This window comes from Microtus oregoni, unplaced genomic scaffold (genome assembly GCF_018167655.1).
Source record: "Microtus oregoni isolate MIOR12 unplaced genomic scaffold, Mior012 000094F_ref0000399, whole genome shotgun sequence".
Lineage (NCBI taxonomy): Eukaryota > Metazoa > Chordata > Mammalia > Rodentia > Cricetidae > Microtus > Microtus oregoni.
The window spans coordinates 3,554,847-3,626,935 of NW_024544707.1; the positions used below are offsets into that span (position 1 = coordinate 3,554,847).

At 39.6% G+C, this 72,089-nt stretch overlaps 2 protein-coding genes and 1 pseudogene across 2 annotated transcripts; 2 read left to right on the plus strand and 1 right to left on the minus strand.

Moving 5' to 3' along the window:
* Positions 1 to 616: 616 nt before the first annotated feature.
* On the plus strand, positions 617 to 39,912 carry LOC121442720 (fibronectin type III domain containing protein 3C1-like). Its single transcript, XM_041644325.1, has 15 exons — positions 617 to 741; positions 25,068 to 25,242; positions 26,007 to 26,093; positions 26,299 to 26,437; positions 27,054 to 27,125; positions 27,706 to 27,824; positions 27,946 to 28,045; positions 28,462 to 28,568; positions 28,775 to 28,888; positions 29,880 to 30,029; positions 34,988 to 35,262; positions 35,575 to 35,787; positions 36,284 to 36,450; positions 38,775 to 38,896; positions 39,655 to 39,912. The coding sequence occupies exons 1-15, from the start codon at positions 617 to 619 to the stop codon at positions 39,910 to 39,912; spliced, it is 2,223 nt and encodes a 740-aa protein (XP_041500259.1).
* A 13,474-nt stretch (positions 39,913 to 53,386) lies between these two features.
* Positions 53,387 to 59,934, plus strand: LOC121442726 (transcription initiation factor TFIID subunit 9B). The gene is made up of 7 exons (XM_041644328.1): positions 53,387 to 53,463; positions 54,064 to 54,145; positions 54,495 to 54,631; positions 54,710 to 54,844; positions 55,864 to 55,939; positions 57,653 to 57,763; positions 58,775 to 59,934. Exons 1-7 carry the CDS (start codon positions 53,413 to 53,415, stop codon positions 58,936 to 58,938), a joined length of 756 nt encoding a protein of 251 aa, XP_041500262.1. The 5' UTR covers positions 53,387 to 53,412; the 3' UTR covers positions 58,939 to 59,934.
* Positions 59,935 to 63,602: 3,668 nt separating this feature from the next.
* Positions 63,603 to 72,089, minus strand: part of LOC121442725 — a 19,205-nt pseudogene continuing 10,718 nt past the window's right edge.

Genomic DNA, 72,089 nt, shown 5'->3' on the forward strand with positions numbered 1-72,089 from the left:
AAACAGAAAAAACAGGGACAGACCAGGAAAAGGATCAGAGAGTAAGACATTAGTCCTCCTTGTCCTCTGGGATGCAGTCAAGCAATACCAAGGTGCATACTTTTGGTGAGGTACACCAGAAGGGTTCCTGAAATTCAAGCTCTGGTAGATTTCTGCCTCTGTGAACTAAGTTGAGGAGAGAAATGATGTATACAAAGTAAAGAGATAGTGGAGAATATCCTGACCCTAAAATGCTAGAACAACACAACGATGGGTCATTCAACTCCCAAGAATGCCAAAGCCTTTGCTGTCTGATGGCCCTTGCAGTGGAGAATAGCATCCCTTTGTGACAATACGGATACTTCAAGGAAGGGGGTGGTGAAAGTCTCCCATTGACATTGGTAATGGCCTTTGGGGTAAGGAAATGTGATTCTCTCCAAATCTAGGAGATGGAATGAATGATGCTATAGGTGTATAGTCATGATAGACAATGATGGCAGTGTTCCAGGCTGAGGGTAGGACTCAAGCAGAAGCAGTGAGATCTGCCTGCTGAGGAGTTCACTTAGGAATGAGGAAACTTGCCCGCTACACTCACTGAGAATGGAAGGAATTGAGATTTTCATGATATCACCGAACAATGGGATCCCAACGAGAAAGACCTTTTACCATCAATCAACTTATCCAGGCTTCCAGAAATGGGATTGGTATTGTTCTGGTGAAAAACTTTCAGGGCCTCAACTACTGTCAGGGAGTAATGGTGAGGTATACGTGTGTCAGAAGAAGAGTGTCGTCTGTGGCTATGAGCAGAGTGTCAGGGATACTTGAGATAAGAGCTGTACAGACTTTGTAAGGGAGAGAAATCCAATGTGACAAGGCTGGAGGCAAAGGAGGAAATAGAGGAGAGGACAGGAAAAAACAGATGGATGACAGTTTGACAGCTGTGATGAATAGCAGTTGCTATGAGTTAAGGACAGAAGGCAACAGGTCAAATATATAGCGTCTGTTTGCGTAAAGAAACAGGCTACAGGTTGGGACAAATTCCAGCAGTGGGCTAGAAGAACTAAGACCTGATTCAGAGGCTGTGCAGGAGGCCAAGGTGAAAAGCACATGGTGAAGAAGCCCCCTTGAAATTAAAAGAGTCAAGTGAATTTTTGATGGTGTGGGGGCAGATGTGTGAGAAAGGAGGGATGGGGACCACTGGGTGTGTGGGAACAACTGAGGAGTTAACCCATCTGAAGGCCCTGTATGAAGGGGTAGGAGGAGGAAGTAAAGGAGCAGCTCTTCTCTGTCTCGAAGAAGGGTGCTGGTGAGGAGAAAAAAAAAACTTTGGGAAAGATTGTCAAAAGCAGTCGACCCTTAGAATCTCTGTGGGAGGGCAGGCAAAGGTAAGTTGTTGGAACAAACTTGAGTCAGAAGTCAGGGAAAATGTCTCATGACTTGAGGTGAAGGGAATGGTAAAGAAAGATCCCTAGGAGGTTCAAGATTGTGAAGAGGTGTCCAGGTGGTATATTAGAAAGAAGAGACTCAGGGTTGAGAACTATTAGGTGAATGGTCTCACAATTAGGAGGAACACTTGGCTCTCCAGACTGTGAAGATAGCCATGCTTTGGAGAGAGTTCTCAGAAGTTGAAGTAATAAGGGCGGCGGGGCTGCGTCCCCAGCACCCCGGCCGCCTGCTTGTTGGCTAGCTTATGCCCCGAAATAATTACACGGACACTGTATTCATTTAATCACTGCTTGGCCCTTCTGCCCTAGCCCTTACTGGCTAATTCTGATATCCCGATCAACCCATCTCTAATAATCGGTGAGCACCGGTCTTACCGGGAAAGGTTCAGCATGTCTAACCTGGCGGCTTGCTTCATGTGTGTCTGCCCAGGAGCCGGGAGCATGGCCTCTCTCTCAGGCATCTGCTCCCAGGAGGAGAGCAGAGCTGTGGAGTCTCTGACCTCACTTCCTCTTCCTCCCAGTGTTCTGTCCTGTTTTCTCCTCCCACCTATCCTCTAACCAATAAAATTGGCCAGGGAAGTGCCTTTATTAGCCAATGACCTTCCTCCATCATTTCCCCTTTTTCAGTTTAAACAAAAAAAAAAGGCTTTAACATAGCAAAATTACATATAACAAAACAGTTATGAAGTAAAAGTTACAATAATCTTTATCATAACTAAGGAAAACTATAACTATAACTAACCATTCTTAACTCCATCAAAGACTCCAGAAAGATATATTACCTAAGTAAACAAGAACTAAGAAACTTCAAACTCTAGAAATGACAAAGACATCTCGCTGCCTGGACAGTCACCCAAAGTTCTTTTGTACCGTTGGGGCATCCATCTTCAGCCTTCAGGCCCATGGTATCCAGCAGACATTTCCATAAAGCAGGAAAATTCAAAGTCAGTTCAGTCACTATCTGTTGTGTCCTGCAGAATGTCTCGCAGACTCTTTCAAAATGAATCAGGAACCCCGAAAGATCATCTCACCTTAGGCAAGTTCAGTAGTCCTCTCTCTGCGGGTTCTCTGTGTCCAGTTTATGCAATAGTCCAGGCAAGAGCAGTTTCTTGCCCAAATGGCTATCAAAACTCCATAACGAGCCTCTTCGATGCCCATCTTCCTCTTGAAGTAGATTGGTGCTGCCAGGAGCAGAGTGTCTCATTGTCATGAAAAGTCCTCAGTTATTAAAACATTAAATGTCCTATTCTGTAATCTTTGAAAGACATGAAGAATGTCTATCTAAAATATATCTCTATATATCTAGAAAATCTAACATGACTACAAGCTTTACTATTATCGATGATTATCCATTAACAACCTATATTTCTTAATTATACATTACATTTTTAAATGAACTACACAATCACAATACCTTAATCAAAATCGGAAACACTTATACATATAACAAAATTGACCTTAAATCTCTATCAATAAAGCAAAATCTATACTAATGCAAATTATTCATATCTATATCATATCCCCCTTTAAATGTAAAAGAACATTTATAAACAATATTTGGGAACATGGGCGCAGTTTTTTCTCTCCAAACTGCTTCCTGCTGAATGGGGGCGTCGTTAATTAGGTCTTTCATGGTATTACCTGTGTGCTAGTTTCATCTCAGTTGGCAGTTGAGCGAAGCAATTTTCTGAAGGTGTTCACACCAACCCTTCAGGAGGGCGTGGTCCATCATACCAAATCGGGATAAATGCAATACACAAGGTCTGACCCTCTGTGAAAACAAAAGAAGAATCTCTTTTCCAAAGTATCATATCCTTAGATCCAAATTCATAATATCTATGTTGGATTAGTTTAGCAGCATTTATAAATAAATGTCTTTTAGCATCTGTTGCTCCTTCCTCAGCATTTAAATAATTTAAAGAGAGCATAATAGCATACAGTATCAAGATTCTCTGTGTATTTTCCATCTTTGTGCAGCTTTGTTTTAACCTCTATTTTGTTTATTTTTACTTTTAACTCTTTGCTTTTTGAGACAGGTTCTCTGTATCTTTGACCTGAAGTAACTCTGTAGACCAGGCTGTCTTTGAACTCTCAGAGATCCGCCTGTCTCTGCCTCCCAGGCATTCAGGATTAAAGGTGTTTGCTACTACACCTTGAACTCACAGAGATCTGTTAGTCTCTGCCTTCTAGGCACTGGGATTAAAGGCGTGTGCTATCACACACAACAACTCTCTTTCTTTTTTTGTTTTTTACTTTAAGAACTTCAACTTTTAGTCTGCATATATTTTTAACACACTTTAAACCATTCAGAAATTTTCTTTGTCTTTGAATCTCTCTTTACTGTATATCTCTCTTTTTCTGACCACACGAGCCTTTAAATTACTGAGCAATATGGGTAGGATTAAAGGCGTGGCTTTGCCAGCTAGATCCAGTCCATTCCTTAGCTTTCCAGCCTCATGGCGGATATACAGGCTGTAGCCATGTTTACTGCAACAACTGTATGGCATTTCAAGGTCCCTGCCAGCAAGTGAGCTACAACAGACAACACTCACACGTCCTCTCTTGGTAGCCGGCCCTCCTGCCTTAAACAGTCAGAGTTTGCCCTGGCAGGATGGCCCAGAAAGCCAGCATTTTTAAACGGCGCAGCTTTTTTCCTGCTACGGCTGAAAACCGAAAAGCATGCGTTCAGCTTTTCGTCAACACCATTTAAGTGTTTCGTGGCAGGACCTCTTAATGAGCTGCAGGCTCTGCAGCTAAAGCTGAGTCAGGAAGCCTCTCTTAGATGAGGCGCTTGCTTGCCTCTAGCAAGCAGAGTAGAACCGAGAAATTGCTGCTACCAAGAAACCAGGCACAATGCTTTCACTTTGTTCTAGAATTACTTCCCAAGCTGTCTCAGGCTTTATGTGGAAGCAGTTGTCCACGTGGGCGCCATATGAAGTAATAAGGGCGGCGGGGCTGCGTCCCCAGCACCCCGGCCGCCTGCTTGTTGGCTAGCTTATGCCCCGAAATAATTACACGGACACTGTATTCATTTAATCACTGCTTGGCCCTTCTGCCCTAGCCCTTACTGGCTAATTCTGATATCCCGATCAACCCATCTCTAATAATCGGTGAGCACCGGTCTTACCGGGAAAGGTTCAGCATGTCTAACCTGGCGGCTTGCTTCATGTGTGTCTGCCCAGGAGCTGGGAGCATGGCCTCTCTCTCAGGCATCTGCTCCCAGGAGGAGAGCAGAGCTGTGGAGTCTCTGACCTCACTTCCTCTTCCCCCCAGTGTTCTGTCCTGTTTTCTCCTCCCACCTATCCTCTAACCAATAAAATGGGCCAGGGCAGTGCCTTTATTAGCCAATGACCTTCCTCCATCAAGAAGTGAAACTGACAGAAAAAAGAAAATGAAAAATGATTGGGTTGATACCCATAGCCCTAAAGGAGCAGGATGGGTATTAGGCTATCAAAATATATTCAGTAGGGTTACTGAGAAAGATGTGAGAATGAATGTGGTACTGTGTAATTCTGGACAACTTTATGTCTCATCAATAGTGTCACCATAGGAGTCTCAGTTAAGGTCAATGAATGAATGGGGGTCAACATCAGCTACAACCCAGTATGAGAAGATATTTTGAAAGGCTCCTAGTTTATGAAGTAATAACCTTCCTTGTAAGCAAAAGGGAGAGAAGGGAAAGACAAGAAATGAGTGCATGTGGATAAGGTCATAGAAGAAGAGAGTAAATAAGTGTGTGATGGTCAGAATCCCATGTTCGCCTTTCATGTCAGCACAAGGAAAGAAACTCCTGTAGTTGTTCCCTGATAGTCAATTTGTCAATTGCAACTGGACCCAAAAGAAAGGATATGGTCTTGTTATATACCATCACAAGCACCCTGTGTTCTATGAGCTCAGATGATAAGGGGTAAAGCATCCTAGGTAACTTTATTCATCAGTTGACAGCCTCAGCACAGAAGAAATGGGACTGCTTTCAAGACAAGTTGATCATAAGACTTGTCACTCAATTCAGTCCCAGTGGGAAGACAGGTAAACCAAGTCTCTAATGGTACTTCTTGCTAGGGAGGGGCGATAGACCTGGACTGAAGGGTGTCCAACAAGAGGACATACTTGAGGTGTTCTTGTGAGTTCACTCTGCTAAAAGAAATGAAATTGTTTGTGTGAACCAAAACTTCTGGAAGAGGTTAGTAAGCAAGGGAAGCAGAGAGGATAATCAGGAAGAAGGAGGTGGCAAATCAAAAGAGCCAGGACAATGGAGATGTCAACCATGAGTTGGGCATAGAAAGGAACTGGTTCTATCCCTTGTTCTTTATGGTCCATGTTTAACAACGTTGACTTCCTGATTTAAAAAAAAAAGTAGTACTGTTCTTTCAGAAGTGCACAATTCACCCTATGGGTAGCTTCCAGAATACTGACATCCAGTATACTGCATGGCAGCGGCACCAGGGATCAGATCTGGTCTTGAACTGCCCGGAGCTGATGTACAACATCTTTGAGACTCTAATACTTGTTTGAAGTGTTAACTGGTGAGGGCGTACTCACAGGTTGGAGGCCCCGATACCCACATTCATCAGAACCCCCAAGATTACTAAAAGGAAAATTACCTTCACAGACCACTATGTCCTCTCAGAGGTCAAGGTATAGGTTGAGATTTGTGTGTCAGGAGGGAAGAGTGAGATTAGGAAGCAGAGAAACGTACGAGTGCAAACCCTTGTACTTTTAACAGGAAGAAACATGAATGCCTGGGAGCTACAAATCTAAAAGTTTCCAGAGGTGTAGGTCAAGCAGTGGAAACGTCAAAGCAGGATATCTGGAAGAACTTTCCGAGTGTTCACATTTGGTGTTAAGAGTGAATGTGCCAGAGGGAGATGGAAGGTCCAAAGGCTAGGACTGTGACAGGGTACAAAAAGGGGAATGATATTCTGGACAGGGACACTTCCAATGTTAAGTTGAAGTTAATGGATTTTACAATAATAGGATTTCAGAGAAGTTGTAGCATGAATGAAATATCAGGTGGAGATGGACAGAAGGGAAATAGGGATGGGAAAGTACGACATGAGGAAGGAAAGTCAGAACAGAGCTCTTCGTTGGAAGCTGAGGGGTCAGGCTTGGGTCTCTGATTACTTAAAGGTTTGAGAGTTTGGTTCATCTAAGGAGTTCAGCAGACTGAAGAGAGAGAGGTGTGTGTGAGGCTGGGCTTGGCGGAGCATCACTTTAATTTCAATTCAGGAGGCAGAGGCCGGCGGATCTCTATGAGTTCAGTGACAGCTTGGTCTACACAGTGAGTTCAAGGACAACCAGGAATACATAGAGAGACCATGTGTTTAAAGAGTGAGTAGAGATTAATAAAGTTGAAGGGAAAAAGCATAGTGAGGGTGCAGTTGTACATAGAGGACTAGATGTCTCCAAGGGTGACTTGGCAGGCCAAGCAAAGTGCCTTTGCTATGGCCTCCTGAGGAGATGTTGAGACGATTTCAGGCAGGTCAGAAACCTCTGAAAGTTCATTACAGTGGCCTGATTTGAGAAATCTTAGCCTCAACTCCAGCGATGCCATGCACATACTCGATTTCAGGGTTTTTCTACTGGGCATAGTACAGTTTCCCTGTTGAAGAAAGTCAAACAGATATGGGACAGGAAAGCCTGATCCGTCACCAGGTACATGTGAACACAGTACCAAAATGAGGCAAACAAAAAGGAGTTAATGGATTTCGCTGATGGATAGTAATACAGTCTGGTTCAGGTATTTAAGTGAGGACCACTGACTGAGGGGGAGGGAGAGTAGAAAGAGCAAGGAGAGACTGGGAAGGGGATCAGAGAGGATTCCATCAGTCCTTCTTCTCTTCCAGTATGCAATCTTGGGATACAAAGCTAGGTCTTCTGGTGAGGTTCCAGAAAGGATCCTGAAAACCAAGCTCTGGTTGAATTTCTGCCTGTGAGATGGGGCGGGGTGAGGAGAGAAGCAATGTGTACAAAGGAAAGAGATAGTGAAATATCCGGGCCCTAGACTGCTAGGGCAACCCAGCAATGGGTCATTCAATTCCCAAAGGTGCCAAAGCCTTTGCCTGCCTGATGACCTTTGCAGTATGTAATAGCGTCCCTTTGGGGCAAAAATGGATACTTCCAGGGGGAGAAGAGAAGCCTCTCATTGATAATGGTGATGGTTTGGGTGTAAGGAAATGTGATTCTCTTCAGATCTAGAAGATGGAATGAGTGATGCTATAGGTGTATAGAGAGTCATGATAGATGATGACAGCAGTGTTCCAGGCTGTGGTAAGACCCTGATGATTGACTGCAGGAAGCTATGCCTGCTGAGGAGTGGTCTTAGGAAAGAGGAAGTTTGTCTCCTCCACTCATGGAGAATGGAAGCAGTCGAGATTCTCATGATATCACTCAACAATGGGAACACAACAAGGGGGAACCTTGAGGGTTCTAACATCAATCAACTTATCCAGTGTCTCAGAATTGGAAGTGGTATTATGTTGGTAAACAAACTTAAGGGCCTCATCTACCATCAGGGATTAATTGTGAGGTATGTGAGGCTCATAAGAAGCATGCAGTCGTGACTGGGAGCGGGGTAGTAGGGATACCTGAGGGCAGAACTGTACTGAGTTTATAGGGGATAGATAGCCCTTGGGACAAGACTGGAGGCAAAAGGAGAAAATAGAGGTGAGGACAGGAAAAAACAAATGGATGAAAAATAGCTTGAAGGCTGTGGGGAATAATAGTTGCCTGAAGTTACAGACTAAATACGCAAGCAATGACACATAGCATCAGTGTGTTTACAGAAGCAGCCTACAGGTTGGGATTAATTCAGTTGTTGACTAGACCTGATTCAGATGCTGTGAAGGAGGCAAAGGAGAAAAACACATGGTGAAGAAGCCCCCTTGAGATTAACAGGGTGATATGAGGTTTTGGTGGTATGGAGGCAGACAGGTGAGAAAGGAGGAAATAAGGGGTGGGGACCACAGAGTTTGTGGGAACCAATGAACAGTTAACCCAACTGATGGCCCCATAAGAGGGGATAGGGGGAGGAAGAACAGGAGGAACCCTTCTATGTCTTGAAGAAGGGTGCTGGGGGGGAGAAAAGAGGCTTTGACAAAGTTAGTCCAAAGCAGTGGACTCTAAGAATCCCTGTGAGAGGTTAGTCAAGGTAAGTTATTAGAAGAAATTGAGTCAGTGTCAGGGAAAATATCACAGGACTTGAAGAGGAAGGTAATGGTGAAGAAGAACCATGTGAAGTAGTAACCAGTAGGTATTTGAGAAAGGATGACCTCAGGGCTAAGGACTACTAGAAGGTTGGGCGCACAAGGAGTAGGACCCTTGGGTTTCCAGAATGTAAGGACAGGCATGCTGTGGAGGGAGTTCTCAGAAATAATACTAACAGAAACAAGTTAATGAAACATGATGGCATTGATACCTAGAGCTCTAAGGGGAGAAATGAGTATTTTGTTATCAAAATGTGTTAAGAAAGGTTTGTGAGAGATGAGAGACAACTGGTGATGACGGGTAATTCTGTACAAATTTATGTCTTATACAAGGGTGGTCATGCTAGGAGCCTCAGTTAAGATCAAGGAATAAATGAGGGTCTCCATCATTACAGCGTAGCATGAGAGGACAATTTGAAATGCCCCAAGTTTATAGTGTAATGCCCTCCCTGGTAAGCAAAAGGGAGAGCAGGGAAAGGCAAGAAATGAGTCTATATGGATAAGGTCCTGGAAGAAAATGGTAAATAAGGGTGTGATTGGGGGAATTTCACATTGTCCTTTATTGACTTCAAAAGGAAGGAAACTCCTGTAGTTCTTCCCTGATAGTGAATTACAACAGGATTAATCAATTTCAACTGAATCCAAAAGAAAGAACATGGTTTTGACACATATCATCAAAATTACCCCGTGTTCTGTGGACTCAGATGTTGTGGGGGCAAAGCATCCTGGGTACCTTCATTCATCAGTTGACAGCCTCAAAACAGAAAAAATGGGACTGGTTTCAAGACAACTTGATCATGAGACTTGAAACTCAATTCAGTCTCAGTAGAAAGCCAGAGAAACCAAGTCTCTCATGGTACCTCCTGCTAGGCAAGGGCCATTAGTCCTCGAAAGAGGGGTCTCAAAGAAAAGCATAGTTTTGGGTGTTCTTGAGAGTTCACTGCCCTGGAAGGAACTAAAGTGGTTCTTTAAACTAAAACTTATGGAAGAGGTTCATAAGCAGGAAGGCAGAGGAACACAGGATGATGAGGATAAAAGAGACAGAAAGGAAAACATCTGGGACAATGAAGATGCTAACCCTGAGTGGGGACCTGCAGAAAGGCAGTGGCTCTATTCCTTATCCTTTATGGTCCATCTCTACCAGAGCTGACTTTCTGATAAAGAAATAGAACTGTTCTTTCAGAAGTGCACATAGAGACCTATGGGTGGACTCCAGGATACTGATACCCTGCACAGGAGCAGCAGCTAGGGAACAGATATGGTCTTGAAATGGCAGGAGCTGATATGTAACATCTTTGAGACCCTAATACTTGTTTGAAAAGAGGTGTTAACAGGTGAAGGGTTACTCGCAGGTTGGAGTTCCCCATACCAACTTTCATCAGAACCCCCAAGATTTCAAGGATGATGATCACCTTCACAGTCCAGTATGTATTAACAGATGTCAAGACATGGAAAGAGGTTTGTGTGTCAGGAGGGAAGGTTGAGATTGGGAAAACAAGGAAGTTAAGAGTACAGACCCTTGTACTGTTAACAGAAAGACACATGTGTCCTTGGGAGCTGCAAATCCTAAAGATTCCAGTGGTGTATGCCAGGCAGTGGAAAATGCATAGCAGTATATATGGAAGAGCTTCCCTGAGTGCCCATATTTGGTGTTAGGAGTGAGTGTGCAGAGGGGAGTGGAGGGTCCAAAGGCTAGGGCTGTGAGAGACAGCATATGGGTGGCAGGACAGTATGGAGGGGACAAATCCAAGGATAAGTTGAAAATATCTTAGGGAAAGAATTTAAGAGCCATTATGTGTATAAATTTAATAACAAGAGCAGAAGATTTTAGGGAAGAAAAGGACAGAAGATGAATAGAGGCTGGGGAAAGTAAGACAGAGGAAGACGTCAGAAAGCAAATCTCTTCCTTGGCAGTCAACTGATCTGGATTGTGGTTGGATGTTCAGTTGTTCTAAGTTCTTCAGATCAAACAAGGAAAGGTATGTTAATGCAGTGAGTTGGAGCAAGAGTGGTAAGTGTAAGGTCGCAATGATCAGATTCAAAGTTGCCGAAATCCAAGGAAATGGGCGAGATTGGTCAGGAGTTGCATAGGCAGTCTTGGCAGGTCAGGCAAAGGCCTTTTTATTGCTGCCAATGAAGAGACACTGAGGAAGTTATGGAGAGGCAAATCTCTGGAAACTAATTTTGGTGGCCTATTTGCAGAAATCTTTATCTCCATTCCAGCCATCCTCATGCGTCTACTCAGATTCATCAGCTTCCTGTCGGGCATGGTGGAATCACAATTCTGAAGAGAGCTAGGCAGTGATAGGTCTCAGGAAAGCCTTGGTTACTGGAGGCAAGTGATGTCAGAACCAATGAGATGAGTGGATGGCATCATTAAAGGTTTTCAGGAAATCTGCAGTGAAACAGTCAGGTTTAGGTCAGAACCCAGAATCCTGTCTGAGAGGGAGGGACATGACAAAGGTCAGCGACAGGGTTAGGGAGTAGACAGGAGTGGATGCATCACTCCATATCCTCTAGGATGCAGATGAGGCAGATCAAGGTAGGTCCTGTGCAGGTGGAAGATTAATTAGTAACTGTATTCAGATTCCCAGGGGCAGAGGGGACTTTCTTTATGGAGGACAACTGGTACCAATGGGAGCAATCTTAACATTTGGATGAGATAGGGGTGGTTAGAAGGAGCCAATGTGGACTCTCATATATGGGCTTTAGAGGGCTCACCGAAACAAAAATGAAAACAACATCGCAAGATACAAGAAGCAAGGAGAAGTCTAGTGGGTTAGGAATTGGATTGGGGGTGTGGGAATTAATAAAGGACTACAGCAGGGTCTTAAGAAAGTAAAATAGTGATGTGAAGAAGGAGGATCTTTTGATGGGTTCAAATTAGAAGGAGGTGTGGGCAAAAGGGAGTGCCTATACATTAAACTCAGAAGGACTGGGAATGAGGGGGTTATAGATAACCTCAGGAAATTTGAGTAATGCTAAGGGCAGGAAAAAATCCAGTCCTGTGTAGCTGGAGAAGCAAGCTAGATTGTTTTGAAGATGCCTCTCTCCTCTCTCTCTCTCTCTCTCTCTCTCTCTCTCTCTCTCTCTCTCTCACACACACACACACAAACACACACACACTCGTTCCTTTCCCAAAGGACTGGAAATGATAAGGACTATAGAAATTCTTTGGGCATTGAGACAGTGGAGCTGATCTACAGGGAGCTCACCAAGGACAGCTGGACTATGACTGAAAAAGCATGGGTTAAAACTGGACTCTCTGAACATGGCGAACAATGAGGGCTGATGAGAAGCCAAGGACAATGGTACGGGGTTTTGATCCTAGGCAATGTGCTGGCTTTGTGGGAGCCTAGCCAGTTTGGATGTTCACCTTCCTAGATATGGACAGAGGGGGGAGGACCTAGGACTTACCACAGGGCAGGGAACCCTGACTGCTCTTTGGACTGGAGAGGGAGGGGGAGAGGAGTGGGAGGAGGGGGAGAAGGATGGGAGGAGGGGGAGAAGGGTGGGAGGAAGGGGAGGGAAATGGGAGGCTGGGAGGAGGTGGAAACTTGTTTTTTTTTCCTTCCTTTTCTCAATAAAAAAGAAAGAAATTCTTAGGGCACAGTTGATCCATTGAGTTATTTGAAAAGCAAATTCAGAGCCATTTTCAAATTAAATGGAAGGCCTGTACCCATAAGTGAGAAAAGATTTTGCTTAGTAGCCTAGAGGCCACACTGGAAGTAAATTTTTTAGTAGTGGGGAAAGCCTCTACCAAACCTGTGAAAGTGTCAACTCCCACTACTACCAGGAAGTAATTGACGTGGCTTTTGGGATGTATGAGTTGAACCATACATAGATGAGTTGAGAAAGGTGAGAACCTAATAGTAGCTCATAAAGAGACCCTATGACAGATGTTACACTGTTTATAGAGATCCTGTAAGTTCTCTTCCATAAAAGAGTGAAATGAACACATTTACTAAGGACATTTCAGAGGGGAAAGTGGCCTAGAAGGTATCAGTGACTTTCTTGGAGGAAGAAAAGGTTTTTTAGTTGAAGAGGTACTACATTGTTAAGATACTAGTAAGCTTCTCAAAGGTTGTCTTTAGGGATCTGAGTGTTGAAGGAAGCCACTTGTTTGTCCCAGCCACCCAGAACCAAAATAATCCCACAGAAACTGTATTAATTAAATCACTGCTTGTCCCATTAGCTCTAGCTTGTTATTGGCTAACTCATATATTAATTTAACCCATTTCTATTAATCTGTATATCACCATGTGGCTGTGGCTTACCGGGTAAAGTTTTCAGCATCTAACTCTACTGGAGACTCCATGTCATCTCTCTGACTCTGCTCTTCTTCCTCTAGCATTCAGCTTAGTTTTTCCAGCCTAGTTCTGTCTGCCCCTGCCATAGGCTCAAAGCAGTTATTTATTCATTAACCAATAAAAGCAACACATAGAGGAAAGGACCTCCCACACCATCTGAGCTGTTTCAATGCTATGATAAGTTTGAAAATGAGAGAAAAGGAGTCAAAGGGGAAAGACAGTGGGGTACATCCTAGCTCTTGGCCAACCAGCAGTCCCAGGATTAGGCAGTCTTTGCCCCAAAGTGGAACATTTAGCAATGGGGTTGCTTCAAGGAGACAGGGATGAGTTTCCTGGTAATAACAAGGTATTCGTTGAAGTGAGAAAACACTACATTCTCCAAGTTGAAGTGCTTGAATGAATTATATCATAGGTATACTGAGAATGAGTGTAGATGCTAATTGTGGTATATATACCTAGGTTTAGGACCGTAGTGAGTGCAAAGAATTCTGCCTGTTGAAAATTAGTCTGATAAAAGAGAGAAGCTGCCTCTACCAGCAGCTGAGGGAAGCAGTCAAGATCATCATGGTACCCCATGGTACCAGTTAAAATAACAATCTCAAATTGTTATCATAGCTAGCACAATAAGGGCCTTCCCTGAGAAAACTACCTTCAATGAACCAATCCAAAGGTCTAGGAATGGGAGGTGGTAAAAAAAACCTTAATGAGCCCTCCATTGTCCTAGAGTAATTGTGAAGTATTGGGCTACAAGAAAGAAGTTATCTGTATTTGAGAGAAGAGTAGCTAGGGATGAGTGAAGGGCAGGACTGGAGAGAAACTACAGTTTAGAAAAGCGTGGTGCAACAAGACTCGGAGCAAAAGGAGGAAGTGCAGGAGAGTGAAAGATGGCTACTCATGTTGCACACGGGTGAGAGGAGAAAAAAAAAGATGTTGAGGGAAAAGTAACTTTGAAAAGTCTAGGGATGAGCAGGATGGCAGTTTCTAGAACATTGTGGCATAAGGGGCCACGTTGATATATACTTCAATTTGTTTAAAGAAATACTGGTTGGGCTTGAAGAACTAAGACCTGGTTATGATCACTATAGAGGTAAAGGTAAAGAAAGGTCAGGAGGGGTGGGGAGCCCAAGGGCAGAACTTCCTGAGGGCCTGTTTCAGGGTGATGGAACTTGTGACTGTGTCTGGAGTGGAAACCAGATGACCATGAGATCATCTTTGAATGCAGCATAAAAAGGTTAGGAGAGGCGCACAACGCTGGAGACCTGTAGCAGGAAGTAGTCTCTGAGACTTCAGACTGCAAGAAGGGCTCTCTCAGTCTTAGGAACTGGTATCGAGTACACAACAGTTGAACTATGTCATATAGTAGAATGTTGTCGGAAGACGAGAATACTTGGGAGGAGAAAGAGGGAGAGTGTAAGCAAGAGAGAGGAGAGAAGACTGAACAGGAACAGAGTGCCCTTGAAGAACTTTTCCCAAGTGGTAGGAGCCATCATCAAATCTCTGTGGAGAGCAATCCAGGTAAGTCTCTGAGAGAAGTTAGATTCAGGGATGGTCAAAGTGAAAGGAGAAAGTTCCAAGATTTGCTAGAGGATAATGGTGAAGAAGGCAACATTGAGCCCAAGACTGAAAAGAGAACTGATGCCTGGGGATCTGTGAGAAAATAGTAGAAGGGCCAGGTGGTGGGGGCACATGCCCTTCATTCTAGCACTCGGAAGGCAGAGGCAGGTGGATCTCTGTGAGTTTGAGGCCAGCTTGGTCTACAGAGCAAGTTCCAGGACAGGCAGGACTGTTTCATAGAAAAACCCTGTCTCAAAAACACAAAAAATAAATTTAAAAAACTTTTTAAAAAGTAAATAGTAGAAGGTTGGGTATACGTGAGTAGATTAGGAACTGTCTAAAGGTCTTGTATAAGGTGATAGGGACATTGAGCTTTCAAACGTGTAGGACAAGCATGGTATTGTTGGGGGAGTTTGTGGGCATTAGGATATTCATAAAGAGGTAAGAAGTGATGGGTTTAAGTCCCTGCCGCCTGGCAGAGGAAAATGGATGCTTCAGAACTGAGATAAATCAAGAAGGAAGTCTAAGAGAAATGAGTTCCAGGTAATGGTGTTGGGCAAATGTCAGGTGGCCTGTGTCCTATATAATAGGGCTGATTTTAGAGACAAAAACAGGATTGAGGGATGTGAGGGAGTCACCCTCAGGTGCCGTCTAACACAGAAGGATAAATTGAAGATAATTTGATAGTCAAGAAATACATAGTACTGATGCAAGTTTATGAAGCAAGCCCCCTCCTAATAGAGGAAATTGACAGTGGGGTAAGATGAGAAATGAGTTCATAGGACTTACGTTATAGAAGGAAAAAATGAATAGGGGTATGAAATGTGGAATCTCGGCTTGGGCTTTCATGCTGGTGACAGAAAGAATGCTCTTGTGGCTAGGAGGGCAGTGTAGAGGAGTTAGACAACAGAAGCATTCTCCACTTTATTACCTTGTGCCAACCCTCAGAGAGCAAGGCACTGGGCTCAAGAGCAACTGGTTGAGCTACCGGATGGGAGATGGTTTGGGAGGAAGAATCAGCAGAAGCTCTAAAGGTGGAATCTCCAAGGGAGAATGAAGGGGATAGACTCTTTCAAGAGAATTTGGGTTGGAAATTTTTATGTTGCAACATCTGAAATGCATATACAGTATACTAAAATAGACATTATATTACCTAGAGTCACCCTGCCATGCAATAGCTCTCAAAAATCTATTTCTCCCATACAAAATTTTCTTTTCTTTCTTCAGAAATTACCCATTCTCTAACTTCCAATCGACTCCTGGTAATGTTACCTTCAACTCTACAAAATTCTACATATAACTGAGATCATGATGTATTTAAATTCTGGGCTTAACTTATTTTATTTATTAAATATCTTTTGGGTTTGTATATGTTGTAGCAAATGACAGAACTCTGATTCTTCTTTTGAAGACCATTTAGTGTATGCAAAATTATAATTATGCTGCCTTTTAAAAAATCATGGAAAATGTAAGAATGCATCTGAGTGATAGAGAGTTCTTTTAGTATGTGAAAGGGCCTGGATAAAATTCCAAGGAATACACACACGCAAATACACATAGTAAAAAAAATGTGTCATCTTGTAAAATTTGCATGTCCTTGAATGCTTTTCTGGTTGTATTCTAATGAACCATTGCAAATTTCAATCCTACTTAGTCTGTCTGATTTTACTTAAATTGAGGAACGCTGTAAATATCCTGCTGAGTTTAACACATATTTTTATCAGATTCTTGATTTAATATTTAATGTAAGTTGTAATTAAGTCTTCATATTTTTCATTGTACTGATATATTTGAAGGGTGACAATAGATCTAATTTTTGGGTTGTTTTTGCCAATATATTATTATTATTGTTTGATGTGAATTTTTTCTTACGTTTAGAAAACAATACAGAATACGGAGCACAGCCCTGCTGTTCCAACCTTGAAAAGCCTGTGGTAAGTAACTAAACTGAAGAGTTCGTGATCTTTTACCTTTTCACTCTTAATCCTCGCAATCACTGTGATGTTTTCTTTAAAAGAAGATTCATTGAAAGTATTTACTGTGTTAAATTTCTGTAATCTCCTTCAGCAAGCAATAATAACCAATGCAGCACCATTAAACATAAAATTAATAGCTAGATATTTCATCACAGTATTTCAGCACCTACTATGAGTGATACACCTAATATCAATTAAGACTGAAGAAAAAGACTGTATTCAAAATTACACATCATGATTTTTAAGTATATTCCTTGCATTTCTATCATTTTAGATTTCTAATATCCAAACAAGATCTGCTACTGTTTCATGGAATCTGAACAGTACTGAAAAATGTGATCATATTAATTCTCCTGTGACATTTGAACTGGCACTATCTAGCGATGGTAAAAATGAAATCTACAAAAGCATGTATAAGTAAGTCTTTTTAATTACTTTGTGTTATTCACTTCAAGTATATTGTATAAGCATATAATCATTGTGCCCCAACTTATACCTAGGTTAAATTCTTCGTTTTTTCCTAGATTCTTCCATTAGACAGGGTTAGTTTTTAGTTTAGTTTTTTCTAATAGTTGGTTTTCAAAAAATCAAAAATGCTCATTAGATTGAAGATGTTATTTAAATATCAGATCATCCATTTTCATCTACAAGCTTCCTGGTAGACAAATTTGAACTTTAGGAGGATAAAAAAGTGAACCTCCAATTCCTCCTCATTTTTCAATTGCTACAATTTAGAAAGAAAGAGCTCCACGTGATGCTGTCGTTGGGTAAACAAGTGAGATAGTTTACATGGCAGTGAAAATTCAAGCCCTGGATTCTTAATTAAGTTCTGGGAGCTGGTTATAAAAAGGAGTCTGTTAAAATAGCAAGATAAATTGAGGGGGGTGGCTCAGAAGATGATCCAGGACTATAGAGAATACATTAGAAGATAACATGTGCACAACCAGATATTCTAAACAGCAGTCAGCCTGAATGAAGTTGCAACAGACAGAAACAAGGAAGGAAAGACATTCAGATAGAGAGAAAGGGACATTCTTATATCCATTTTTCACCTTAGGCAGTAAGAAAGCAAGACATGGTGTACAATACTTTGAAAATCATATTAGACAATTTGATTTTCTAAAACTCTTTTTGGCCAGATACTCAAGGTAAAAATAGGAATTTATGTCTTATTGACTGTGTTCTTTGCTTTACAAAAGCTTCTCAGTTTCAGGATGTCCTATTTATTTACTGCTGCTCTCAGTGTCTGTCCTCTTGAGGTTATATTCAGAAAGTGATCTCCTGTGCCCATGAATTGAAGGCTACTTCCCACTTCCTCTTCTATTAGGTTCAGTATGGTAGGATTTATATGGAGGACTTTAATACATTTGGACTTAAGTTTTGTGCATGATGATAGATATGGATCAATTTTCATGCTTCTACATGTTGATATCCTGTTATACCAGAACCATTTATTGAAGATGCTTTCTTTTTTCCATTGTATATTTTTAACTTCTTTGTCAAAAAATCAGGTGTTCATTGGTGTGTGGATTAACATCAAGGACTTCAATTCAATTCCATTTGTCAATCTCTCTGTTTTTAATGCCAACACCAAGCTGTTTTCATTACTGTAGTTCTGTAATAGAGCTTGATGTCAGGGATGGTGATGCTTCCACATGTTACATTATTGTACGGGATTGTTTTGGCTATTCTGGGTTTTTTATTTTTCCATATAAAGTTGGTTATTGTTCTTTCAAAGTCTGTGAAAAAATTGTGTTGGGATTTTGATGGGGATTGCATTGACTCTATAGATGGCTTTTTGTAGGATTGCCATTTTATTATGTTGATCCCACATATCCAAGAGAATGAGAGATCTTTCCATTTTCTGGTATCTTCTTCAATTTCTTTCTCCAAATACTTAATGTTTTTCTCAAAAAGCTCTTTTGCTTCTTTGGTTAGGGTTGCCTCCTATATGTATACACACACACACACACACATATATATATATATATATATGTGTGTGTGTGTGTGTGTGTGTGTGTGTGTGTATATGGTTAATATAGTTTAAGTCATTTGTGGCTATTGTAAAGGGTGATGATTCTCTGATTTCTTTCTCAGCTTTTTTATCATTTGTATATAGGAGGGCTACTGATTTTTCTTAGTTGATCTTGTATCCTACCACATTACTGATGGTATTTCTCAGTGGTAGAAGTCCCCTAGTAGAATTATTGGGGTCACATATGTATACTGTCATATCACCTGTAAATAATTAAAGTTCCACTTCCTCATTTCCAATTTGTAGCCCCTTGTTCTCCTTTTGTTTTCTTATTGCTATAGCCAAAACTTCAAAAACTATATTGAATAGATATGGAGAGAGTGAGCAGTCTCATCTTGTTCCTGATTTTAGTGGGATCGCTTGGAATTCCTCTCCATTTAATTTGATGTTGGCTGTCAGCTTACTGTATATTGCTTTTATTATGTTTAGATGTTTCTTGTATCCCTGATCTCTCCAAGACCTTTATCATAAAAGGGTGTTGGATTTTGTCAAGTGCTTTTTCAGCATCTAAAGAGATGATCATTTTTTTTATTTCTGTTTATTCATATGATTAATTACATTGATAGATTTTCTGTGTTGAACCATCCCTGCATCTCTGGAATGAAGCTTATTTGATCACAGTAGATGATTTTTTGATGTGTCCTTGCATTTGCCTTGTTATTATTTTACTGAGTATTTTTGCATCTATGTTTATGAGTGAGACTGGTCTGTAATTTTCTTTCTTGATTGAGTCTTTGTATAGTATTGATATCAGGGTAACTGTAGCCCCATAAAATGAGTTTGGCAATGTTCTTTCTGTTTCTATTATGTGGAACACTTTGAGGAGGATAGGGATCAGCTCTTCTTTGAAGTTCTGCTAGAATTCTACACTGAAACCATTTGGCCCTGGGATTTTTTTGGTTGAGGGGCTTTTGATAACAGCTTCTATTTCCTTGCAGGTTATAGGTCTATTAAAATTGTACACCTGGTCTTCATTTAATTTTGGTATATGGTACTTATCCATGAAATTGTCCATTTTTTTTAAATTTTTCAATTTTGTAGAGTACATGTTTGTATACTATGACATAATGATTCTCTGAATTTCCTCAATATCTGTTATTATGTCCACCTTTTTATTTCTTATTTTGTTAATTTGGATGTTCTCTTTCTATCTTTTAGTTATTTTAGATAAGGATATGTCTATCTTGTTGATTTTCCCAAAAAAACAGCTCTTTGTTTTATTGATTATTTGTATTGCTTTTGTCTCTATTTTGTTGAGTTCAGCCCTCAGTTTGATTATTTCCTATCTTCTACTCCTTGGGTGAGTCTGCCTTTTTGTTCTCGAGCTTTCAGTTGTGTTGTTAAGTCAGTACTGTGAGCTTTCTCCATTTTATTTATGTAGGCACTTAATTCGATGAACTTTTCTTTTAGCACTGCTTTCAGAGTGTACCATAGCTTTGGGTATGCTGAACCTTAATTTTCATTGAATTCTAGGAAGTCTTATGTAGGAGAAGTGTCGCTTGTTAGTTCCCAGCTGCCCGTCTACAATAGACCCAAAATAAACTCACAGAAATTGTATTAATTAAATCATTGCTTGGCCCATTAGCTTTAGCTTCTTATTTGCTAACTCATATTATTTTAACCCATTTGTATTATTCTGTATATTGTCACGTGGCTCTGGCTTACTGGATAAAGTTCCTAGCTCTGTCTCTGGCGGCTCCATGGCTTCTCCCTGATTCCATCTCCTTTCTCACACCATTCAGCTTAGCCTCCCCAAGTTCTGCCTTGCTATAGGTCGAAAGCAGTTTTTTTATTAATCAATGGTACATAGGGAAATCCCACATCAGTCTTTAATTTCTTTCTTTATTTCTTCCTTAAACCAGGGGTGGTTCAATAGAGCACTGTTTAATTTACATGCGTTTGTGGGTTTTCTGAAATTAGTGTTGCTGTTGAATTCTAATTTTAAACCATGGTGGATCCGATAGGATACAGGGAGTTACTCCACTTTTTTGGTATCTGTTGGGATTTGCTTTATTACTGAATATGTGATCTATATTATAGAAGGATCCATGAGGTGCTGAGAAGGTATATTCTTTAGCACTTGGGTAGAATGTTCTGTAGATATCTGTTAATTCCATTTGAATCATGATATCTGTTAGTTCTCTGATTCTCTAATAGGTTTCTATCTGGTTGACCTGTCCATCCAGGCGAGTAGGGTATTGAAGTCTCCTACTATTAGTGTGTGGGGTTTGATGTGCCATTTAAGCTTTATTAATGTTTGTTTTACGTTAGAGGGTGCTCTTGTATTTGGGACATAGGTTCAGGATTGAGACTTCATCTTGATGGATTGTTCCTGTTATGAGTACAAAGTGTCCTTCTCCATATCTTTTGATTGATTTTAGTTTGAAGTCTATTTTGTTACATATTAGGATAGCTATACCCGCTTCTTTATTAGTCCATTTGATTGGAAAATCTTTTCCCCCAGCCTTTACTCTAAGGTAATGTCTGTCTTTGAGGTTGAGGTGTGTTTCTTGTATACAGCAGAAGGCTAGATCCTGCTTTTGTGTCCATTCTTTTAGCCTCTGCCTTTTTATAGGTGAATTGAGTCTTTTGATATTGAGAATTCAAGGACCAATGATTGTTAATTGCTATGATTTTTCAGTGATAGTGTGTGTGTTTCCCTTCCTAGAGTTTTGTTGATGTGAGGTTATCTGTTTACTGTCTTTTTTGTGGGTTCAATTAGCTTCCGTGGGCTGGGGTTTTCCTTCTAGTACTTTCTGTAGAGCTAGATTTGTAGAAGGATATTGTTTAAATCTGGTTTTGTCATGGAATATCTTGTTTTCTCCATCGGTGATGATTGAAAGTTTTGCTGGTTATAGTAGTCTGGGCTTGCATCTGTGGTCTCTTAGTGTCTGCAACACATCTGCCCAGGACTTTCTGGAGTTTGTAGTTTCCATTGAGAAGTTGGGTGTAATTCTGATAGGTCTACCTTATATGTTATTTGACCTTTTTTTCTTACGCAGCTCTTAATATTATTTCTTTATTTTATATGTTTTGTGTTTTGATTATTATATGGTGAGGGGATTTTTTTTTATTCAGGCTATTTGCTGTTCTGTAAGCTTCTCGTATTTTCATAGGGATATCCTTCCTTAGGTTGGGAAAGTTTTCTTCTATGACTTTGTTGAATATATTTTCTGCACCTTTGACTGGAGTTCTTCTCCTTCTATCCTTATTATTCTTGGGTTTGATCTTTTCATAATGTCCCAGATTTCCTGGATGTATTGTGTTAAGAATTTGTTAGATTTAATGTTTTATTTGACCACTGAATCAATTTCTTCTATAGTATTTTCAACACCTGAGAGTCTCTCTTCTATCTCTTGTATTCTGTTCATTATACTTGCCTCTATAGTTCCCATTTATTTACCCAGAGTTTTCATATTCAGAATTCCTTTGGTTTATTTATTGCCACTATTTCAGACTTCAAGACTTGAACTGTTTGCTTCACTTGTTCGATTCTTTTTGCTTTGTTTTTTGGGTTTCTTTGAGAGATCTATTAATTTCTTCTACTTTTTGTTTGTCTTTTCCACCATTTTTGAAGGGAGTTTTTCATTTCCTCTTTAACGGTCTCCAACATCTTCATAAAGTTATGTTTAAAATCATATTCTTCTGCTTCTTCTGGGTTAGGATGATCAAGTCTTCCTGATGTATGACCACTGGGTGCTGGTGTTATCATGCTGCTTTTTAGGTTGTTGGACGAACTCTTACATTGGCACCTACCCATCTCTTCACTCAATTGATGCCAGCAGTATCTTTGCATCTTGGTCCAATCCTTGAAGTGCCAATCTTTGTCTTGGTAACTGTTCTTGGTCTGCTCTGTACTGTCACTGTCTGTGTCTCAGAGGTTTTTGAGCCACCCACCTGCAGGACACTCACCTACTGGCTGGTTATAGAAGCTGAGAAAGGTGGGGTCTGGGGTTTTGTCCAGGTATGGAAGGCCTAGTGAGTGGGGTGTTCTGCTGGATGTCTGATCACTCACCTCTTGGTAGTAGCAGGCAGTGTTTCAGAATTCCACTGAGGTTTCAAAGGGATAGGAGGACTTGTGGGCAGGGCGGGATTTGTAGATTGCAGAGTTTGATAGCTGGTGTGGGGGTATAATAGAGCAGCCTACCTGCAGGAAATTCTCCTGCTGGCTGGCTAGAGAAGCCAAGACAAGTAAGGGAGAGGCCCAGGATTTTGCCCTGGTAGGGAGGGCCTAGAGAGTGAAGTGTACCACCAGGTGGCTGGTCACTCACTTCTTGGTCCTCTCTGTATAATAGAAGGCTATGTTTCAAAGAGTTCCTCTGAGGTTGAAGGGGATAGGAGGTTTGGGGGCAGGGCTGCCTACATATTTATAAAACATGAGACTCTTACTCTCAGGGTCATGAATTTGTGCCCCACATTGGGCACCATTTCATAGGTATAAGATGCCCGTTCATTCCCAGTCACCCAGACCCGAAATAATAACACAGAAACTCTATTAATTAACACTGCTTGGTCAATCACCTAGGTGTGTTGCCAGCTAGCTCTTATATCTTAAATTAACCCATTTCAATTATTTTATATTTTAACACGAGGCTCACGGTTTACTGGTAAGGTTCCAGGGACTCTGCCTCCTTCAGCAGCTACATGGCATCTCTCTGACTCTGCCTTCTTTTCTCTTCTATTCCCACCTTGCTTTGTTCTGCACTACAATAGGCCCAAAGCTGATTTTTTATTAACGAATAGTATAAAACATATGCACATCATATAGAGGAGAATCACGCACCACTAAACAGACAGAAACTCAAAGCAATACCGCTGAAATTGAGAACAAGACAAGGTTGTCCACTCTCTCCATATCTATTCAATATAGTACTTAAGGTTCTACCTAGAGAATAAGACAAAAAAAGGAGATCGAGGGGAAACAAATCAGAAACAAAGAAGTCAAACACTCACTATTTGTTGATGATATGATAGTTACATAAGTGACCCCAAAACTTTTACCAAGGAACTCATACAACTCATAAACACCTTCAGTAATGTAGCAGGATGCAAGATGAACTCAAAAAACCAGTAGCCATCCTTTAAACTGATAATAAATGGACTGAGAAAGAAATCAGAGAAACATTACCCTTTACAATAGCCACAAATAACATAAAATATCTCAGAGTAACTCTAACCAAACAAGTAAAAAAATGCATGACAATAACTTGAAATCTTTGAAGAAGGAAATTGAAGACACCAGAAAATGTAAAGCGCTCTCATGCTCTTGGGTAGGTAGAAATAACACCATAAAAATGCCAATCTTACCAAAAGCAATCTATAGATTCAATAGGATTCCCAGCAAAATCTCAGCAAAATTCTTCCCAGAATTCAAAAGAACAATACTCAAATTCATTTGAAAAAGCAAAAAGCCCAGGATAGCCAAAGCAATCCTGTACAATAAAGGAACTTCTGGAGGCATCACAATCCCTGACTTCAAGCTCTAATACAGAGTTACAGTAATGAAAACAGCTTGGTGTTGGCATAAAAACAGACAGGAGAAACAATGGAATTGAATTGAAGACCCAGATATAAATCCACACACCTATAAACATCTGATTTTTGACAAAAAATCAAAAAATATAAACTGGAAAAAGAAAGCATATCCAACAAAAGGTGGTGGCATAAGCAGATATCAACATATAGAAGAATGAAAAGAGATTCATATCTATCACCATGCACAAAACTCAAGTTCAAATGGTTCAAAGACCTCAAGATAAAACTAACCACACTGAACCTCATAGAAAAGAAAGTGGGAAGTATCCTTGAATGCACAGGAGACCACTTCCTAAATAATATAGCCCCAGTAGCACAAACACTGAAAACAACAATTAATACATGAGACCTCCTGGACCTGAGAAGCTTCTGTAAAGCAAAAGACACATTCTACAAGTCAAAATGACAGCCTACAAAAAGAAAAGATCTTTAACAACTCCAAATCGGAGAGAGGACTGATCTCCAAAATATACAAAGAACTCAAGAAACTGGTCATCAAAAGAACAAAAAATCCAATTAAAAAAAATGGGGTACAGACCTAAACAGAGAACTCTCAACAAACAAATATAAATGGCTGAAAGACACTTAAGGAAATATCAACATCCTTAGTCATCAGAGAAATTCAAATCAAAACAACTCTGCAATTCCATCTTAAACCTATCAAAATGGCCAAGATCAAAAACACCAATGACAGCTTATATTTGGAGAGGACATGGGGTAAAGAAAACACTCCTCCATTGCTGGTGGGAGTGCAAACTGGTTCAGCCATTTTGGAAATCCGCATGGCGATTTCTCAGAAAATCAGAAAACAACTTACCCTTAAGACCCAGCAATACTGCTTTTGGGAATATACCCAAAGGATGCTCAATCATACCACAGACAGGGACACAAGCTCAACTGTGTTCATAGCAGCATTACTTGTAGTACCCACTTCGGCTCCAGGTACACTGAATTATTTTCACTATTGAAAAATGTACAGTGCCATGAGATCCTGAAACTGGTGTTTCCACTTTTACATATGCTTTTAGTAATTACAGTGAAATAGCCGTCTTCCACACATCAGGAAACACACCTCTGGCACCGCTGCCTCCTAAGTTGAAAGAAGCAGGAGTCTATAGTTTGTGGCTGGAATGGTGTGCCCCAACAAACCCAAACCCAAATGACACTCTTACTTATGTCCTCGAGATGGAGGAACCAAGATCTGTAAGTGTCCTGTTTGGGGGCTATGATCTTTAGCCTCATCTCTCAATACCTTTTTATACTCACTTCTCACTTGGAGGGGGGAACAACCTTGAGTCCCTGTGTTCTGAATGGGCTTAGTGCAGAGCAACTGTTGGGCAAGTCTGCATAGGTTGCTCAACCTCAACTAGCTCAAGGCAACAGCAGCATCTCTGCACTCTGCTCGTTCTATTCAAAGACATCTGTTAGCATTTTCAGCTCCAGCCCTGTTCTGGCTGACTCTATGTGGTCACAGATAACTTTCAGCACCTTTACACAATTCTGCCAAGCTGTCCACCTTCATCTCAGTTTCCTCATGTGGGTGGGCAACTATTTCATTCCATTTGGAGCTTTCAAATCTGTGTCAAAGAGCCGGTCAATTTAAACAAGCAGCCACAAATTACTATGTACAAGCCACAAAATGTTAAATGGAGGAGATAACATTGAGACGTGTTCTGGGTCGTAACTAATAGGCTCATATAATATCAGAGCTGGACAAGGCAACCCAATAGGAGGGAAAAACTCCCAAACAAAGGCAAAAGAGTCAGAGATACACCCACTCCCACTATTAGGAGTCCCAAGAAAGCATCAAGCTAACAGCTGTAACATATATGCAGAGGAACTGGTGCAGGCCCTTTGGGGTTCAGAAAGTCTAAGGTACTTTCTCAAGACCATTAAGGTAGATAGTAAGTTGAAGCTAGAGCTTGAACCTAAGTTTCATTCCTAAATTCCCTGTCCTCCATTTTCAGAGATTCGGTTTTAAACCTAAATACAATGGAGAAAATCTCTCCTGCATTATAAGGCATCTTCAGAGAAATACTGCATACAAGTTTCGGGTATGTGTAATAATATAATAATTGGTGTTGCATTTTCATATAAGACTAAACTCTTCAATGGAATAAATGCTTGTTTTTTTTCTTTGAAATGAAATTTTGCTTTACATTTAATTCTTGGAAATGCTCACCCAGCTGCACATTACACATTATCAAAGCAGACGTTTATTGCCAATGTCCAACAAAATATTTTCTTTTACACAAACAGATTTTTGCCTGCAATCTGGAAGGAAGAAGCAACCCCAGCAGAGAAGTAAAATATTCTACTCGTCCAGTCAAGCCTAGATACCCAAAGAAACCATATGTAGTGGGAGAAATTCAAGCACACCAAGTAAAAATTGGATGGGGTAAATAATTCGTCTATGTCTAAAATTTGTTCTCCCCATAATAACTGTTGAGAAGAAATCTTTCTGCAATTGCTCTAAGCTTAAGAAAATATTCCCATTTGCTTGTGAAATATTCTGCCAAATAAATAAGTTTATATAACCCTATTATTTTTTCTTAATTTGCTATTGAATTTCCTATAGCTAGCTTAATTATTCACACATGAACTAACTTTTGAACTTCATGTGGATCCTTAAATAACCATCTTCCAAGTAAAATTTTAGACAACATAGTTACCATAGAAAGAATTCTGTGTCACAGATAAATATCAGTTTAAGCAAAAGTTATATTTAAACACATTTATTGCCTCAACTACATAAATTAAAGTTATTCCCATATTCTTGTCAGTTTAGTTCCTTACCAAGAACTTTGAAATACTATCTAAATATTTGATGAGTGATATCAAATGTATGTAACTTGTACTAGGTTTGTAGATTATTACTAGTATACAGATATAAATACAACAATGAGACATATTTTTATTTTTCTCTTTGAGAAGTTACAATTTATGAGATAAAATTTTAGTGAAAGACTTGCAAGCTTTTTCTAGAATCACTTACAATATGTTTCTCTTTATAGACTCCCCCAGAGACAATGGTGGGATGCACATTTCAAGTTACAGTTTAGAAGTCAGTGAAAATTCAGATGGTGGTAAGGCAATACACATTTTAAAATATTTTATTTTGAAATAATCTTACACTCATCTAGAAGCTATGAAAAAATAGTACAGAGTTCCCTAGAAAAACGTTGACTTAGATTCACCTAATAGTAGTGTGTTATGTAGCCATAGTACAATTGAAAGAACCAGAAACCAATAGAAATACACAGCTGTAAAGCCAAACCACAGAATGTAATTGGAGTCCTTTGAGTTTTGACAAGAAATTGTTACTTACTGATCCCTTATACTTTTGTTTAATTCTACTGGGAACAGAATAATTTATTATAAAAAGAATACTGCATTTCTCTAGGTAGTAGTGGCACACATGTGTAATCCCAGCACTCAGGAGGGAGAGGCAGGCAGAGCTCTGTGAGTTGGAGACCAGCCTGATCTACAGAGTGAGTTCCAGAGGAAACCCTGTTTTGAAAACTCCCCCACAAAAAGATTATTGGAACCACTTATGTTCTAAGATGGTTGTTCCTTAGCATATATCATGCATATATTAACTATGGGGATTTGAAAGTTAGAAGTGACCTATGAACAAAGTGAGCCAAATTGCTCTTCTTCCTGCAGCAAATCTCTGGAAGACAATCTACAATGGCACACTCCAGGAATTTCTGTACGATGGCCTCCAACCAGGCACCACATATAAACTGAGAGTCTTTTGCACTTCACCTGTAGGCCAAAGCCAGGTAAGAAATCAGAAAGGGGAGAGTTCTCAAACTGAGGGTTGAAATAAACTGCTATATTACTGAATGTTTCTAAAGCTGATCTCCAATTTAGTAAAATAGTAAAATATTTTCTATCTCTTAGCCTTCTGATGTATTGAAAATTCAGACACCTACTCTACCTCCTGCATCTTGTCGCTCACTGCCCTTAAACAGTAAAACCAAGTGCAAAGACATAAACCTTGGTAAGTAACTGAGGCTTCCTTACATGATTGACAACTGTGCTTAAACTTCTAGTCCTGTGACTATTTTGAGTGCCTGTGTTAATATCATCAGGCAAAGTTTCCTTTTAGTCTGAATTGAATGATTCTTAGTAAACCACTGCTTGGTAACAGAAACCTAGCTTTTTAATGTGTAAGTCAAATTATGAGGTTAATAGATGTAATAAGCTTGGCGTCTCTAAGTATTTTAAGAGAGGAGTCTTAACTCACTCCACAGTATATTGTATTGTTTTAAAGAACCATTCCTATATACTAGAGACTTGGAATGGAGCTAAAGGATAGTGTATGTGTTTAGTATAAACAAAAATGTGTTCAAACACTAGTACAAAAATAGCTAATTTGGAAAGAGGGGAACTGAATGCATTTTATGTATTTTATAGGCAACCAATCCATTAATCGGAACTTGGAAACAGTCATGCGTGGCAAAAAAGCAAAAGGTCGCCGGAATGACAGAAAGGAGTATCCAGGCACTGAAAAGAAATGTACAGTAAGTAAATGACTTCCTAAAGAACCCACAGTTTCTGGCCAAAATCATAAAATAGGAGACGTTGCACTGCCCAGGTGACCCACTTGAACTTTATTTCACTTTGAGTGAATACATGCTTGCACCGTACTTGCCGTCCAGGTAAGGAGTGACCACGCCTGCAAAGTCATGCATGGGTTTGTTTATTTGTATGTCTGTTTAATTTGTAGCTTGGATCTACTTCAATGAAGTGTGGAACTGTACCAGCCCAGCACCCTCCTTCTCAGTGTGGTACACCTGTGCTAACCTGCAAGGGTCCAACCTGTGTTGTTGTCAGTTGGGAGGTATTTCACTGATTCAACTTCTTATTAATTGTGCTGATACACAAACATGCTAATGGGTTAGAACATTTCTAGGGAAAACTTGAAATCTCTCATGAATAATAGAGTAGAATTAGGATCTCGTAACCCTCAGAGCTTGGTTTCTAGAACATACCTAAAACTTGATACCCGTAATATCATGAAGACTACAAAACTGATATTCTGCTCTTCAGATATCAACTATAAAAGCAGGGATCAAATTGGGTTACTAATTGAGGTTTTAAAGCTAATGCAAGAGACAGCTAAGGTAAATCATTTTATAAAAGTTTAACTTTCTGTGCTGCTGAGGACTGAAGCTGGGGCTGATTCATGCATGCTAGGCAAGCGCGCTACTTCTGAACAATATCCCCAGCCCAGAACTTGCTATTCTTTGAAGAACGTCATTGAAAAATTTTCTGGTACCATTTCTAACCTGTAACTGAAGGCTGGTACATAAGGTATATTAAAGATTTAAAAATATGCTTTTAACAACCCATGTGAATGTCTTACCAAACTACTTACGTTCTTAAAAATATAGATTAACCTAATTATTTAGGCAAATAGGTTCATTTGGGTTGTTCTTTTTTCCCCAGTCTCAAGCATTGGTTTATTTTTTAACATTGACAGAAAGGCTTAGTCTGTTAATAATGTGTGACAACACTGATTTTTAACTTATGTAGGCCAATTCACCAGGGCATGTGATCAGTGGTTTATCATACTAACCAATGGCAATGTTAAACAATATTAATATATTCGTTTTCATTCATCTCAGTTGTGAAATCAGCGTGTTCTTTTTCTTACTCTAACTTGTGCATTTGAATGTGGTTCTAGTGTCCAGCCTGTGTTTGTTCCTATCCATCTCTATCCTGTTTCACTTGATGGATTACAAGCTTCATGTGTTATTCTGCTCCACAATATCTCATATAGTGACCACTTAGAAAAAGGATTGAATTTCTGTGTGCATTTCGTCTTTCAGATTCCTAAATGCAATGGTGCTGAAATCACTGCTTACCGACTGCAGTGGGGACAAGATGAAGATTCCATGCACTTGATTTACACTGGCCCTTGTATGCAGTACGAAGTCAAAGGCCTTATTCCAGCAACCACGTATTTTTGCAGAGTCCAGGTAGAGATGGCATTTCTTTCACTATAAAGAAGACAATAGCTATTAAACTGCACTTCCCATACCAGAGTAAAGTCAAGAAGGAAAGGATTTCTAAGAATATTGCTTATCTTTGACTATAGCATTTGGAGTTCCTTATATTATTTAAAGCCCCAAAGGATCTCACATGTACTTTCCAGTCCCACTTGATCTGTCATAATTCCATTAGATTTCTGTGGTTCTCAGATCTCTCTGAACTTAGCAATTATCTAAATTGCTTATTTAAAACACTTGACTTGTGTCAGCCTGTCATACATGCATATATTGCCACAATTTTAGATAATGAGGAGGAGGATTGCCACAGGTTTGAGGTAAGCCTGGGATATATAGTAAGTTTGTCTTAAACAAACAAATACACCCATTCAGTTCTATACAATCAGTTTCATTCTTTCCTTTTCTTTTTCTTTCTTTATTTTTTGGTGGGGGTTGGTTTTGCTTTTGGCATTTCAAGAAAAAACAGGGATTCTCTGTGTAGCTCTGGTTGTCCTGGAATTCTCACTGGAGACCAGGCTGTCTCAAACTCAGAAATTCAACAGCCTCTGCTTTCTCAGTGCAAAGATAGGTTGACTTTGAGAAAAACTTGGGATAGGCGCTTATCAGAAGTCAAAAGATTAAGACGATGAACTTCATTTACTCACTAGGGTTCTTATAGGGCTAGTTCTTGGAAAAGCCTTACTGGGGGTTCTGGTAATTTTCTTGAATGACTAGGTTGGTCTTGTGGGTTAGATGAGATGATGTTACTGATTTAAATAGCATTACGGGAATGATATATTCAATTAAAGTCTGCCTTCAGAACACTGAAACTCTTAGTCTCATGGAAAGGGATACTATTCAGGCCAGAATGACGCTGCCTTCAAGACAAGATGGCTGTGCTTCTGTTCTCTCAATTCAGGAACTATGCTTGTGAGGATGTCTCTAATGATACTTCCTGTTAGAGAGGGGCGACAGTCCTAGGAATGAAGGGTCTGGAGGAGGAGGACAACTTTAAGGCCTTCTTGTGAGTTGACTGTGCTAGGAAAACTGAGGTGATCCTGTCAGCCAAAATCTTCTGGAGAAAGTTAACAGATCATGGAAGGAAGAGCAATCCCAGAATGATCATGATAAGCAGGAGCAACCAAAGGAGCAGCCAAAGGAGCAATTAAGTATGTGAAAGGGTTAATCATGAGATGGAGGACTGCTGAAGAACAATGACTCTATCCTTTTTAATTTTAATTTTATAAAAATGACTGATTCCCACAAAGGCCAGAATAGAAGGCTTAAGATCCCCTAGAACAAGAGTTACAAATGGTTGTGAGCCACACTGGGGATGATGGAAATTGAACCCAGGACAGCTGTAAGAGCAACAAGTGATCTTAATCATTAAGCCATCTCTCTGGCCCAGTAGCCTTTAAACCTTGTAATTCATTCCTACCAGAGCTGACTTACTGGTAAACAAATAGCACTGTTTATTCAAAAGTACACACATAGCCCCCATAGGTGACCTCTAAAATTCAGGGAGGGCCCAGAAGTTCTGCAAGACAAAAACAGCTAGGTATTAACTGATCTTAGATTGTGAAAAGCCAACATTTAACACTGCTGATGCTCTCTCTAACACTTGTTTAGAGAGAAAGACAAGTTAACTGATGAAAGGTTTCTCATAGGATGGGAGTCCTCGTATCTAACTCCATCATGACTCCCAAGGTTGTTTAGAGACCCTGATGGAGGCTGAGACCTGGATAGGTACATCAGAGGGGAGAAGTGGCATGGCAGGGGATAGAAAAAGGAACGAGTACTTATTCCTATCCAATTAAGAGGAGACACATGTGGGTGAAGAAGGCGCAATTTCAGAATAGGCCCATGGTACAAGCCAGGTAGAGGAAGGGTCAAATCAGGACATCTGGAAGAGCTCTCCTGAGTATCCATGTTTAGTCTTAAGATTGAGTGTGCCAGAGGGAGAAGGAGGCTCCAGAGACTAGGGCTGTGACAGGATAGATAAGGGAGCAAGGATAGCCTGGAGGAGACCCTTCCAAGACATAGTTGAAAGTATTGGATTTTAGAATTTTAGGATTTCAGAGAAACTGAAGGTAAGACTCAAATATCAGATGGACATGGAGTTGGAGAAGGGCAAAGGAGGAATAGCGGTTGGAAAGTAGGTCATGAGGAAGGAAAGTCAGGATAGCTCTGTAAACCAGGCTGCTTTCGAACTCGAAGAGATCCACCTGTCTCCACCTCCCAAGGGCTGGGACTAAAGTCATGTGCCACTACCACTCATTTGTCTTTTTCTTAAAAAAAAAAAAGGCCAGTTTTTCTGTGTATCCTAGATTGGCCTTGAACTATTAATCTTTCTGCCTCCACCAAACATGTACTGGAATTGTAGGTATGTGCCACCATGCCTGGCACTCTATGGGATTTAATTTGAGAAGTTTAATACTGAGTGTTCTTTGTCCATAGTAAAATCAAATTATCAATCAATACAAAAGATATCTTAAAGGTTTATCAGAGAGAAATTAAATAATACAGTTTCAGATTTTATATGATCAAAGCTGAAATCTCAAGGAAAAATATTAAATGAACAGAACTGGATAAAAATCGAAATACACTCTGCCAAAATGAGTGGGATGAACTAAAACAGTACTGAGGAAAAAAACTCAGAATATTAGATGCTTATATTACTACAGAACTCGATTCAGTAATCTAAGTTTCTATATCAGGTAATGAACAGAATGGCAAAATAAATGAAAAGCAAGAAGAAGGGAAGTAACAATGGAAAACAATAATAAAATTCAACAAAATATTATGATTGGTTCACTAGAAAAAAAAACAAGAAAGTTGAAAAAAATTCTCATAAACTGACAAGGATAAAAAGAACAGAGCAGCTGGGGTGATCAGTGTGAGAGGCCATGGGTTCATCTGCACTAAAAAGGGAGGGACACAAATCACTGATTTCCAGGATACAACAGCATTATTTTTATAAACTCAGGACACTTTTATACATGAGCACAAGAAGTGAAACTGGTTCTCAAAAATCACAAAGCAATGAAGCTCAGCCTAGGTAGTATGTAGCAGTGTCGTCATAAAAGAATTTGTGTCTATATAATAAAGACACTTAGAAATTTCCAGTCCTAAACGGTTTCACAGGAGAACTCTCTAAAGAGTTTAAAGGCAAATTAGCAGTGAGTTTACATCTTCCTTTCCAGAATGAAACCTTAATACTAAATAAAAGTATAAACCAGAAAGCACATACATGTAGTATCAACTACTCGAGACTGAAATGCTAGGGTCCCTTAAGTCCAGGGGTTTCAGTCCAACCTCAGCAACATAGCAAGAATCTGGCTCTTAAAAATAAATAAAGTCCTAAATTTATAAACAAGAACAAAAATAAAACAAAAACATAAAAATGTAAGAGAAAAATCTATGTGATCTATGTCTAGGCAAACACTTGATATCAAAAGTAGAGACCCACAAAAGTAATAGTGGTAAGTTTGAGCTATTAAATGTTTAAAATTTTTACTTTTCTATGTTCTAAAATGCATGAAATTGAACCTACTGGCTGGAAGATAATATTTGCCATTCTCATATCTTGAAAAGGGCTAGAACCTAAAATACATAAAGACTCTCAAAACTCGGGAGTTATTTCAGGCAACTCAGTTAGAAAATGCATACAGGCCAAGCAATGATAGCACACGCCTTTAATCTCAGCACTCAGGGAGGCAGAGGCAGGTAAATCTCTATGAGTTTGAGGCCAGCCTCATCTGCAGGGTGACTTCCAGGACAGTAGAGATACACAGAGAAATCCTGACTCAAAAAAACATAGATAGAAGAAAATGAATAAAGATTGGTGACTGAAGATAACGTACCAGGGCAAGTGAGCACATGCAAAGATGTTCAGAGTCATTTACTATTAGGGACATGCGCAAGGAAATTCCATTCGGATCTTTCAGAATGCCTAAGTTAAGGATGTCGAAGTCCTAAGGAAACTGGTCACTCACACTTTGCTGATGAGAATCATAGCCTTTCCAGAAAAGAGCACAGTAGCATCTTACATTTATGTGTAGGAGTCAAAAACTAAAATCGGCTCAATATCTTTCAACATGTGTGTGGTTAAATAAACATCCATCCATCTAGGTATATCTATAATGTGGCACATGGTTCAGTAATGAATTTGAACAAATTACTAATATATAGGATAGATGAAAGCTCTGCAGATTATTACAGTAACTAAAAGCTGAGCCTGCAAAGTTATGTGTTGTGTTATACTATATTCTGAAAACAAGAAATTTGTAGTAATGATGAATAGCTAGCAGTTAATGGTTTCCATGAGTTAGAAGTTGGGCAGAGTAGGAACATACTGTGGCTGGAACAGGAGCACATAGAATCCTTTAATAAAACTTCTTTGTATTGAATTGGCTATGGTCACTGAAAAAAAGTTAAGTACACACACAAATAACTGCACACAGTTCCAAGTAACATCCATGGGTTTTATCAATGGTGATTTCCTGGTCATAGTATTGAGCTGTAACTATTGAAAAAAATTGTCTCCAGAGAAAAGTAGGTATAGGACATATGTATATATTATTGTTCAGTTTGGGATTATATATTATATGCTTTCCCAAGATCAGTGAAACTGATTGACTAGATGGGAATGTAAGAGATAAAAACTCAAGCATGAAGAATGGAGAAAAGCTTAGTGGCATAGTTGATGAGTCTTGTGGGGGGTTAATTATCTAAAATGTCCGTATAACACTCCTGACTTTCCTTCCCTTGTGTGCACTCTTTATCTTCCTCAAGACAGAGCCTGCAAGTCTCAGCATATATTTCTGCAATGTAGAACCAAATTGTTAGAATATGAGTTTATGATGCACTGTTTTGTTATGCAACAAAATGGCTCATGCACAGAAAATCATCAAAATGAATTGCTAACAAATGTTGCATGTGTTTGTCAGGCTGTCAATATAGTTGGGGTTGGAATGTTTGGAGGAACTGGAAAAGTAACTACACCGGGAACTGTACCCGCCAAAGTTCCAATGTTACAGGAAGTTGAAGACAAAGTTCCTGCCGAACTATCCTCATGTTGCATAGCTATCCAATGGGAGGAGCCAGACTGCCATGGCTCTCCAATCACTGGATATAACATCGAGTATGGAGATAAAAAAATCTTGACTATTGATAGAGTAACAGAGTATGTTCTGAAAAATCTACAGCCTAATACTACATACAGGTAAGTCACTCATATCTTATTTTGGAAAGGTGGAAAAATGTTGAGAATTTTGAGCAGATCTGCTTTTGTATATTTAATACACTTCAGATTTCTTTTGAAAAGAGTTCTGGCTCATTGGTGAAATTTCATATTAGTAAGAATCATTTCTGCCTCTCCTCAATAGTTTTCAATAGTAGATCTACCTTGTAAACCTGTCTTGTAATCAGTATAATAGTCATTCTATATAGAGATAGAGTGGGTTGGCTTATATGAAGAAAAGTATTTCCTCTACTACATATAAATTTATAAATTTTAACTTATTTTTACCACTAGAATCAGAATTCAAGCTATTAATCATTATGGACTAAGTCCTTTTAGCCCATCAATAAGAAGCAAAACCAAACCAATACTACCCGAGCCTCCACAGATTGATTGTGTGGTCCAAGGACACCAGAGTCTCAGACTCACATGGGGGAATGCATCACGGAAAAAATCACGTGCCAACTTTATAAGCTACAACTTATTAATGGAAGATCGATCTGGCAGGTAACCACTTTTACCATTTAATGTCTACTGTAATTAGAACACTTTGAACTGATATATCTTTCCAGCCATATTCTCTCTCTCTCTCTCTCTCTCTCCCTCTCTCTCTCTCTCTCTCTCTCTCTCTCTCTCTCTCACACACACACACACACACACACACACACACAAACACATACACACAAAAGTCTAAATCTGTAGTTTCAGTGAACGAAGTCGACATGAAAGCAACAACACCAATACTTTTAGTCCTTATCCATGGATAAGCTGTGTATTTTCCTTTCTTCCTAACCACTTTTCCTTTACCTAGTGCAATGTAAGTACTAGAGAACAGAAGTTTTGGAAGAAAGAGAGAAAGCCTGCCACCCTGACAGTATTGATCTTGTGACTTGATTTCTTTTTGCCTTTTTCTTTGTTTTCTCTTTCTGGCTTGTTTTGACTTTCTTGGGTTCAACTGTTGATTATAACATTGCTTCCCTAATCTTTATCTTTTTCCTCTCAGATTTTCTGTCATTTACCATGGGCCTGATCTGACTCACAAAGTGCAAAAATTGAGTGAATATACACAATACAAGTTTAAAATCCAGGCATGTAATGAAGCTGGTGAGGGACCACAGTCTGATGTCTACACTTTCACTACAACAAAAACCCCACCTGGTGCTCTTAAAGGTAAATGATGCATGCAGACACTGAACATTTTCTTAGAGCTTCCTCAGCACACACATATAAGCAGTAATTAGAAAATGCTAAGTCAAGAGAGGCAGCAAGGCTCAGAAGCAAAATGCCACATGCACTCTCTCATGGAAATTCTGACTTCTAAATTTTATATAAATGTATTTAGGTGAGAGTCAGTATGGGTAGAGGTGAGGAAAGTAGAAATCATAAGACTAGGGGAGACTCTAAGGAAAGGGGTAGAAAGGACATGAAACACATATGACATTAAAGTAGAAGGGGATTCAGGAGGTTGAGGAGTACAAGTAGTAAGACGGAGCAGGAAACTGAGATGCACAGCTGATGGAGTACCTAAACAAATTCAAAATGTTTGAAAACGCCATTAGAAAGTCTCTTACTGGGCTGGAGAGATGGCTCAGAGGTTAAGAGCACTGCCGGTTCTTCCAAAGGTCTGAGTTCGACTCCCATGAAACACATGGTGGCTCACAACCATCTGTAATGGGGTCTGGTGCCCTCTTCTGGCCTGCAGGCATACACACAGACAGAATATTGTATACTAAATAAATAAATATAAATGAATAAATAAATAAATAAGAATGCCTGCACAATAAAAAAGAAAGTAAGTCTCTTACTTTCTTTGCTGATTTAAAAATTAAATTAAGAGCCCTGGCTCCACTTGCTAAGCACCTGGGTTCAATTCCCAGCACCCACATGACAGCTCACAACTGTCTGTAACTCCATTCAGGGTATCTGGCTCCCTTGTAGAGTAATACCTGAAGGCAAAACATAAATGCACATAATAATAATAAATAAACTATAAAAAAACAGTGGGGCAGTGGTCATTCACACTCAGCTGGACAGAAGCATGCAGATCACTGTGAGTTCGAGGCCGGCCTGGGCAACAGAGCAAGTTCCAGGACAGGCTCCAAACCTACACAGAGAAACCCGGTCTCAAAAAAAAAAAAAAAAAAAAAAAAAACAGAAAAAAAATGTAAAAATTAAATTAAATTAAATCTTGGGGCTAGAAAGATGGTTCAGTAGTTGGGAGCACTAGATGCTCTTGCAGAGAACCCAGGATCAATTCCCAGTGCCTACATGGCATCTCATAGCCATCTGTAGCTACAGTTCCAGGGGATCTAGTGCCCGCTTCTGTCCTCCACAGACACCAGGCACATAGTGCAGATATACATATATGTAAGCAAAACATCCACATACATAAAATAGATAAATGATTTAAAATTTAAATTAAATCTTAAAATTAGCAGCAGTAATTTTTAAAATTCACTAATAAAATATCAGAAAAGTAGTGCTTAATTGTGTACTTCAGGAGGAAGAAAAGATTTATCAAGACTTCAATCCTGGTGGTGGGGGCACACACCTTTAATCTCAGCACTTGGGAGGTAGACCCATGCGGGTCTTTGTGTTCGAGGCCAACGTGTTCTAAAGAGTGAGTTCCAAGACAGCAAGGACTGTTGCACAGAGAAGCTCTGTCCCAAAAAAAAAAATTAAAAAGGATTAATAAAACTCCTGCCATCAATATTTTTCAAATATCTTAGAGATCATCTAATTTAAGCACTGTTAGTTTTAAGTGTAAGACATGGAGCCGAAGAGAGGCCTCAATGCTTAAGAGCACTGACTGCCCTTGTATAGGACTCGGGTTATGTTCCCAGCACCCACTTAGTGGTTCAAAAAATCCACAACTCCGGTTCCATGGAATCCAATGCCCTGTCTCTGTGAGCACCCAGAACACACACTGGTACCCATACCTATACACATGCAAAACACAGGCTCCTGGTTTCCATAATGGTGGGCTGCACACATTGTCATATCCATTCATTGCTACACATTAAATTTTCTAAAATGGTTTGTTATGAAGATTATTCAAACCCAAAACTACACTAGGTGTTTGGGAACTTACTGTAGCACTGAGCCTTTCTTAGGGTGGGCTTTTAAGCACAAAAATCATGTACTGGAATGACATACTTTTAACAAGAACAGTTAGCCAGAAGTAGAACTATAGAAGCCATAAAACAAAGTTAGGACATTTAGAGACTTTGGAGTCAGTTGTCCTAAGGTCTGGGGGCATGTTACAATCAGAACAGTTAAGTCCAATCTTCATAGCAAGTTCCAGACCAGTCACAGCTACACAGGGAAACCATCTCTCAAAATACAACATAAATATCTTTTTAAAAGATGGTTACATGTTTCTCATATTAGGTCTACATGTGCTTGTAATGACTGTGTGGTTTAAGTCATTTTAATGTATTCAGCATCATTTAGAAAAAAATAGAACGTTCTAAAGTGCAATTTTCCTTTTCCAGCCCCTAAATTACATCCACTGAATAGCAACATTTGTGAAATCAAATGGGATTCCTTGGAGCCAATTAAAGGTGATCCCATTGTTTACTCTCTTCAAGTCTTCACTGGAAAGAAAGTTGAACAGGTATATTCTTTCACATTTAGCCTCTAATATTCTGCCAGACACGATAGCTCCTCATTGTAGCCTCAGCACTTGATGGGTAAACACAGGAGGATGAAGGTACTCTTTGGTTACATAGCAAGTCTGAGGGTATCCTGGGCTCTACGGGGTCTTGTATTGTTGACATAAAAAATGTATACTGGGGGATGGGCACACATCTTTGTTCCCAGCACTTGGGAGGCAGAGGAAGGCAGATCTCTGAGTTCTAGGTCAGCTTGGTCTACAGATTGAGTTCCAGGACAACAAGGACTACACAGAGATACCGTGTCTCAAAAAAATATTGTAGTTCTATGTCCAGATGAGGTTAGAGCTTTTAGAGGGTAGTATGTTACTTTCAAAGGGGTTTAAAGTAACTAAATCTTATTCCAAAGCCTCATCTGACCTGTAATATTTATGTACATAATCTAGCTTACTCATTTAATTAGCTCATCACCATTGAATTATGTAGTAGTTCTTGATTCCACTGACCACAATCCATGTTCAAGTCCAGACATGAAATAATTAATTCTCAACAATTGTAGGGTTTTTATGCTTTATTAAACATAATTATCTAATAAATACTGAATACCCTCAGAACATTAGAAACACTGAGTAAAATTTTACTTTTGTTCTCAACATGTTCATTAAAATAAGGAATTTTTGTATTTCTTGTTGTAAAAAACTATACAATATAGTTTTAATTGGAAAAAACTGTAATTTTCATTTGATCCCCTTTCCTTTAGATTTACAAAGGACCAAATACCACCTTTTCCTTTTCCAACTATCTTGCAAATTCAAAATATCACTTCAAGGTCTGTGCTGGACGCCAATATGAAAATTCTAATGGCATGCAAGAGGTATGGGGGCCATATAGCTCCAGCTCACTTTTGTCAACTTATAAGCTTCAGTCTGGGTGCAGCAAAGGGAGTGGAGGCAAAAGAAGAAGCAAGCACAACAGCAAAGATAAAAAGCACAAGAATGAAAAGAGTAATCAGTACTAAAACCACATGAAGACTCAACCAAGAAAGAAAATTGCAGACCAATCTCACTCATGAATATTGATGCAAAAATACTCAATAAAAGACTGGCAAACTGAACCCAAGAACACTTCAAAAAAATCATCCACCATGATCAAGTTGGCTTCATTCCAGAGATGCAGGGATGGTTCAAAATATGAAAGTCTATCAGTGTAATCCATCATATAAATAAACTAAAAGAAAAAAATATGATCATCTCTTTAGATGCTAGAAATAGCATTCATCAAGATACAACACCCCTTCATAATAAAGGTCTTAGAGAGATCAGCGATACAAGGAACATATCTAAACATAAAAGACTTGTGAGCATCCTTGTGGGTGCTGGGAAAGAAACCAAGGTTCCCTATAAGAACATCAAATACATCAGGAGGCAGAGGCAGGCAGATCCCTGGGAGTTCTGAGCTAACAAAAGAAATCAAGAAGAGGAGGAGGGATTTTCAAGACAAACATACAACTAATCATAGAGGAAGATCAAAGCTCACCTCTTAGGTTCAACTCAACTGAATCTATCCCAAGATATTGTACAATCCAGTTACAAAGACAAATGGTTAAAAAAAAAGTACTATCAATGAATAAGGAAAAATAACATTTAAAGGTACCCACTTCACATAAGATCAGAGTTCTTGGCATAAACTGAAGACAAGGAGAGAGTAGGCAAAGACTTTCACAGTACTAAATAACAAAAACAACAACAGCAAAAACCTCATCAATTCAGAATACTAGTACCCAATGGAGCTATTCTCTACAAATAAAGGAAAAATAAAGTTTCCTAGACAGTAACGACCAAGCAAATTTAGGTTCATCAGACTTGTCCTCTATTAATTGTTAGACTACTTTAGACAAAAAATAATGAACAAGAAGAAATTATTAAAAAGAATAAAATTCACAAGTACAGATAAATATTCAAATTCAGAATATTCTAATGTAATAAACATGGTTTGAAAACTTTATATATTTACTATGAATGAAAAACAAAATAACAATAACTATATGAATATGTTAAGAGATTAGCAATAAGAATTAAAAATAAGGCCCAACTATATATTGTCTACAAAATGACAGTTTAATTGCAAAGACATAAATAAAAGCAAAGAGATACACAAAGATGGATCATGCAGAAAATAGCAGGAGCATCTATCTATATTTCTGGCAATGAAGGCTTTAGACTAAGGAAAATTGTCAAGGATACTACATAATGGCAAAAGGATTGATTCTCTAATCCTTTATCCTTAATTTGCATACACCTAACAATGGACAGAATTCCAAAATACAAATGAGACAAACATTGATAAAATAACTATGAAAAAGAAACAAATCCACTATTCTCCTTGGAAACCTCAATACCCTTTACTAAGATAGACAGGGAAGGCAGAAAATAAAGTGCATAGCATAAATGAACTCCACTGTACCACCAGCCAATTCATCACAATTGATACCTGTATCTAGGAGTAGATATGTAGATATAGATATGTGTGTATGTATACATATATTCTACTGTTCATATACATATACATGTATATTTTATATGAGCTCAGATGAAGTATTCACTAAAGTGGACCACACTCTGGGCCATAAAACATACCTAAGATTTATTTATTAAGATTTAAACAGTGAGCTCACAGACTCTGGACTAACAGTTAGAAAGCCATCATGGGACCGACCTAAGCCTGCTGCATGTGGGTGACAGTTGTGTAGCTTGGTCTGTTGTGGGGTACCTAGTACTGGGACCAGGAACTCTCTCTGATACATTAGCTTACTTTTTGGAATATATTCCCTATTGTGAGATGCCTTGACCAGCCTTGATGCAAGGGGGAGGAATTTGGTCCTTACTCAACTTGTTATGCCGTGCTTTGTTGACTGCCATGGAAGGCCTTACCCCCTCTGAATAGAGAAGGAAAAGGAGTGAATGGGGGCGGGAGGTGTAAAAGGAAGGTGGGGGAGGGAAGAGGATGAGAGGAGGGAGGGGAAACTGTGGTTGGTATGTAAAATAAATAAATTTAAACAGTGCATTTTGATCATATTCATCTGCCACTATCTCCCTTCAATTCCCCCTTATGTCACTACCCCCTTCACACACATCATGTCTTCCTTTCTTGCGTCTAATTAGTTTAATTAATTAATAGTTTCTTGAGTCTAATTAGTGTTTCCCATATGTGTGTGGGCTACCAGCAACCACGTTACCGCAAAAAGTGTAACTCTCTCTCCTTCAACAGCCATCAACTGTCAATAGCACCTCCAATAGGAGTAGAGACTTGAGAATGCTTCTCCCAACCAGGATGGAGTTTTTAACTGGCTTGATCTTGTGAAGGTGAGCACAACTGGTGTGAGCTGATGCAGATGTGTGTGGTAGCCATGTCATGTCCAGAGCTCAGCTTTTCACAGCTCTCCTCATCTCCCAGCTCTTACCCTCTTTACACCCAGTCTTCCAAGATGTTCCTTGAGCCATAATTGGCAGAGATTGATAAACATGATTCATCCACAGATGATCACTCATGCTTCGTTCACAGTTGATTATACATGGAATTTTCATGGGAGCCTATACTTCAGAAAAAAAGTTTCTCTGACCAAATTTGAGAGCAACACAAATTGATGAGTATAAACATAATTATTTAGAAAACAGATTGATAGTGTGGTCATTTAACAACAATGGGTTCTCTTACAAGACCTATGACCTCCTTACTCATGAGCTTTTGACAAGGTCTAAAGTGACAAGCAGAAAATCTCTCCTAAGTCAAGCCTCATATTTAATCCAAAAGCAGTTAGTTAACCCCATAACCATCATGCCACTTTTGGATGTAAACTGATGCAGTAATTGTAACATGGAGGGTCCTATTTGTTGTGGTTTCTGTCCCGTCCAGTACCCCACAGCCAGCAAGCCCCAAATAAAATCACACAGAGATCTCTATGAGTTATAAAGCTGATTGGCCCATTAGGTCAGGCTACTTATTAGCTCTTGTAGCTTATATTAACCCATTGTTCTTATCTATATTAGCCACATGGCTCAGTACCTTTTTCAGTGGGGCAGATTACATCCTGCTACTTCGGTGGTCTGGGCAGGAGTGGGAGGAATCAACTTCCTCCTTCCCAGAATTCTCCTGTTCTCATTGCATCATTTCTACTTCCTGTTGGGTTTTCCCGCCTATACTTCCTGCCTGGCCAATCGGCATTTATTTAAAACATAATTGACAGAATACAGATAATTCTCCCGCAAGTAATATAATGAAAACACACAAAATAAAGAATATAGATAATAAAAATTTGAAGATTACACATTTTTAATTTCAAACGAGATTACTTCCAGTTGTGGTGGCACAAGCTTTAATTACAGCACTTGGATAGCAGAGGCAGGGGGATTTCCATGATTTTAAGGCCATTTATAGCTATATAGAGAGATCTTGTCCCAACAAAAGTGATTATAAAGCTACAATGATGAGGACATTTTAATAATGACATAAGGATAGATACCTAGATGGATGATACAAAGTAAAAAATTTTTTAAAGACTTAAAATTTTGGTCAGTTGATTTTCAGTAAAGACTCACAAAACAATTCAAGGAAGAAATTATCTTTTATTAACAAATGGCACTAAGACAATTGAATTTCCACATGCAGCAATCAATTTTTAAATGATGCCTCTTAAGGCTCAGAAAATAACTTGGAAGGAATCTAATTTGCCACTTAAAATATATTATGTATTTTGGTAGCATATACAAAGATGAATTATGTAGTAGAAGGTCTGAAAGATCTTGTAATGCTTCCTCTAAAAGTTCTATGGTTTTAGCTCTCATATTTAAATCTATATTCTTTTGGTGTATGGTAAAAATCTAAACTCACACTGTTGCATGACATGACCTCTCATTATGTATCAGGCAAACACCTAACCACACTCAGTACTTACTGTAATAGAAAAGCCTCTCGATGTCAAGTAATGGTTGTCTAGGACAGTTCCTTCTTTTAGCTAAAATCAAACCACAGAACCTCAACCCAATATAATCAAATTTTCACCATAGCCAAGATTTTTCTGGCCAAACTCAGAAGAGTGTCAAGTAACCATAGTCTAGCCTAGATGTGGGTTCAACATCCATTCTCTTGTTGCAGGGTGTCCTAATTAGGGTTTCTTTTCTGTGATGAAACACGATGGACAAAAGCAAGTGGAGAAGAAAGGGTTTATTTGACTTACATTTCCATATCATAGTCAATCACTGAAAGAAGTCAGGACAGGAAATCAAGCAGGGCTAGATACAGAAACTGATGCAGAGGCCATGGAGGGGTGCAGCTTACTGATTTGCTTCCCAGGGCTTGCTCAGTCTGTTTTTTATAGAACCCAGGACCACCAACCCAGGGATGATACCACCCACAAATATGCTGAGCACTCCCCATCAATCCAGAATTAAAATGCCTTACAGCTGGATCTTATGTAGGCATTTTCTCAACTGAGGTTCCCCTTTCAGTAACTCTAGCTTTGGTCAAGTTGGCATTATACTAGCTAGTACACAGGGTAACTTGCTGGGCTATCTAATATGAACAGTGGTTTTGCAGCACTCCTGGATATGGTCCAGCACCAAACCGTAATACAGGCTATTACCAGAAACAGAATAATTATTGGTTCTCATTACAGATCTCAAAGCCAGGAGATTATATTTTGAAACTTGAGTTTTATAATATAAATTATGTCCCAAAATCCAGCTGGATCTTTTTTAGAGAGCCAATTTGTTTTTCTCTCTGGATAGTCTCAGGCTTCTCTGTTTGTCCTATAGTGTTGGTGTAAGTACAATATGAAATATTGACAGTAGTACAGATTTTCTCCTGACTATCCAAGGGGAAATCAGGTGCTCTGTGAAAACCCATCGTAACAACTCTGGTTACTGAGTTACACTATTATCTATTGTTCTTCTTAGTATTATAGATCATGAATTTAGACTAGCTTGTTAGGTTTCCAGAGCAAAACAGTGCCATTTAGGACTTCTGCTAGTTGCAGAGAGAAACATGGAATCACTTTTAGTTGTATTATTCTCAGTGAGGAAACTGCAATTCACAAAGCTTATATGAAGAGGGAATCAGTCTGTGCTCCTCCAAGTCAGGGTAGCATTCCCAAGAAAGCATGATCTACTGAGTGGATGACAGTTGTCAGTCTCTCAAAAACTCTAACAACTATCCCCAAAAGCACAAAAGAAGTTAGCATGTAGTAGGTAAGGATAAGCCTGATGTCACTACAATAAGTAATGTCCTAATGAGGCAGACTGTATTGGGAGGAGAAGTACTATTTAATGCAACAAAAATCTGGTTTTGGGTCCCTGTAGTGAATGCTTGCAATGTTATGTTTAGAGCATGGCATCCAACATCCTCTGGCTTGTTATTGAACAAGCAGGAGCCCACATCCACACATGTGCACATCCACACCATACACACTAATAATTTGGGGTTGCCACGACATCCATTTTTATTTATTTTTATTTTTTTATAATATTTATTTATTATGTATACAATATTCTGTCTACATGTATGCCTGCAGGCCACAAGAGGGCACCAGACCCCACTACAGATGGTTGTGAGCCACCATGTGGTTGCTGGGAATTGAACTCAGGACCATTGGAAGAGCAGGCAAAGCTCTTAACCTCTGAGCCATCTCTCCAGCCCGACATCCATTTTTAAATGGAAGTTTAGCTTTGCTGTACCAGAGACAGAGCCCAGTCACAGTTTCGAGCTCTGTACCACATCCAAATGGCTTCAGAAATGGGCAGGATCAAAACTGAAAGGCAGGCATTCACCTAGTAGACTGGGCTCCCAACTTTCCTGCCTGTTTGCCAATGAAGCTAAATTGACACACACCTTCTTCCATAATACGTGGTGCTAGTTGCCTGCCTCTCTTCTCTCTCCCTGCCTATTCTCCAAGAGCAATGCAAAGCCACCATTTAGAGACCCATTCGTGTAGACTCCATGATGTTACTCTTTATTCAGACCTCTGGTGGCTTCTAAGAATAGTAGTGGGTAGTGGTGGTGTATGCCTTTAATCCCAGCATTCTGGAGGAAGAGGCAGACAGATTTCTGTGAGTTCGAGGTCAGCCTGGTCTACAAGAGGTAGTTCCAGGACAAGCTCCAAAGCTAAATAGAGAAACCCTATCTCAGAAAAAAGAAAGAAAGAAAGAAAGAAAGAAAGAAAGAAAGAAAGAAAAGAGTAGTAACTACCAGCCACACTGAAACTCCAAGATTTTTGATTCAGGTAATTCCTAAAGTAAGGTTTCTTTGTAGAATTAGGGAAAGGTTCCAAAATTGACAGTTTAATGGTCACATAATTCTCTGACTAGACTAAAATCTATTGAATCTATAAATTGGTGAGTTTTGTGATGTGTGAAGTCAATCTTTCTGTCTGTATCCCACCCCCTCTTTATTTTTGAGACAGAATTTCTCTGTGTGGTCATGTCTGTCCTGGAAATCGCTCTGTAGACCAGGTTAGCCTCAAACTCAGAGATTTGTTTTTTTAAAAAAAAATTCTTTATTCTTTTAGTTCTTTGTGGGGTCCACTACCTAGTTCCCAAATAAATTGTACATGAAGGCTTATTCTTAATTATATATGCCTGACCTTAGCTTGCATAGTTTCCAGCCAGTTTTTCTTAAATTATCCCATCTATCTTTTGCCTCTGGGATTTTACTTTTTTCTATTTCTGTATACTTTACTTTCTTACTTCGTGGGTTGCTATATAGCTGGGTGACTGCCCCCAATGACCTCCTCTCCGTTCTCTCTGTTCTTTTTCTCCTAGATCTCTCCTCCTATTTATTCTCTCTGCCTGCCAATTCTGCCTATCCTTTCTCCTGCCTTGCTATTGGCTGTTGAGCTCTTTATTAGACTAATCAGTTGTTGTAGACAGGCAAAGTAACACAGCCTTACAGAGTTAAACAACTGCAACATTAAAAACATGCAACACATCTTGGCATCAGCGAAGCAAATTTTCCACAGCATAAACAAATATAACCCATCTTAAAATAATATTCCACAACAGAGATCTGCCTATATCTGCCTCCTGAAATGCAACACATCTTTGCATCATTAAAGCAAGTGTTCCACAGCATAAACAAATATAACACATCTTAAAATAATATTTCACAAGGGCGATCTACCTACCTCTGCCTCCTGAGTTCTGGAAGGTGAACGGCTCTCTTGCTTTTCCTACTGTTGTGTTTCATGACCCAGGCTATCTGGCTCACAAACTTCCTAACAATTCCCTTGTCTCACTTCCCATTTCATCATACCAGGACCGGGATTACAGATGTTCTCCACCACATCCGACGCTTTTGAAATATGGGTTCGGGGATGGAACTCGGGTTATCTTACCTGCAGGATGAGTGTTTTAACCTGCTCAGTCATCTCCTCAACCCCAGATGAGTCATCACCCCACTGCATGTATTGTCACGATTTTAGCATGAGAAACATTGTTCCTAAATAGTTTTGACATAAGAAAATCTTAAATAATAGGTGAAAACAGCTGAGCTGTAAACAGTGGCCAAAAATAAATAAAAGTTAAAAAACAGCGCTGTCTCTATTATCAATAGAACACAGATGATCTGCTTTCCATAGTGACTGTCACTACTTTTGCCCACACATATAAGGGTTACCTGAAGCTGTCGTGATCCAATGGAAGTCTTCCAGAACTGTTTCCGAGGGTCTGGTGTTGCCATGATTGAAGCAAATCTTACTGAAGCAAGTCCAAGGTTTGACAAACACAATGGTCCCAATGGCTGGAAGGAAATCTCAGGTCATCGGTACCTAGATCAGGATCTTCTGGGTGCCTGAACTGACTAGGAGTTTTTCAGGCAATTGTTAAGTGTTTAAGATGGTCACAGTTGTTAGGAGGAGAGTTGAAACTATTACCTAAAAAGTAAGGGTTTGACTGACAGTTTGTGCAGCCTCTGAGAAAATGCCCAAACTGTAGATGTGCTTGGCACCATGATAATGAAATTCTAGTTCTGACAGTATTGAAAAAACTGGACAAAAAGTTATATTTCCCATCTGACCTCCATTTTGGCCTCAACCTGAGTCACCCAATTCCACTCCCTGGAAGTTGCCTTAAGACATGGTGCCAGAAAGGGAGAGTCAGATAGCTATTCAATTCAATAACCCAACTGCAGGTGCCTGAAGTCTTCAGTCTTTAGGGAAAGGAACAGATCTCAAGAGATGACTCAGCAGTTGAGAGCACTTAACTGATATTGGTGTCCAACAGCCACATCAAATGGTTCTCAATCACCTGCAACTCCTATTCTAGGGGATCCGATGTCCTCTGACCTCCAAGAGCTCCTGCACTAAGGCAGTGCATATACTCAAGCAGGCACACATAAATAATAAGTCAATTCTTTAAAAGGATAAAAGAGAAAAAATAATTAAGAATTGCTGACAACAAATATAAACTTGAAAATAACATATTTCTTCAATGAATTTTACCTAGTAGTGCTTAAATCCTAGCCAAATGCTCTTGTAAGAGCTTGGGTCCTTCTTATCTCTTTCAACATACACACCTTACAATAGAAAGAGCAATAACCAAAATAAAGCATGCTCCAAAATATACAGAAAAGAACATAAAATTGGGCGTGGTAGAAAGACATATGGAGACCAAATCCAGTTTGGTCACCTCTCATAAGACTCCAATATTGAGTTGAAAACACAGCTACCACACAGACACTGTGATCAGTGTCTGTAATTGCAGCACTTGGGAAGCTGAGACATGAAAATCACAAGTTTAAAGCCTGTCTGTACTACATTGGTGAGTTCAAGGCCAGCCTGAGCTACATAGCAAGATCCTGTCTCAAACCAACAACTGTCAAAAGGAAAGAAATAAAGAAAAGAACAGTTGTTGAGTTAGAGATTCAAAAATATATAAATTATCACAAAGCTCCTTTGGTTGCTCTTTGTAGTTAAGTTACTGCTCCTGGTTCAGATATAACTGAAACATTTTATGAACAAATGAAAAAAAGTTTTTGACAGTAGATGAACTGGCCTCTCATGGTACAGAACCCAATCATACTTTCTACAAATGTTCCTTCTCATTTTTAGGGATGTGCACTTGAAGACAATAGAGTTTCAAATCTACTAACTGGATTAATAAAGATATTAATAAAACTGAATAAAATATAAAATTAAATATTGCTATTTTCTCCAAATACAAAGTGCATTTTTGCTTAGTTATATTCATATTCAAATAACATACAGATATAAAATTTAATATATTCTACTCTATCAGTCCATAAACTACAAGCAAAGAAAATTACAAGATTATTAACCAACTAGATGTACTATATGCAAGTCTGATGATACACAGTTCTGATGAAGAGGGATGTGGTTTTTCTTGCCTCGGATATTGCAGATCTAGGGATGGTATTAAACACAAACATACAAATACACACACACATACACACAGTTTTTCCTCTATACGTATGTATGATAAACTTTCATTTTTGTTTGTCTTTGTTACATCCAAATTTTCAGAATTACTAATCTTGTGCCTCGGGCCATTTTTAAGAAAAAAAAGCAGTTGTTTGCCCACATGCACTGCAGCAGTTGAGATGACAACTGAAATAGTTACCGACTCTTGGGTGAATCCGTGTGTGGTTGGGATGCATGAACAAAGGGATGAATCACTGTGGGAGGGCACAAGAACTTAATACACTACTGAGAATAGTGTGGAACCATAGTGGAAGCTTTTGTGTTCTTTCAATTTCCTAAAAATGTACAAAGGTTCCTGAAATGTTTTAAATTACTAAAATGAAAAATGAAAAAAATTTAAAAAAATAATAAATAAAAAATAAATTACTGAAATGGAAGTGATAATTTAAGACATGTGCCTGCCAAATGATTATCTTTGTCATTGGCCATAAAAAAGATGCTAAAATGCTGGTCTGCTATAAATTGAAACTTTGTTAATGTGGAAAAGGAAATGCATTTAATTTGGAAAATTTGGAAAATTAGGAATGAGAATAGACAATATTCAAAGAGATATTTATATGCTGTTTCTCCCAAAGAGCTTCATGATTTTGGAAGAAATGATAAAACACCATGACCAAACTTCACTTGGGAGGAAAGGATTCATTTCATCTTACAGTTGTAGTCTATTGTGCAGGGAAGTCAGCACAGAAACTGGAGTAGAAACCATGGAGGAATGCTGCTCACTGGCTTATTTTCCAGTTCTTGTTCAGCCCGCTTTCTTATATAACCAAGGACCACCTGCCCAGCAGTAGACTACCCACAGTGGTCTGGGCCCTCACACATCAATCATTAATCAAGAAAATACTCCAAAGACTTGCCTTAAGGTCAGTCTTACAGAAGTATTTTCTCAATTGATGATCCTGGCTTGTGTCAAGTTGTCAAAAAACTAATCAGCACAGACATTATGTGTAGGTTGTGAAACAACTCTCATACAAGAAAGAAAAATAGAGAGAGCTGTATTTGAAGATAAAATAGCTTCAGAACATACATAAGCACATACAAAGTCATCAGAAAAAGCACCAGAGTGAAGTAGGACTCTCGTTTCTTTTTAATAATCTCTCTGAAGCTGTGTTTTTGCTTTCCACAATTTCAGTTTCCTGTTGTCAATCATGGTCCAGACTTATTAAATGAAAAATTCCAGAAATTGACAATTCATGAATCATAAATTGCAAGCTGTTCTCAGTAGCGTATAAAGTTCTTGTGCCCTCCTACAGTGATTCATCCCTTTGGTAGTGCACCCCAACCACACACGATTCACGAATGAGTCGGTAACTATTTCAGTCACTGTCTCAACTGCTGCAGTGCATGTGGACAAATAACTGGATGTTTTTTACTTAAAAATGGCCCCAAGGCACAAGATTAGTAATTCTGGAAATTTGGATGTAACAAAGATAAACAAAACTGAAAGTTTATCATAATCATACATATAGGGAGGAAAAAACTGTGTGTGTGCGTGTGTGTGTGTGTGTGTGTGTGTTTCAGGAGATCTGACAGTTTTTCTGACCTCTTTGGACTCCTGCATACATGTGGTGCATATATATGCACTCAGGCATACATGCATACACAGAAAAAGAAAATAAATATTTTTAAAATATTATTGTACTACAGGAACAAAAGGAACATTTCATTTTATTTTGAATATAGGTGATAGTTGTTTGTTGCTTTGTTTACATTTCCCTTTTAAAACTTACATACATCTATTAGGAAGATACGATAGTATGACTCACAGAATCCAAAAAATTTATTTGCCGACAAAAGACAAAAATGAAAAATAGTCCTATATTTTTGGACATAGCCTGTTTATTACCTTGTTCAATTATTTAGTCTTACTGCTTTGTTACCAGTTGTACAACAGAAGACTAAATTAAAGAATTAAAATGAGCATTGATTTTTCAACTAATAACACTGTGTCTAATTACTTTTTATATATTGTCTTAGGAATTTCATACCACATAGAGTTGTGCTCCAGGTTGTCTTTTTAAAGGCTAAACAGTCTAATAAAATATAATAAAGGGAAAAGATGATAGAGACAAGGGACTGCTTGTATATTGCATAGACAAGTTTTTAAATCAAAACTGGAAGTCAAACAAGTGCCTTTTCTTTTTTAAGTGCTATATACTATGTACAAACTACTCATTTATTAGTTTCTACTTATTTGGAAGGGGTAATCATTGTTAGTTTTGAACACTGGACAACTGCTTTAAGCATGGGGGAAAGACGCTACGGACTGAAGGTTCCCACAAGGAATAATGCGTGACTAACGGGGGCTGGAAGGGGTGCGCCACTAGTGTGCGTGGCTAGCCGTCAAAGTTCAAAATGGCTGCCAAGAAGTCGGACGATTCTGACAAGATGGTTGAGGTATGCGATGAGGTAAACAGCTCTACCCAAACTGGAAGGTTTTCTAAGCCCCTAACGTTTAATGTGTGGGTGATACTATTGGAGAATTTTAAGTAAAACAGTATTTGTTGTAACTAAGAGATCCCTTCAGTTGCGAGGAAGTGATGGGACCTTATTAGGCAGGTCTAGTTCAGTCTTAGTAAGCGGTTGGTTGTGAAGATGTTACCATCACAGCACTAGAACTAAATACCGAGGCACAAGGAGATGTGATGTAATTTTGTGAGGTCACCGTGATAGGACTTGTTCTTAATTAATGGACTAAGGGAAAGAGACATTACTGCCTGGCCGTTTCTAATCTAGGGGTCACGGCAACCATTTTGAAGGCAGAAGATAGTAGAACAGTTGATGCATGTAGAGACAGGATTCTCCCACACCTTTTAAGACAGAGACTGTTAACTGATTTTTTTTAATTGGGGGGGGGGGTCGGGAGAGTAGATGCCAGGGCATGACCGCCATGGTGCTCAAGCCCAGGGGCATTTCGTAGAGGAGGACAGGTCTACAAACTTGTCTCGTGCTCTCTCTTTGCTAGTCCCTATGCCTAACATATTCTGAAAATAAAAATGGAACTGGGCAATCTGGGAAGCAAGAAAGGGCCCAGTTTGGACCTTAGTGGGACGAACTGTTCAGACCGTGAGAAGGATAGATGGAAGAAGGTGCTTATGCAGTCTTGACCAAAGCCCTACACGTAAAGAATAGTGCCTATTTCAGTGGTTCACAACCTTCCTAAGGCTACACCCTTCAATACAATTCCTCATGTTGGGGTAATTATTAAACTTATTAAATTTTAATTGTATATTGTATAATTATTCATATATACATATAATAGATTTAAACATTAAATGTAATATATAAAATGTTGAGATTATTAAATTTTAAATTATTAAGTAGAATTATTAATTAAATCTCCACAGTTATTCATTGCTACTTCAGAATAACTGTAATTTTGCTACAGATTTGAATCATAATGTAAATATCTAATGTGAAGGATATCTAATATGCGACAGCCCACTCCGCCACCCACCGCAAGGGGTCTCGAACTACAGATTGAGAACCTTTTGGTCTCTTGGGTAGGGTTGTCAGATTTAGGAAAAAAAGAATTCAGAATGGCTAGTTAAATTTGAATGTCAGCTAAGCAGCACATAATTGTGTAGTATCAATATGGCCCTTGTAAATGTGGTAATAACGCTTACAAAACTGTATTCATTGTTAATGTGATTCTCAAATGTAAGGGGAGGAGTTAGCCAGGGCCCTGTTCACACTGAGACAGGTGGAGGAAGGGCCTCTGCGGGAATTCCAGGAAATTCAAAGGACAGGCGGTCATTAAGGGGAGTGAGGATGGGGGAGCAGAGCTGGGGACGCCTGCAGCACAGCCGCCCAGCGTTACTAGGGCAACTTCTCTGCATCTCCGTCTCGGCGCCAGCGGCCAACAGGGCTCCGGGTAGCCGCGCCCACGCAGGTGGGGGCATGAGGCTGGGAGCCCGCCCAGGCCGGCGAGCCGCAAGCTAGGCCCGCCTTTCCTTCCCCACAGGGGTGGAGCCCAAGCGAGGAGGAATCAGCCTGCGAGCTCTCGCCCTGGTGGAACACTCGCAGGAGAAAATGGAGCCCAGCAAGATGGCGCCTCCCAAGAACGCTCCTAGAGATGCCCTGGTAAGCGCAGGGCACCGAGGCTGGGGCGCACTTAGAGGCGCCCCGTGTGGCAAGCCTGACTGAGTGCCTGGCGGGGAGGCAGGGGGTTCGCGTGCCACGTGCAGCTGGGCGACATAGCTGGAAAAGGGCAATAAGGATCCCCTGTGCCTGGGGCGCCATCCGCACTGCGGGAACCCCTCCAGAGGGGCGCGGGCTGCTTTGGGGCTTTTGTCTCCTTAGCACCGGGCCGCCCCCCAACCCACCCCTGCCCAAGTCTGCAGCCTCATCGGTTCGCCTAGTCTGTGAGTCTTGACTGCGACATGGGTTCCGATGCTAGCTTTTCCTCACTGTCAGATCTGAAAATGACAGCCAGCTGGACCCACCCCTACCTGCCTAGAAAGCCAGTTCAGGCCTTTCTTGTGTCTTTGCTCCCACCCTTGCTAAAATAAAAGTTATCACCAAAAGCATATGACGGATTTTGTGTGATCGCTGACACTCACTGGAGGAGGCACAAGGCTGAGTTTGGGACTTTGTAAAAAACAGGAATATGCCTCCAGTCCAGCTTTGATTTCTTTTATCTACATTGTGCATCTGGCTTTTTGTTTTTATTTGAATCCACAGGTGATGGCACAGATCCTGAAGGATATGGGGATCACTGAATATGAGCCAAGGGTCATAAATCAAATGTTGGAATTTGCTTTCCGTAAGTTAAAATTTTTTGATCTTGTTAATTAGAAAAGATGATTAATTGTAACACTTTAAAGCATATTCTGTTACCAGTCTAGAAATGAGTAAAGCTCTAAGAAGGAGCCCAAGTTAAGGGACAACAGTATTTACATATAGCATGCATGTTTAAGTAAAGTACCATGCAAATAGGACAATTATTAAAACCAAGACAGAAAGGTTCAAGAAATTAGTGGAACCTTTTAAAAGGAGCCATAAATATATAAATAGTATTTATATATGTGTATATTTATTATATGTATATATAGTATTTACATATACATATATGTAAGTATGTCTTCATGTAATAAGTTATTTTGCTCTTAAAGGATATGTGACTACAATTCTGGATGATGCAAAAATTTACTCAAGTCATGCTAAGAAACCTACTGTTGATGCAGATGATGTGAGACTGGCAATCCAGTGCCGGGCTGACCAGTCCTTTACCTCTCCTCCCCCACGAGATGTGAGCAAACATTTATTTGCAGTTATTTTTACTTGCACTTTAAAAATTATATTTCTAATGAGGATTTTTCTCTTTTAGTTTTTACTAGATATTGCAAGGCAGAAAAATCAAACGCCTTTGCCACTGATTAAGCCATATGCAGGACCTAGACTGCCACCTGATAGATACTGCCTAACAGCTCCAAACTACAGGCTGAAGTCCTTAATTAAAAAGGTAAGAATTTCTGGCTCATGCCTTAATCCTAGCAGTAGGGACGCTGAGGCAGGAAGATCAGGAGTTCAAGGCCATCCTTAGATCTTCAGGGCCGTCCTGAGCTACGTCAATCTCTTATCTCAAAAAAAGGGAAGTTTTTGTGTGTGTGGGGGGGGGTGTTTAGATTGGTTTGGCTTTTTGGTTTGGTTTGGTTTGGTTTGGTTTGGTTTGGTTTGGTTTTTCGAGACAGGGTTTCTCTGTAGCTTTGGAGCCTGTCCTGGAACTCACTCTGTAGACCAGGCTGGCCTTGAACTCACAGACCTGTCTCTTCCTCTTGAGTGCTGGAATTAAAGGAGTGAGCCACCACTACCCAGCTTAGTTTATAATTTTTAAAAGGTGGAAATAGCTAAACTAATAAAAAGCAAAGTTCTTATAGATAGCACAGTAAAGGTTAAAGTAATTCTTAGATTTTTTTTTAATTTTCATCTAACCCAGTGGGAATTTTTCTCATCATACAACTGAACCTGAACTCATGGAGTCAGTGGCAAAGCTAGGGCTGATTCCCACATCTAGTAGCTTCTTTGGTGTGTGAGATCCAATAATGAAGTAAATGATATGCCATCAGTAATTAGACCTTTTTCAGACATATCACCTAAGGTTGTCTCAGCACTGAAAAAGGACACCCCATATTAGGCTACCTTTGTTTTCTGGAATTCTGCTGTAAGACAGTTTTAATTTAGGCACAGTTAAAACACTGACTAGTTAAAATCCAATATTATAATACAATGAACTTAGTATTTGTCTCCATTCATGCAGAATTAGATAGGGTCACAATTATGTATGTATGCAAAAACTCCAAATATTGTATTTACAACAGAAGAGTTCAATCTTCAGTAGCATGACAAAAAGAAAAACACAATAAAAAGACATTTTTTTCATTTGATCATTCACTAATAGCTCAAATCAGCAGTTATAATTTCGCTTTTCATCAAGTTTAGGTGTCAAATGTTAACATTAAAACTTGTGTTTAAATCCCCCAGGGACCTAACCAAGGAAGACTAGTGCCTAGATTAAGTGTCAGTGGTGTTAATAGCAGACCTGCTACTCCTAATGTAGGTAAGTTAAAGAGGGAAATAGCCTTTCCGGACAGTAAGAACAATGTCTCAGCATGTGCCTTTGAACAATAACCAAGTCAAAATGGGAGTCAGAAACTCCAATGTGTTGCTATTAATAATTTTAATCATCAACAACAACAAAAAAAAAAACCCCACAAAGACTGATCCCAAACAAGATTGGCAAAGTTCTTGTTGGTATAAACTGTGATTCCAGAAACACTTTGTATCTCCACCTTCTGTGCTTCAAGTCACCAAATACACCCATGCCAGCAACCTACTTACTGAGAATGTAACGAAATGTTCTATAAACTGGCTACACGTTCAAGGAAGATTAAGACCTAAAGAAAGCTCAAGGATGTTAAAAATAGGTTTTAATACTTACCTTTTAAAACCAGTACAAGAACCAGCCTGGGTGACATAAAGGAGATCATGCTAATTATATGTCAGCAAGAGCCCTCAAGCTGTGGCCTATAATGTATGATAGCTCTCCATCATGCTACGTACATTTCTGACACACGATGTTCCAAGCCTATCTTATATTCGCCAAGCTTTAGAATCAACCACTTCTCCAACTAAACCTTAATTCATTTAGTGAATGGTATTTAGGAACTCTTATATGTAATGATTTAAAAAAAAAGTAACACAAGTTTTCTGATTTTTTCATATTTTTTGATTTTTTTTCATGTTTTGCAAAAAGAAAATCCTTTTTCCCTTGTATTAATTTCATGGTTCTTGCTGCTTTTAACTTGAGTCTTACCAGTGTCATTATGTCTAGTATAAAATTAATTTTTTTAAAACTGAGTCTTAATCTGTAACCCAGGATAGCCTTTTTTAAAAAAAAATTATTTATTTAGTATCTATACAACATTCTGCCTCCATGTATGCCCGCACGCCAGAGGAAGGCGCCAGATCTTATCTCATTACAGATGGTTGTGAGCCACCATGTGGTTGCTGGGAATTGAATGCTGACCAGCTGTGATTTGACCTTTGAGGTGTGAACCATCTCTCTATATTCTCAGGATATGAATTTGCACATCAGCATTTTAAAGCTGTTATTAATGAGGTATATATCTCTAATAACCTACATAAAACCTCCAGTGAACAAAATGTTACGTATAAAATCTGTGTAACTTTTCAGTCATATACTACTTACCTGTATTCAAATTAAGTGAATATCAAATTTTTGCTTTTTTGTTTTTGTGAAAATTACCTCACTGTACTGCCCAGGCTTATGTCGAACTCCTAAGCTCAAGTGTTCTGCCTGTCTCTGCTTCCTGACTAGCTGGCTATAGGTGTGTGCCACTGCCCAAGAAACAGCAGGGTGTAATGAGCAGGTACATGTGGCAGGCAAGTAAGCCAACTTCACTTACCAGTTGCTTTTTTACATTTCAAGTCATTTGTTAAGACATTCTTTAGAGTGTAACACCTAGAAATCTTAATCTATAATCTATTAAAGATGTAATCATTAAAATTAAGGAAACTTTTCTTTTTTAGCACATACTTCCTAAGGAAAAGGGGAAGAAACCCGAGAGGGATTACAAAGGAAGAATAGCCATTGTAAATCTTTTTAATTACTCTGCCTTCATTTATAATATTTTTGCACCTCCCATGAGCCCTCTAGACTTTGAAGGTGTATTTCTGTATGCTTTGGAGTAGAGAATATAAATATATAAGAAGTCATCTAACTGCTATGATCTGTTCATTGTAACTACAGCACCCCCAAAAGCAGGATCTGTCCCAAATAAAGGTCCAACTCCAGTGTCAGTGACAAGCCAAAGATTTGCAGTGCAGATTCCACCTTCTCAGTCTGCACCTGCCAAACCAGGTAACATGATATGGGTGTGGGGACAGAATTCATGAATAACTTTCAATTATACAACAGTTTGTTTTACTGCAGGAAGACTGGCTTTAGTATCACAACAGGTTGACAGGTAGAACTGCAAATCAGGGATCTTTGAATAAGATCTCTACTGTTAAGTTATACATAACATTTCAGGAGGAGGGTGGCATATTGAGTTGTTCTCCTCAAATTCTAAAATACTATAAACTAAAAGAAATTGGGGCTCACAGATCTAAGGTGTCTTCAGGGGAAAGCACTTCAAGTAAAAACCCAAGGAAATGACACCATTTAGTGAGGAGTGTGAATGATCCTGCTGTAAATTAGAATGGAGGTGTGCCTCACTCATTCTCTAGGTGGCAGCTATGAGGGAAAGGTTAATAGACTGCTAGCATAACAGTTTGCTTATGTGTATGTTCAAATTGCATCTTTTGAAACATTATCACCATACAAGAAACAACTTAAATAAAAGTTGGGCTAGCAAGATGGCCCTGTAGGTAAGGGCACTTGTCACCAAGTCTGGTGACCTGGGTTCAATCCCTTAAGACCCACATGGTGTAAAGAGAGAACCACCCCTAAAAGTTGTCCACTGATCTTCCCATGTCATGTGGTGCACACACCTAAACATAAGTAACTAAATGCAATTCTTTTGAAAACTGCCCTATGAAAGAAGCATGTCTCCTGGCCTCACACATGAATCCAGTACACTAAATACCAATTACAATTAAAAATAAAACAAATTTTGTTAACTTTGCAATAATTTTAGGGAGAATTATCTATACATAGATCAAAGTATACTTATGCCTGATAAAATCACTATTAGCAAATTTTTAAGATAAAAATGTTTAAAGATTGAATCCCACTCTTAGTAATTTCCGGTATCTCTATGATGTAGTTGTATGCTGTGCTAATGAACTTGTAAAAAAATTACATTCTAGTTTGCTGTCTATTTTTGTATCATGGGTAACTGACATCGATGGGGTTTTCTTCTATTTATAGCTCCTGCAACGACTACAGTCCAAAATGTTCTGATTAATCCTTCAATGATTGGGTCCAAAAATATTCTCATTACTACCAACATGGTTTCCTCACAGAACACAGCCAGTGACTCCAACCCGCTGAAGAGGAGGCACGATGACGACGATGACAATGACACTATGTAAGGAATGAAGTCTGTTCTACAGATAGTAAAGCCCACATGGTGGACTGAACAGCCTAGGTCTTAAGTTTTATCTTAGAAACGTAGTAGCAGTATTTTTCACATTAGCTACACATGATAAGTTTCATTGAGTTCAAATGTTTTCAGTATGCTTTAGATATACAAGTCCTTGTTTCTAGACAGCTTTAGTCTCACTATGGCAATTCTATTTTTAGAAGCAGTTCTGTGCCACGGCTGATAGCAGCACTTCGATTCCAGTTCCTGGTCTCATTTACATTTAAGCATGACTACATTGTCACCTTTGTGACCAAATCTCTCAATCTAGTAACCTTTTTTGAAACAGTGGATTTAGAAGGGTCCTAAATCTATTTTGAATGTATTTGGGTTTGGTCTTTTCTAGTCCCCACCTCAGCTACCTATCTAGATGCCATTTCGTTTCTGTTCCCACCTCTCATCGCCTTACGTCACTTGCCATTGCACTTAAATTTAAGACTGTAACTGGAATTTGTAAAGCACCTGGAATTTTTTAGTTCACTTGAACCTGGGTGTCTGCATTTGCTTTTTCACTCCATAACAGCGCAGGGAGGTCTCGGCCCTTACCTGCCATGCCTGCTAGGCTTTACTCTCTGACATCAGTTACATTCAGTTGCATTCCAAGTTGACAGCCTCATCATCTTTCATGCTTAAATAATTTTTTTAACAGATATAATGTAAAAGCTGCCTTAGTAATTTACACTGGACCTAGATAAAAACCACTGAAATCTAGTGCTTTTGTTGTTTCCTTATTCTTCCACCTGCATATATGCTTTGATCACTACTGATTGAACCGGTCTACTTGGTTTCATTAAGATCATCTTGCTGCTGAGAACGTCACACGTAAGATAAGATCAAGCCTGAAAGTAGAGTCTAATGATTCTCCTTCCCCATAAGGCCAACAGGGAAAAAAGATTAGTGTCACCTGACTCCATTTACACATGACCTACAGAAATTTCCCAACCATGTGTTTCTAAACACTTTCTATTTTGTTTTTATACATACCTACAAGACACACTGGGGAAGACTGCAAAGCTTTTTTTGAGTATAAAAAAGCATTGTTTGATTTGGTGGCATTTAAGTTCTATTTAGCCAATACTGGAAAAATGTAAGCAGAAGTTCCCAAAACCTCCACATTATTAAATTTTATAGCCATGGGTCGTCAAACTTACTAAGTATTGGCACAGGATGGTGTTTGACACAAGAATAGTATAGTAACTCGTCCCGGTTTGTATGTTTAGGAATGTTACGGAAGGTTGATCTGATCAGTATCACAAGAGAAATGTGCATTCTACAGCACTCACGTCACTACTTGAATGTTCTCAGGGAGGCAGAATATTCGGCGGCCTGGCTTCTAGTACTAGTTTCATTACCAACAACGTGACCTTACTTTACCTCTGAGCCTTGTTCACTAGTAATGGGAAATACCACCTACCCTGCCTACCTCACAGGGATGTTGTGAGGATTTAGCTGGTGTGTGTGAGAGAAAGTTCTCAAGATTGTAAAATCTATAAGTAATTATTAATGTATTTGTTGCAAGATTATTAATAAAAATTTAACTTTACCAGTGACCTTTTATTTTTGACTGACGGGATTCGAGGAGGTAAATAAGGCAACAGTAGAGCAATTCAGATTATCAGGGGACAGCTTGCTTTTGCTGGGAATTGGTATATGATTCATAGTAAAAAAAAAGCAAGAAAATCAAATATGGGTTTAAAATCTTACAAACTGAAGATGCTCTGTATGATGGGAATGTGTATAGAGATCTCTGTACTGAACTGATGAGTGCTTCTGGGGAGGCAGTAGACAGGTTGGCAAAAACTTGACTATACCCAAAAAAAACCCGAAAATTTGAGTTCCTCATTTATAGTATGGGGATTCTGTGGGCATATTAGGGGGTTGAATGTGATTTTACTATTTAAAATCTATGCCTTTCAAGATTTATCAAGGTACACTATTCTAATTTACATGTACAGGAACAGTTCGATCTGGGTATCTTATTTGCTCAGGTTTTAAATTCCTTCAGGGCAAAAATCCTATCTTCTACTCCCTCCACTGTGTCCTAAGTACATAGTTGTACTGAAATATTTGGTTATTTGCCAAGCTTCCTTTTCTGTTAAACTTATTTTTTCTACTTAGTCTCTGTATTAAACATCTAACTAGGGGGCTGGAGAGATGGCTCAGGAGTTAAGAGGCACTGGGCTGCTTTTCTAGGACTCTGGTTGGATTCCCAAGACCTACGTGGCAGCTCACAACCATCAGTAACTCCAACAATCTCTTCTGGCCTCCACAGACACTGCACACAGGTGGACAGATGTACATGTATGCAAAAGATCCATACACATAATAATAAAAAACTGAAGAAATTTTGTAAATAGAAAATCCTAGAAATATAATCTCATTGAATACTTAAAAGATACAATAAAAAACTGATAGATGATGCTGTCAATTAGTACTAAATGCATGGATATCTATTTACAGGGTGTTTTTTTGTCTTTTTGTTGTTTTTCTGTATTTTTGGAGCCTGTCCTGGAACTAGCTCTTACAGACCAGGCTGGCCTCGAACTCCACACCTGCCTCTGCATCCCAGGTTCTGGGATTAAAGGCGTGTGCCACCATCACCCGGCCTATTTACAGTTCTTTCAGCATCTCTGAGCACTTGAACTAAGTATTGAAAGATTGTGGGTGGGGGGAGACAAGGGGGATCAGCACTCAGGTAAACCTCTAGCCCAACAGTAACATTCACTTACAACATCTGAGCTTCATCTGCAAAATTCCCGCTGCTCAAACCAAGGTCTATCAGATACTGTACCGAAAAACGGTACAATGTACAATTAACTACAAATATGGAGAAGCATATAAACTAGAATGCAAAAGAATTAAGAATAACTGGAGTTTTCACAATTTCTGCTTAAGCAACTGCCAAAATAGATTTGACAGTGACAATGAAACAATGCCTTCAACTCTGATAAACTGATACTCAGATTCTTAACTATGTCTACATAACCAAGGGTAATTAGATAAACACGAGTATCTGTATTAAACAAACTTTGTAAATTTTTTGATATTTAAGAGATGATCTAATGTTAGGAACTTCAAATAATAGATGACTTAAAGCAGGAGAGATTACTCACAGATTTTAGGGAAATACATTTTATAGAAAACAATGAGCATCAGCAGATTTTGGTATCTGAGATACAGTTCCCCATAGATACAAAGGGTTTATAAAAGCATGGCCAAATTAGTAATCAGGTTTAAGAGCTGAACAGCTAATTTCAAACCAAGTCTCAGAACTTCCTCCTTGGCAGTCTTTCTCAGGAAATTACTAAATCCAGATTTGCATAAAAAGTAAATCAGCCAGGCATGGTGATGCATTCCTGCCATTAGTACTACTGGGGTGGAGGGGCCAAAGGCAGAGATCACTGGAAGTTGAAGGGCAGCCTGAGTTAGCTAACAAATTCCAGGTCAGTGAGGGCTGTCAAAAAGAAACACAATTAACTATCCAAAAAGAAACTTAAACTGAGAAATAGAAGGGGAAACACGGTTTCAAAGGTAAAAAGAACCCCTAGAGGGATACAGGAAAGCCCTGAGCAATATGGCTACAATAAACCTAGGGTAGCCAGGAAAACTGGAACAGAGGCACCAAGGATTCCAGATTTCAAAACTTAAAAAAGCTATCTCATGTGTTTCCATATACTTCATGTTCATACTTTTAGTGTATGTTGGAATGAAGTAGTGGAAAAAAATGAGAAAATTATTTTTGTTTTGAGATAGGGTCTCACTTTGTATCCTTGGTTGATGTGGAACTCCCTATGTGCTAGGATCAAAGACTTGTTGTGTATCATGCCCAGCAAGGAAAAAAAAAACATGGCTGAAGAGATAGCTCCGCACTTCAGAGCACTGGTTACTCTCTTCCAGGGGTCCTGTGTTCAATTCCCAGCATTTACATGGTGGCTCATGACCACTCATGAGAGCTGATGCCCTCTTTAGGCCTGCAGGGATATACGTAGGCATAACATTACATACATGATATATTATTTTAAAAATGGCAAAAATATAGCATAGTACATACATATATAACACTTATAATCATAGTGTAAACCTTCAAGCTAGAGATAGGATCGAGACTGGCCTCTAACTCACTACATACCCAAGGATGATCTTGAACTGTCCTTCTGTCTTCACTACCCATGTGAAGGAATTATAAGCAAACACCATGCTCAGACCCTTCATAATGTAAATTTCTGATCTAATTTATAGCAATGGCAAAACAATACTGAGAATGAAGTATATGTGGAATACAGGCTGTTGATTTCATTCTTCAAAGTATGAAATTAATAGGCATGTTTGAAAATCTCAGTACTTAGAACCATGAAATGGGAATCAAGAAAAGCAATGGTCACACTAGGCAATGTGAATCAAGAATGGGAGTAATGAGGTGAGGCTTGTTTGGGTTGATTTTGTTTAGATCCAGTTGTGAAACATCTATAGACTTTCACTAAGTAATAGGCATCTGTCTAATCCCACCTCCCCACTACTACAGCCAATCCTTCCATTCAAAATGTAGATAGATACTTGATTCCATACGAAGGTTCTATTTTCACCCTTCCTAACAAAATGACAGGAAAACTCCAGTTTCGGCGGACATCTTTATTAATAGATCATCAACTTCTCCAAATCTACAGCTGGAATTTCATCTTATTTCCATGCTGAGTCATGAACAGTGACAAAGCCAACCAGAGGTACTCAAAGAGGACTAAGCTTTCATAGCTCACTTTCTTCTACAGGCAGAATATAAATAGATGCACTCTAGAATGCACAATGGCTTTAGTCACTATGGAATTAAAATGGGATCTTGAAGAATGTAGACAAATCCCGATGAAGGAAGGACGAGCTGAGATGCTGTGCAACTGTTTAAGGGTTCCTGGTGCTGCATCTCGGTCACTAGCTGAATCTTGCACTAACACCAAATGGAGATGCGGAAAACACACTAAGTTGACTTAGGGGTTGTGCACAGGAACCAAAAGGCAGGAAAATACTAAACATTGCTGAGAGCATCCACCCCAGGAAGGACTTTACCTGTTTTTGAGAGAGCACATACACAGACAGCATTACTTTAAGACCCACTAAGCTACAGCTGCCCTATTTTTCTTACTGATAAAATAGGGGAGGAGTTCAAGCACTCCTGCATTCTTTCTTGGTCCCAGGTCAATTAAAATGTCTTCCTACCTATGCCTCCCGCCAAGTGGATTGCAGGTGCTTTGCTTGTGCTATCTAGCTAGTATGATTGCTACTGTTCCCCACCCTGCCTTCAAATAAACCAAAACAGAGAATAACCTCACCTTCCAGCAGCTCTAGACTGGCACCACCCCCAGTGCTCACATGGCTGACTTTATCCTCTGTGTTCCATTTGGCACAGCAAGTGGCAGTGTCTCCACCGCCTGTTGAATGAAGACCAGAGAAAAGTGTTTTGGCATCGGAACTGTAAAGGTTCAACCCAAAAGGTTGCTAGCTAATGAACGCCCCACTGCATCTCAAGAGGACTCCCTAAGAATGACGCCTCCATCAACTATCAGAGATTTAGAAAATATTAAGCACATTCCCCCTCTGCCTCCCCTGCATAGAGCTCTGCCACTGTTGCATTAGTGTGAGATTAGCACAGGACCCCTTACCTACGATAGTGATGCAACCCCTAGCAGTGGCTTTTACCACCTCATCCATGAGGGACTTGGTTCCCCTGGCAAAAGCTTCCCATTCAAAGACCCCAACAGGTCCATTCCAAACAATCTGCTTGGCTCGAGCCACAGCCTCAGCATATTTCTTGCTGCTCTCAGGACCACAGTCCAGGCCCTGGATAGTAGAATCAAGAGGATGAACCATTAAGAAAACTTACTAGGACCATATCACCTCCACCAAAACCATAATGTAAGGCTGAGCAAACATCCAGAGTTTCTACTAGAATCAAAATGTACCCTTTAGCCTGTGCGAACACCCTTTGACAGAACCATTCTACTTTATGGATCAAAGAAGGGGAAACCTCATGTTGCTCAAGGGCAGCCAAGATAGGTGGTTCTCAACCTATATTGATTCTGCCTGTCAAACAAGTATGTGCCAATGTCTGGAGACATTGTTGGTTGTCATAACATGGAGCCAGCACAACTGAAGCCTTGTAGCTAGTGATTCCTTACATGTGTCACAATGTAAGCACGGCCTTGCCACAGCTAAGACTATTTGAGATGTCAATAGAGACTGAGAAACAATGAATCAGATAAATCAAGTTCAATCCTTCAATGTATCATAATCTCCAGGAAGCCTTGCTCAAAAGCAATGTGTTGAATCCCACTCCTAGGGTTTCTGATTTAGTAGGCCTAAAATAGGGCTCAAGACTGTTTTTGTTTTGGGTTTGTTTGTTTTTAGATAGGATCTCACTATATACACTTGACTGGCCTGGAATTTGTTATGTAGACTAGGCACACCTCAAACTCAGATGCCTAGCACTCCCTCCAGAGCAGAAGGATTAAAGGTGAGTGAGTGCCATCTTGCCTAGTCTGTATGATTTATACTTATCTTCATGTATGTGTATATCTACATGATTTATGCTTATCTTCATGTAAGTGTATATCTACATGTATATGGGGCCTAGAGGTCACACAGGGCATTGGATTGTGGGGAACACACATGCCATGAAGAAGTCAGAAAGCAACTTTTGGAAATCTGTTCTCTCCTTCAGTTTAGGATTCAGAAATATAGCTCAGGTCCATCCGGCTTGTGTAGCAAACCACTTTTACCCACGGAGCCGCCTTGCCGACATGATAGTTTGCTTTAAATGGCTCACAGCCATGTAATCCAGAACAGTTCAAATCAGGAAGGGGAAGAATACTACCTCCAGCATTATAGCGCTGCTAAATAAACACTGAAAAAAAGTACATTTGCTCTATTATTGATAAAACAGCATCAATCTGATAGCACCATTTATACTGACAGAATTGCCCTCAAGTGCCCATTGCAACATTTCCCATACTGAGTTCCATGGAGATTATTAATATAATTTCTTGAGAGGAAGGGGCACAGCTCAGTAGCAGAGCACTTCTTAACACCTGTGAAACACTCAGCTGGATCTCCAGTGCCACAAAAAGTATCTGCTAAATGAATGACTGCTCCCGCTCCCAAGTTTCTGAGCATTACATAACTAAACACATGATTGACTCACCATCCAGCCAGCAGGTATACCAGAGGCCACAGTAGCTTGGCCAGTCTTGGCATTCTCATCAAATTTGTCAGCAGTGACAAAGTCAACGGGCAAGGTAATCTTCACACCATTTTTCTCAGCTTTAGCCATGAGATCTTTGACAATCTTGGCTCCTTCTTCATCATACAGAGAAGTTCCGATCTACACAAGAGAGTCAGGAGATGAAGTTCAGCCTCTGAACCAAGAACATGACTGACCCAAAACAGACTGGACCATAACTATATAGTAATACAGGAACCAAAGACAAGCAACTTCAGATGAGATGAAAACGGTTTTAGGACTCACACTGAATTCCCATAAACTGCTATCACTACGGAGCCATTTCCCAGCCACCTGTCACTGGTTTCCTACCTCCATGTTGTTGAGCACCTTAAGGAAGGTAAAAGCCATTCCACCACCAATGATCATCTCATTGACTTTGTCCAACATATTATTGATCAGCTGGATCTTGTCTGCAACTTTAGCTCTAGAAGGGAAAGCAAGACTCACCACCACAAGCACACAATTGATGAGTACAGTGTTAAACTCAGAGACACAGCAGGAGACAAGAAAATGCCCCCAAACAGCAAAAGCTTGGCCACGTTTCTCCACATTCCATACTTTGAATAAATCCTTTGAAGGTAGCTCCAAAACAAGGGCTTAAAAAATAATATTCTCACTGGGCAGTGGTGGTGCACGCCTTTAATCCCAGCATGCGGGAGGCAAAGGCAGGCGGATCTGAGTTCGAGGCCAGCCTGGTCTACAAGAGCTAGTTCCAGGACAGGATCTAAAGTTACAGAGAAACTCTGTCTTGAAAAAAGATTTTTCTGGGGTTAAGGGTATAGCTAAATATAAAAACACCTGTTTTCCACGGGTAAAACCCTGCATTTGATCCTCAGTACCATAAAAACAGAAAAACAAGACCTTCCTTATCACCACACCCTCATCCAAAATTCAAAATCCAGATTACCAGATTAGTAACTGATGGCCTGCATGGAAATGGTCTCCATAGACTCACATTTGCATACTTAGTCTCCAGTTAACTAGACAGTATGAGGAGACGTGACACTGTGAACATGATATAAGGTATCCAAAACCCATGCCAGGCCCCATCTGTCCCTCTGCTTGCTGCCTGCAGACCCAGAAAAAACAGTCTATTCTTTAGGTTTGTGCTATCCTTGACTTCAAGTGTTCAGAGATCTTACAACATATGTCCTGTGGTTAAAATAGACTGCTGTGTTTCGGTCTTATTCCAAAACCTGATCATGCCAGTAGGTGGCATTCACTCCCATATTCCAGGTCTTCAGAAACCTAAGAGTCAACCCAGACAGCTTAAATGCTAATTTGAAGAAGCCAGAGGCCAGAGTCTGATGCCTTTAACTCAGTAAACAAGAGTCCATGTTTCTAAGAACTAACCTTTTTGCAAGACAACACAAAAATCTATACCTATCTGGGTTATTTTTAGGCCTCTAAAACAGGACTCATGAAGCCTAGAGAGCAACCATGTTCTTGCTCCGTGAAACTGACACCCAGTTCCAGAGTCAGTTTTCATCAGAAAATGCTGAGTATGCTTACTCATTTGGAAGGGAAAAATCCCAGGCCAGAGAAGGGTCATGGTCCAGAGAGAGGCTGCCCACCGGAAAGGCAGCTTTCTCATCCTTCACTTCTGAAAGTTTTTCGGCTAAACATTACACTTATGCACACTGCCTTTGCCCATAAGAACATAAAATAGGTTCGTGATCTGGAGAATTAAGTCTAAATGATACTTTAAACACAGAAGTTCTTAGTTATGCCCTGCCAAGTTATAATATACCAACTTTGAAACTGTTTTAAGAAGAGCCTTGAAGAGCTAGCTGTGGCACAAGTATGTAATCCTAACACTCAGGAAGCTGAAGTAGGAGTGTCAGGGCTCAAGACCAGCCTGAACTACAAAGCAATTTCAAGGCCAGCCTGGGGTATGAGAAATATCTTAAAGGGGGAAAAAGAGCCCCATGACCATCTTCAAGGGCTTTCTCCATATTTCCCTGTGGAACCATTTTCTGCCCTTCTCTACTCTTTTCTGTCCACGAAGCTGACCTAAATAGACCACATTAAGAGGCTCACATGTCTTCTGCTTTCCAGATAAACTGGGCCAATAAGTGGTGTGTGTAGGGAGTACCCTAGCAGAAAATTGAAGAAAAAGCCCAAATATCTTTCCCTGATTCCCTCTAACAGATGACCAGTCCTTTATCCCCTGACTAAAGACCTTTTTCCACTGACTACCTCTCTGGATTGATAGCTCTTATTAGCCCCAGACTATTGAGGGGCTTCCCTAAACCCCATCCTCACCTCAACAGTCCCTTTATTAAATTCTCAGTTACCCAAATGTGATTGAGCAGGCTGACCATAAACCACCCAAGTTATGATTGGTTCCCAGGATAACACTATCCACCAAAACATGATCCTAAAGTATTCTTCTTACCCTCCCAATATTGCCAGGAAGGGTCATTCAGGACTCTCCAAAGCTTTGGCAAAGTAATTCAGCTCCTTCTTCATCAAAAATCCACCAGCCTTCTGTGGCAGATTCACACCCACCATGGAGCTAGGAGGGAAAAAAAAACAAATGTATTCAAAATCCAGTCAAATTCTACCATTTTTTCCTAGACCCAGACGCCAGCTCCTTACCACTAAAATGCTTTTACCACTTGAGACACTAAGAGACCATGGCTTCATCCCTTAGATGCATTTCAGACTAATTTTACAACCAAGGCTAAATAAAAAAGAGCAATGGACTGAGGTGGAATTTGATATACCCAGGATCTGAGCTAGGTTCTATGTAGCTGGGTGTTTTTGTGGGAATCCCAACAGTAGGAGTAGGGGTGTCTCTTAGTCTTTTGCCTGCTCTTGGGACTCTTCTTCCTCCTACTGAGTTGCCTCATCCATTCTTGATGAGGGTATGTGCCTAGTCCTATTGTTAACTTGTTATGCCATGTCCAGCTGATATCCCTGGAAGGCCTCTTTTTTAGGAAGGGAAACAGGAGTGGATCTGGGGAAAGGAAAATGGGAGGGAGAACTGGGAGGAGTGGAGGGTGGGGAAATCATGAATGGGATATAATGAGAGAAGAATTTATAAATAAAATAATAAAGTACCCAGTTAGTGGCTAAGATCACTTGCTGCTCTTACAGAGGACCTCGGTTCATTCCCAGCACCCACATGGGAGCTTAAAACCCTCTAATAACTCCAGCTCCAGGGGATCAGATGCCCCCACTTCTTGCTTCTGAGGGGACTGCATGCACATGGTACAGATAAACATGTAGGTAAAATATGTTAAGTTTATAGATACCCAGTTAATAGTTAACAGATCAAAGGTGGAATCACAGTTGATAAGAAAATAGATATTTTGATATAATATTCTCAAATAAAAAATCAATAAAGTTAAAGAAATCTCTTCCTGCAGCTTCACAAAATGTTTTACCACTCCCAAACATTTTGTCTCTATTTCTACTTTGAATCAAGATATTTAACATGGGACAGATAAGTAGAGACAAAAGTTCAAAGGATGGATGTGTCTTGGGATTTTCTTAATTTAGATCATTCTAGAGTCCCCTGGAAGAAGGAACCTCTTGATCAAATTGACCTGTGGGCAAGTTTGTGAGGCATTGTTTTGATTGCTAATTGATGCAGAAAGGCCCAACCCAGGATGAGTGATAGCATCCCTAGGCTGGTGGGACTGGAAAACTGGCTAGCACTGGTAGCATGGGAACCCATGCTTATTTTAATCCCAACATTTGGGATGCAGAGGCAGGTATATGTCTGAGTCCAAGGGCAGCCTGGTCTGCATAATGAGTTCTAAGCCAATCTAGTGCTACAAAATGAGACTCTGCCTCAAACAAAAAGCTGAATAAAAACCAGTGAATAAGCAAGTAAGCCAAGCTTCCTTCCCTGATTTCTTTCGATGGATTGTGACAAATCACACAAACCCTTTCTCCCCATAAGCTGCTATTGATGTTTTGACTTTTTAATCACAAGAATAGAATTTGAGCTGCTCAAGCATCCAAGATCACTGTATTCTGCCTAGTAGTACTGACAAAGCTCTCAGTACCTGTGGGCTCGGTGTGCAGTACCAAAAGCATCATTGACATAGACATCCCCAAGTTTGGACAGTGAGGCTCGGAAAGCATCAATTTTGGCTGGTTCAGCTTTAATCTGCAGAAAAAAAAATTCAAAAAGGGAAATTCAAAAAGGAAAATTCAACATAGGAAATATTAATGGCTCCAAAAACAATTTCAGAAGCATTTCTGGCCACCAAGAATCCTCTTGAACATCTTAAAATCCTGAGTTCGGCCGGGCGGTGGTGGCGCACGCCTTTAATCCCAGCACTCTGGAGGCAGAGGCAGGCGGATCTCTGTGAGTTCAAGGCCAGCCTGGTCTACAAGAGCTAGTTCCAGGACAGGAACCAAAAGCTACGGAGAAACCCTGTCTCGAAAAATAAAAAAAAAAAAAAAAATCCTGAGTTCGTAGGAAAGTTTTAGTATTAGCAGCAAGGTCTATTCCTTCTCCCAAATATTCCAGGTCCCTTGGTCATTTCCTGTCTCCATTGCTTCCTTCTGAAAACTGTACACATGTACACACACAAATACTAAATATGTGATAAAAAATTTAAAACTAAACAAAAAGAATGAGAGAAAATTGGACCAAGCAATGGGTACAAGGGAGGTAATGTAACTCTAAAAATAACCATGTGAACACACTAAACAGCATTCAAGTATGGGAGTGGATAGATGTCCCAGTGGTTAAGAGCAACTTGCTGCTCTTCCAGAGCTCACAGTCGCCTATAAAAATAAGCTTTTAGGCCGGGCAGTGGTGGCGCACGCCTTTAATCCCAGCACTCAGGAGGCAGAGGCAGGCGGATCTCTGGGAGTTTGAGGCCAGCCTGATCTACAAGAGCTAGTTCCAGGACAGGCTCAAAGCTACAGAGAAACACTGTCTCGAAAAACCAAAGAAAAAAAAATAAGCTTTTAAAACTGAATTGTCTTCATTTCATTTGTGTCCATTTTGAACTTATGACTGGTTCCTGCAATTTCAGGCATTCTAAGCCATGAGACTGAATTAACTAGTTAATACTTAATTAGTAAATTAACTAATAATAGTAAATAACTAATAAAAATAATAAATTAACTAATAAGTTAGTAAATAAACTAGTTAATAGTTAATTAGGAAATTAACTAAAAGTCAGAGACTAGCATAGTTGATTGATTCCTAAATAAAACACTCCGTATCAACTTTCCAGTTGCCTCTAGCCATTTCTAAGCACTAGAGTTTGGGCATCTTGAGTTTCAGTTTAAAAGGGCACTGAATTTTAGGTTAGCACTTGAGTAGTACTGTAGAAAGACTACGCCAAAGCATGGTGGGGCCAGCTCAGGGCCTGTGCTGCTAAGAAAAGAAACTTAGAGCGGCACACCAGATGACCTTAAGAAATGTCAGAAGTCAAAGGGGGACTGATAAATACCTTCAGAGCCTGTAGTTCTTTCTTCTTTAAAGACCCAAAGAGGGGAAAGTACTAGGGCGTGCCCTTAGCTAACCAAAGGTCAAACATAAAACCCTGCTCAGCGAGGCAGTTTTAACATTCAATAATTGAGGTCTCGCGGAGGTGGTGCACGCCTTTAATCCCAGCATTTGGGAGGCAGAGGCAGGTGGATCCCTGTTGAGTTCAAGGCCAGCCTGGTCTACAAGTGGGTTCCAGGAAAGCAAGAATTGTTACACAGAGAAACCCTGTTTCAAAAATACCAAAAAAAAATTAATAATTGAAGTCTCAAACCGGGCGATGGTGGCGCACGCCTTTAATCCCAGCACTCGGGAGGCAGAGGTAGGCGGATCTCTGTGAGTTCGAGACCAGCCTGGTCTACAGAGCTAG

Excerpts from the sequence above, each read along its gene's own strand:
- LOC121442720 (XM_041644325.1), top strand. The coding sequence starts at position 617 with ATGGGATCCCAACGAGAAAGACCTTTTACCATCAATCAACTTATCCAG. Across the intron at positions 742-25,067 it reads TGTCAGGGAGTAATGGTGAG|TAATTACAGTGAAATAGCCG; the intron begins GTATACGTGTGT and ends ATATGCTTTTAG. Across the intron at positions 36,451-38,774 it reads CCCACCTGGTGCTCTTAAAG|CCCCTAAATTACATCCACTG; the intron begins GTAAATGATGCA and ends TTCCTTTTCCAG.
- LOC121442726 (XM_041644328.1), top strand. The coding sequence starts at position 53,413 with ATGGAGCCCAGCAAGATGGCGCCTCCCAAGAACGCTCCTAGAGATGCC. Across the intron at positions 53,464-54,063 it reads ACGCTCCTAGAGATGCCCTG|GTGATGGCACAGATCCTGAA; the intron begins GTAAGCGCAGGG and ends TTGAATCCACAG. Across the intron at positions 57,764-58,774 it reads GTCTGCACCTGCCAAACCAG|CTCCTGCAACGACTACAGTC; the intron begins GTAACATGATAT and ends TTCTATTTATAG.